General features: G+C 39.2%; 5 protein-coding genes across 7 annotated transcripts; 4 read left to right on the top strand and 1 right to left on the bottom strand.

Moving 5' to 3' along the window:
- Positions 1-6,172: 6,172 nt before the first annotated feature.
- ssbp2b (single stranded DNA binding protein 2b) lies at positions 6,173-15,502 on the top strand. Its single transcript, XM_056234583.1, has 12 exons — positions 6,173-6,274; positions 6,603-6,669; positions 7,597-7,667; positions 7,750-7,817; positions 7,925-7,970; positions 8,107-8,142; positions 10,070-10,124; positions 11,105-11,175; positions 11,328-11,406; positions 11,689-11,717; positions 11,938-12,036; positions 15,122-15,502. Exons 1-12 carry the CDS (start codon positions 6,221-6,223, stop codon positions 15,149-15,151), a joined length of 705 nt encoding a protein of 234 aa, XP_056090558.1. The 5' UTR covers positions 6,173-6,220; the 3' UTR covers positions 15,152-15,502.
- A 2,346-nt stretch (positions 15,503-17,848) lies between these two features.
- On the top strand, positions 17,849-26,085 carry LOC130070264 (acetyl-coenzyme A thioesterase). Of its 2 annotated transcripts, XM_056234585.1 has the most exons (15): positions 17,849-18,215; positions 19,211-19,280; positions 19,717-19,777; positions 19,870-19,971; positions 20,476-20,620; positions 22,104-22,263; positions 23,016-23,135; positions 23,707-23,857; positions 23,962-24,017; positions 24,100-24,163; positions 25,025-25,108; positions 25,253-25,386; positions 25,483-25,611; positions 25,697-25,823; positions 25,908-26,085. In XM_056234585.1, the coding sequence occupies exons 1-15, from the start codon at positions 18,029-18,031 to the stop codon at positions 26,046-26,048; spliced, it is 1,731 nt and encodes a 576-aa protein (XP_056090560.1). In that variant the 5' UTR covers positions 17,849-18,028; the 3' UTR covers positions 26,049-26,085. The 2 variants fall into 2 exon arrangements, with proteins under 2 accessions (XP_056090560.1, XP_056090561.1); XM_056234586.1 differs by lacking the exon at positions 19,211-19,280 and having other exon boundaries at positions 18,141-18,215.
- A 641-nt stretch (positions 26,086-26,726) lies between these two features.
- On the bottom strand, positions 26,727-32,515 carry zcchc9 (zinc finger, CCHC domain containing 9). The gene is made up of 6 exons (XM_056234584.1): positions 32,394-32,515; positions 30,868-31,229; positions 28,447-28,597; positions 28,266-28,358; positions 27,328-27,396; positions 26,727-27,234 (listed from the first exon to the last, which is right to left on the bottom strand). The coding sequence occupies exons 2-6, from the start codon at positions 31,219-31,221 to the stop codon at positions 27,122-27,124; spliced, it is 780 nt and encodes a 259-aa protein (XP_056090559.1). The 5' UTR covers positions 31,222-31,229; positions 32,394-32,515; the 3' UTR covers positions 26,727-27,121.
- Positions 32,516-32,641: 126 nt separating this feature from the next.
- On the top strand, positions 32,642-35,514 carry LOC130070266 (zinc metalloproteinase nas-14). Of its 2 annotated transcripts, XM_056234588.1 has the most exons (10): positions 32,646-32,725; positions 32,845-32,901; positions 32,993-33,055; positions 33,121-33,167; positions 33,461-33,542; positions 33,839-33,953; positions 34,157-34,329; positions 34,800-34,881; positions 34,993-35,114; positions 35,395-35,514. In XM_056234588.1, the coding sequence occupies exons 1-10, from the start codon at positions 32,686-32,688 to the stop codon at positions 35,424-35,426; spliced, it is 813 nt and encodes a 270-aa protein (XP_056090563.1). In that variant the 5' UTR covers positions 32,646-32,685; the 3' UTR covers positions 35,427-35,514. The 2 variants fall into 2 exon arrangements, with proteins under 2 accessions (XP_056090564.1, XP_056090563.1); XM_056234589.1 differs by lacking the exon at positions 32,845-32,901 and having other exon boundaries at positions 32,642-32,725.
- A 1,160-nt stretch (positions 35,515-36,674) lies between these two features.
- On the top strand, positions 36,675-38,985 carry LOC130070265 (alpha-2B adrenergic receptor). Its single transcript, XM_056234587.1, has 2 exons — positions 36,675-37,211; positions 37,373-38,985. The coding sequence occupies exon 2, from the start codon at positions 37,537-37,539 to the stop codon at positions 38,893-38,895; it is 1,359 nt and encodes a 452-aa protein (XP_056090562.1). The 5' UTR covers positions 36,675-37,211; positions 37,373-37,536; the 3' UTR covers positions 38,896-38,985.
- The last annotated feature ends 32,351 nt before the right edge of the window (positions 38,986-71,336 follow it).

Below are 71,336 nucleotides of genomic sequence, written 5' to 3'. Positions count from 1 at the left end.
GGGGCATATTATTTTTCCACTGTCATTAGCAAAGAACATAGGCTATCTGTGTTAAATAGGAATCCTTTGTAATAATGTTATTCTCATTCTGGGCACAGTATGCAATAGGCTATTCCTCTAAGTTTCCTGCTCTCCTCTCTCATCTCCATTTCCTTCTCTCGTTCTTCTTCTCTCAGTCTCTTTATCTTTAGGTTCTGTGAACATAAATCCTGCTTGCTTTGACCGTCATCTCAAACATTTTGCCATTGCCAACGAGCGGTGTTTGAGTAGGCTACTGAAGCAGCTGAGGAGGTCGGTTATCGTCGCGATATGCGAATCATTGCAGCACCAAATTAGAGTTAATATTAGGCGATTATTTCACTACGTTCATTATACACTCAGAAAAATGAAAAATGTCCGGAGACCTCAATGGTGGGTACGGCCAGAGGTACGGCCCTGAGGCTATTTGCCCGCTTGAATTTCTAGAGATTTTTTATTATTCTGGCCTTTTCAGCGCCGCCTTTGCGCCTATTATACATGTTTTGTATCTCTTATTTTTTATTCGCACATCTCTAACAACTGACTTTTTTTTTTTTTTTGGGACTGCTGCGAGAAAATAATAATAATAAAAATAGGGGTGCTGCGCTGTGACTGAAAGCATTCAACCCAGTGCCATGACAACACCGGCCCTCCTGGCCAATAAAACAGACCGGCCCACCGGGAATTCTCCCGGTGCTCCCGATTAGCCAATCCAGGCCTGGTATTGAGCATAATTTACTCATTCCTGTAGATTTTGTGCTCACAACCAAAATGCTTGCACATAAAGTATATTGGCTATTTAAAACAGTATGATGGATCCGTGCGTCAGGTCATGCATAGTGGTCACTACAGTGGACAGCTATTAAAAAAGCATTTTCTTGAATTTGCAAGGGTTTTGATGGCAAAGTTGCACATCAATCTCTTCAGTGGACCCTGGTGGATCATCCTATACATTGCAACCAAGTTGCAAGCCGTTGTGTTTCGAGTTTTTCCCCCTCCAAACCAAGATGGCCAATGGTCAGTCAGACATGCCAAGTTGCTCCGGAATATCCACCCATTCCTTCTATCCTAGGAGACTCTTGTAGGTAAAAAAAATATTGCAGCATCAAGCAATATCTAATGAGTCATATGACAGTAAAATTTTCCAAGTTTTGATTTTAGATTGGGAGAAAAATCTGATTAATCACCTGTCCACTATAGTGGACCTCATGCATCAATGGCTATATTTCAGCTACAATTCATACTTATACTGTGAATATTGTTTTTTGAAAAACCTAATCTGCAGTGACGTTTTTTTACTGTAAATAAATGTATTTGTATTATTAGAATGTTAATTTCATTGACATCGAAAAAAGTTATGTGATTACATAATTTATGTGACTTATGTATTACTTTACTCATTTCATCAAAAAAGTAATCTAATTATGTAATGCATTACTTGTTAGATCAAAAAGTGATCTGTTTACGCAATGAATGTTGCTTGTAATGCATTTATTTACTCGTAACATCAAAAAGTAATCTGATTACGTAATGCATGTTACTTGTAATGCATTACTTTACTTGTTAGATCAAAAAGTAATCTGATTACGTAATGCATGTTACTTGTAATGCATTACTTTACTTGTTAGATCAAAAAGTAATCTGATTTCGTAATGTACTATATTGTAATGCTTTTCTTTACTCGTAACACCAAAAAGTAATCTGATTACGTAATGCATGTTACTTGTAATGCGTTACTTTACTCGTAACAACAAAAAGTAATCTGATTACGTAATGCATGTTACTTGTAATGCGTTACTTTACTCGTAACAACAAAAGGTAATCTGATTACGTAATGCACATTACTTGCAATTAATTACTTTACTTGTTAGATCGAAAAGTAGTCTGATTAGGTAATACATGTTACTTGTAATACATTACTTTACTCGTAACATTAAAACAAATCTGATTATGTAATGCATGTTACTTGTGACACATTACTTTACTTGTAACATCAAAAAAGTAATCTGAATGCGTTATGCATGCCCCAACAATGCTAATTTCAGATGAGATTGAAAAATACGTATCGCTAGGTTTTCTCAGAAGAGGCCTATGCTAGAAATGTGTCTATCTTGAACATAATCAGAATGATCAGCTAATAAAGGTAAATTGACATACTCTGGCACACTGGAGGGATCATCTGAGTGGTTTCCACTGTTGTACCTTGACAGGCTGTAGAAATTTCTGATGGAATCACGTCCTCATGTTCTGATATCAAAGATACACGAAGTGCAACTTGTATGAAGTTCAATTGCATTTGCAATATTTCGAATTTATATTTTTTGTATATATTTTATAGTTTTCACATGATTTGATATAATTGTATTGATTAGTTTGTTAAATACACATACTTTATCTGTTTGATTATTGTATTATGTTTAATATAGTATCTCTTCAGTTTAAACCATAAATGCATGCTGTCCACTCAAGTGGACACCTGAAAATCTCTTTGGAAAATTTGTAAAAAAAAAATCAAATCTTGTTTTTCATGCCCTAAGAGAAATAAAAACACATAGGAAAAAAATCCTGACTGAGGTTATCATAATTCATGCATGAAAGGGTTAAAGTGACAGCAGCCTAATATACCTGCTGCCGAATTATGAGATAATATAAAAAATATCTATATGGCATTTTTTTTCCTATGGTATAGATGTCAAAATTGTGGCCGGTGAAAATGCTGAGTGGCTAGAAACTTTGGAAAACACTAGACACATGTGGCTAGTGAGCAAAAGAGTTCATGTCAAGCCCTTCTTATATATAATCAAGTAATTTATTAGGTCCAAACTGTTAGGAACACCTAATACAGTTAGCGAAAATATCGAAACTTAGCAAATTCCTGGAAATAACTTGGAAAGTCATGGAAAACAGTTTTAAATATATTTCTAGTTTCGTTCTGCTCTACAAAATTTCATTTATCTAGATTCCACTGATCTTGTGTTGAGTAAAACTTTGTGAGAGATCAGTCAAATGGTTTAAAATGGCCTGAATTATTTATTATTGAATCAGTTTGAAGCAAAATGCTTTTAACCATGCACAAATGCAGCAATCACTCAAATAGAAAGTGCATTGGTCAAATAGAGTGAGAACCCATGAATACATGTGAAATGTAAATCTAACAAAGTGATTGATAACGGAAGTTTTTATGTTTAATCGATGTATCAGCCAATATGGATCCTGAGTACTGAAAGTACTGGAGCCGCCTGCTGTTGCTATGGTTACCTCTTCAGGTGATCGCCACTGTTTAACGGCACATGAAAATCCTAACTTACTCTTACTTTTTTGTTTACGGAAATATTCCTTAAGTAGCATTGAAGTAAGAAGTATTAAGACTGACCAAACAACCTTTTGTTTCGACTTCAACATCTCTGTAATTCTGCATGTATTCTAAAAGAGCTCCACACATATACAGAAAAATGGCTGAAATTTTGAACATATTCAGGACATTCAGGTCACAACATGATCTCTGTCCAAGTCTACGTTCTCTTTGATGAACAAAGAAATGCATTTTCATGAAAACAGTGTGAAGATGTCCAATTTTCACCTAATAATGACTGATTCTCAATGAACCTCTTATTGGCCTTAATTATGGATAGATGTTGGCTCTGAGACAGATTGGCCTGAGCTTTGATCTCTGAAAGGAGACTCCAACGCCTGGTGAACTGATCACTTTTAACTCTTCACTTGTTTACAGAAAGGTAGGACATCTTGTACAATGTCACAACAAGACTCTATGTATAAAAACTTTGGGGTCAGTAAGAAAGAAATGAATACTTGTATTCTCTCTATAGCTCATCAGATGGGTTGATGGCAGATTTAGTCACACAAGCGGCTTGTGAAGGAACACAGACTGGCTTTATGACACAACATACATGTTTGTTGGTGTTTTCAGATCATCTGCGAATTTTTGGCAGAGTAGATTGGAAAGATGAAGTAAAACTCCGGGCAGAAAACGGCATTCATTTAAGAGAAAAGCTCTGATCGGGGGATTGAAACTCTTGGCAAGATGAGCTCAGAGCTCCTATAGATTTGTTAAAAACTAGTCTGTAATATTTTGTCTCCTGTAAAACTCCATTTTAGCCTCATATTTTTAATATAAACAATATTCCATGCTGATATTGTCACATTTATTTAACTCAACGGCAGCGCCAGCATTTTTGATAATTTTCACAAAAATGTAATGGCCCCCAGAATATTTTATTGTATGAAAATCTGAGCATATAATAAAACAGAGCCTCTGCTTTAAAAAAAAAAAAAAAGTAATTTCTAGCATTTTTATTTTTATTCATTTTTTATCAACACTTGAATGTGGGTACGTTTTATACAAAAAGTAACATTTTGAACAAATAGCTTAGAAAATGGTGCGTTTTTTGTTTTTTTTCAAAGACTACAACATGCATAAGCAATGGTTTTATCACTTATTTCTGTATTCTTTCAGAAGATGCGCAATAGCGCCCCCTACAGTACAACAGTGAAAACACAGAAAGCCGGAAATTTCCGTCAATGGCGGTTAAAGAGTTATGCCTGGTACACATTGTACGATTTTGAGCTGTTCCAGACGAAATATGACCAATCGTGGGTATTTCTGTGGCTCCTATCGGTGGTCCTGTCGTACAGTAAGAGAGGTTCAAAGACGGCCATTTTCACGGTCTTGCGACCAAAGAAAGCCTGTGAATTTTTTTTGAAAGTGTCCGAAATTTAGCATGATCATCTCACAGTGTGTTTGTTGCTACGACCTACGTCTACTGACTAGCCAATTAAAATGCAACATGAAATGGTGTATTGATCAACGCGACATGGCGCTAAAACTTAAAACTTACTTAACGTTACCTCAAGCTCCATTTCCAAGATTAGCATGCCAAGTTGGCCTCTTTTCCCTAGCCATGACCGCGTCCATATTTCCTCCGCTTACGCTTCCTCCACTTTTTTCAGCACACATAAAAACCACAATTGCCAAAGTGTGATTCATCTTGCTCTGTTTGTTTACCACTAGCGCATGCTGATGACGTTTTATTCTTCTATATGCTCGTAGCCTACAATTCAATAGCTGTCATCATCGTACAGTCTGAATAACTTACATGTCGTACCCAAGTTTATCAGATCCACAATATGATTTGTAATGATCTTATAGGATCGCCGGAATTGCAGGCATTAAAGACCCACTTCGATGAAAATAATGTTTTTCTAGGTGTTAACATGTTCTTGTGGCATTTTTCTGATGTTAGAGGACATATCTTGAGAAAAATCAGCTCAAAGTTGTATTTCTGAGTATTTCTACATTCAAATGGCTGTGAATCAGTAGCAGACGCTAAAATGCCGGCTAAAATAGACTGGAGTTGTGACGTAGTAACTCCACTGGGCGTCTCCACACGCGACGTCTTGGAGTGAAATAATGATCGGTGATCGGTGATAACTTTGATTAACTTCGGATAATAATAATTAACGTGTATATAATACTGTTGCCCCACCGGTATTGGGGATGTAAGCTTGCGGGAGAGACAGAGCTCTCAGCAACGGGCAGGGGGAGGGTCGTCTCCGTGCCAACGGCTCCGCCCACAACGCAGAGGCGAATTGCTAATGAGCTACTGCCGCTCTGCTGAAGCGAAGTCCCAGGAAACGGCACAGGTTTTGTGATTTTGGCTAAAAATGGCATAATCATAATTTAAAGACCACTGGGAATGTTTAAAAATAGCTCAAAATATGATCGGAGTGGGACTTTAAGGATGTCTTATCATCGTCTTGACGTATTCAAGAAAAACAATATGGTTATTTCCTTGAGGCTTGTGGTCTTAGATACATATAGTATGTTTACTTTGTCATCAAGGGTTTTTTCTTAATTTCACCTCAGATGTGGAGGTGGAAATGGCCTTGTTCGGTTGGATGCTTGGAAATAATTGTTTTCTGTTCTCCGGAGACGTTCTCGGCGCTATTGATCTTGCTGGTGCTTTAAGTAAATGCCCCTAAAGCTGAAGAAAAGCTAGTTCAGTTGGTGTGTACAGTTCTTATAAAAGACTACATATCAGTATGGTCACCATCTAGATGGTGTTTTCGTGAGCCTATACAGAGGAATGTTTCTTAATTTTGATTTCATGTTGACTTTAGAGTAAGATGTTTTTTGCTAATTATAATCATATATGATATCTCTTCTTTTTTTTTCTAGCCTTTCATGTCATCGCGCTATCCTGGCGGCCCCAGACCACCTCTCAGAATACCCAATCAGGTGCGTATCCGTTTGCACAGAAATACACACTGACGGTGGAGTGATTGGAGTTTTAAATGTTTTATTTTAGTCTTGTCTAATTAACTTGCTGTGAGTCATACTAAGACCTTTCAGCCAAGACTAATATCTCCCTCTAATAGTATTTTTGCTGTCGCTTCAGGCTTTACGTTTTATTTCCAGCCTGTCATACTGTCTCGCTCTCCTGAATGTGATATTTTGGGTCCTGATCTAATGTCATAGCCCAAGGGCAGCTAATGGGCCTTATCTACCCCTGCTTGGACGATGTTGACAAATGTATATTAATACGTACTGTATCTCACTGGTTCAGGCATTAGGTGGAGTCCCTGGAAACCAGCCGTTATTACCCAGTGGCATGGACCCATCAAGACAACAAGGTTTGTTTGCGAATAATTAATTAAACCATCTTATAGGGTGAAATGTTTGGTCATATTTAACACCAAAAAAATAAGAAATTATATTTTGCATAAAGAAAGTCGAAGCCTATTTTAGGACTGTTAAGATTTTCTCCATAATGACATTATTGTCTTAGCAATTAAGCACTTTTCCCCCAGAATTCTCATTAGCGTAATGCGGGGGGAAAAATCTCATTCTCATTATGGTAATGCAGTAATGAAATCAAGTCTGGACACAATGATGGTTTTTTTTTTTTTTAACTAGCATAAATTAAGTACTTCCACAATGTTTAAATACTTATTTTCGATTTTTTATTTTATAGTAACCAAAATTAGATTCATTGATTGATGATTAATTGTTATGAAAATATTAATCGGGGTGTGGTGAAATATTATTTATACATTTTTAAACATTTCTTGACAGCTTTCATGAGATTCACCTTAGGAAACATTTAATATTACCATATGAAATATATTATTATTATATTCAAATATATTTAGAAACGTTAAAATGACGTAGAGATGTTTTTTCTTTACACTCTTTCTTGAGATTCACCTCAAAGCTCGTTCACACCAAGAACAATAACTATAACGATAACAATACTAGCCTCCACACCAACGCATGACATCTGTTCTGTTTATTATAGAACGCTGCGTTTTTAAAACTATGTATTTATCGTTATAGTTATAGTTATCATCCTTGGTGTGAACGGACCATAAGAAAATTGGCCATATATAATACCATTTTACATTGTTATTATATTAAAATATATATAGAGACATAATTAATTATTTTGGGGGTGTGGTGAAATATGATTTTTTTCAAAACATTTCTTGAAAGCTTTTGAGATTCATCTCTCAATGTGTTTGCCATTTGCTAATTTACTAATTTCCATTTTGATTGGACAGGTCATCCAAATATGGGCGGAGCTATGCAGAGAATGACTCCGCCCAGAGGGATGGTTCCTCTTGGGCCACAGGTAAGACCATAGGGTTGGATCGCTCATCTAAACCATGTGCAAAGACTCTTTGCTACATATTGTTTTATTATTATTGTTCCAGGCATATGGAGGGGGGATGAGACCACCACTCAATGCTCTTGGAGGTCCTGGGATGCCTGGGATGAATATGTACGTACTTCTTGTTACACTGACATGTATTTGCCATAAAATAAAGACTATTCCCTACCATAGCCTTGGAAAAGTTCATGAGTACAACACATCTCGCCCTACTATAGGGGTCCCGGAGGAAGACCGTGGCCAAATCCACCAAACTCCAACTCGGTGAGTCATTTCTACAATCATTCGTTGTGAAATGTCAGCCACTACAGCTTTAGATAAATGTTTGCACTTAAAGAGCATCTGCTTTGTTGACGTTCTCTCTGTTTTTCTGTCTGATCGGATCCACGTGGCATTTAAGATCCCGTATTCATCAGCATCTCCAGGGAGTTATGTGGTAAGAGCCGTGACCCTCTCCATTTACACACCAACAGCCGTGAAGAGATTCATCAGATCGCAAGATATTTTCCACAGTCCTGTGTCCTCAGCAGTGGATCCAAATTATAAGAATAAATTATACATATATATATACTGCCAGGCCAAAAAGAAAAAAGCTAATTATATAGGCAAATGCTTAAGAGTCTCTGACTGGATCATTATTTCAGTGATTATGATGTTTCTTTCATGTTATATGTTTGGCAACAGTTCTTCTAACCCTAATTGATGGAGTGTGTAGCTTTTCATTTCTTAAAGGGGCTATATGGAACTTTTCCCCCAAATTAAACGTAACAATAGCCTTTTTATTTTACCATTTATGACTTAAACATCTCCTGATGAGCATACTGACACCTTGTCCGCTCACATTGGGTGCACCTATAAGCCTGTATCCTATTATTCCTATTTTCTGTCGGGTCGGATTTTTCCCGCGCTGTTTGCGGATGTGACGTCAAGCGCGTTCATGTTAAACGTTTCAGATCACTCTCCCAATACACAGAAGAGACCCAGGACAACTCGGACACCAACAGTAACTCCACAGTTAAGACTAAAAAAGTTAAACCCCTGACAACTGGCCGAAAAAGATCGAAGATTGAGAGCGACCGGCGCCGAGCAAGGACTAGAGTGAACATCGGCTTCGCATTTGAGCCTTGAAGGGAGCTCAGATCTGTGTTGGGAATACGAAGTGACCCAGAAATGGCTTTTTTTCTTCTGAAAATGTAATATGTGATAAAACTGTTCATTGAAATAGCACTGTGTTGTTTTCAGTTCACTTGTAAATGCTGTTAGTGAAGTGTGCACGTACGAGCGCGCGCTGCGAGAGTGAGCAGAAAGGAAGAGCAGTTCTGTTTTTTGGCCACAGGTGTCAGTCGCGAGTTTAAATTTCAGAAAAACGCATATAGCCTCTTTAAACAACCATGTATGAGACACATCATGGCCATATTCCAGGATGACAATGTCAAGATTCATCAGGCTCAGATTGTGAAAGAATGGTTGTGAGGATCATGAAGAATCATTTCCACACATGAATCGTCTCCTCTGAGTCCAGAGCTTAAATTCATTGAGAGTGTTTGGGATGTGCTGGAGGAGACTTTACAGAGTGCTGGACTCTTGCATTGACAATACAAGATCTTGACCAAAAATGAATGCACCTCTTAATGGAAATAACATCTCAACATTTATCTCCATCAAGAGGTGCATCAATTTTTGGTCAGAGCAAGAGCCAAGCATTTGCCTCTGTAAATCCAATTTTCTTTTTGGCCAGGCAGTGTTTTATTCTTGTAAATCTTGTAACATTTTTTAAAATATATCTTTATTGTTTTTGTTATATTTCAAAAATAAATATATAAAATACATTGTTATAGTGTTAAATGTTGTTATAAATGTTTTGTTATTTAATCATTTTATATATTTGCATGAATGAGGTCCAAAAATCCAGTAACTTCACGTGAAAGTCCTTCAAACAACTAGACACGGCCAGATACATCGAAACACATTTGAGATACGCAGTGTGATTAAACATGTCGTTTTAAGACATTTACACAAGTTATTCTGTTAAAACGCTGTCAGTAACTCCCAGCTGAGATGATTTGTGGAGGGGAAGCTGTGGTAGCTTACTGAAAGCAGCCAGACAAGACGAGGTGCTCGGGAAGGCAGAGCCGAGTCAGCAGAGAGGAGGAGAGATAATTAGATTTGGGAAGAGAGAGGATAGAGCAGATATGCACAGTGCTGACCACAGCAAGCGCCTCAGGCCTCTGTCATGAACACACACACATACTCAGGACTACCCTCACATTTACACATGTATATGCCACAAGTGCATTCAAATGTAACTAATTAAACTGTGTTACATGAGATTTAGAACAATATTTGTCTTTTCTCCTCCTCAGGGTCCACCGGGTGGAGGAGGGCCCCCAGGGACTCCCATCATGCCTAGCCCTGCAGGTAGGACTGCACTGTTTTTTCATCCAAAGTTGAATTTAATAATGAACAGATATATCGAGGGGGGGGGGGGGGGGGTCAATAATAATTGTATTTAATATATATATATATATTTTTATTTTTTATTTTTTTATAACTATAAATTTTTTTCTATATAACTTTTTTTATTTTATTTAATAAATGTAATGTTTAAGATTTATATATATATATATGTGTGTGTGTGTGTGTTTGTTATTTATATTGATCTGTATTTATTAATTGTATATATTTTTTACATTGCAGTTTTGAAATATAACAATAAAATATTAAAAAAAAAAATTGAGTGTTAATGATATTGATATGCAAGTTATTATATAAAATGTATTTATATACTGTACATACATGTATATGATTCTATTTATTTATTTCATTTATTTATTTATTTTACAATTTTTAATTATAATCTTAAATAATTAAAGTGCTTAAGGTGTTTTTTGATTATATATTTTTTAATTATAACAATAGCGTTTTTATATATACAATCTTTTAAAGTGTGCAAGATGTTATATATACTTATGTGTATTTTATTTATAGTAATCAATATATCTATTAATTTGATATATTATTTAACCTTGCATAATATAACAATAAAATGTTTAAAAAATGTTTTAGTGTTAAAGATTTTAATATATCAACTATTATATACAAGATTATTTATATATATGAAAATAACTGTTTACTTATTTAATATATTTTTATTTAAATGTATATTTATATATAATTAAGCATTATTAATGTTGAATGTATGTACAGTTTTTTTTTTAAGTATTAAATGCCTTTAAGTACATTGCATTTAAATATTTTATTTATTGCGTTTACTAATATAGTGATATTTAAAATGTGTCAATTGACCAAAAAGTGTGCAAATACTTTTAGTAAAACATTAGTGGAATATTAGCTGAATATATGTCGATGAGCTAGAGTGTTTGGCTCTTTCTGTACAGACTCGACAAACTCGGGAGAAAATATGTACACCATGATCAACGCAGTGCCGCCCGGAGGAAACCGGCAAAACGTAAGACAGCATGACAAATTTAAAATATTTGCACTCAGTTCATTTTGAGTTAGATTTGTTCATACTGTAATTAATGACTGACTTTCTGCTCTGCACTTGTTGTAGTACCATATTTAATGTGTGTTTTACATAATTATGTGTGTGTTTGACAGTTCCCTATTGGTCCTGGAGGAGACGGTCCAATGGGAGGCATGGCGGGAATGGAGCCGCATCACATGAATGGATCTTTAGGTAAGAGTGTCTCTTGTACAAACAACCACTTTAGACAGTACTATTGGACATCTTTGAGTGCTGTGTACTCTGCTTGAGGAGTATCAAAGCATGTCAAAATTCAATGCGAAATTGCAGCTTTCATGCTTGATTTTCCTGATTTGTTGTCATTTTTTGCCTTGCATGCTCATGCCCCCTTGTGGTCATTGAAGATGAACCATGCCTTTTAAAAGTACTGCCTTTGCAACTATACGTCTACAATATCATTTTTAAAATCTGAAATCTATATTTTTAATTCTTTAGGGTCAGCTGACATGGACAGTATGCCTAAGGTAAGAGTTGTTTCAATATTTTAAATCAGGCTTTCAATGTATTCAATATTTGATCAAATTAATTATGATGTGCTCATTAATTACATTATTACACGATTCTTGTGTAAAGCAGTTCAGCTTAAATAATGTGTAAAATTGACAGCCCTTATTTTCATGCACAATTTGCATCGTCTGCAAAACGTATTGAACTGTAAAATCAAACTTGTATCCGTCTGTACAGAACTCTCCTGGTAACCTAAGCATGAGCAACCAGCCGGGAACACCACGAGATGACGGAGAGATGGGCGGAAATTTCCTCAACCCTTTCCAGAATGAGAGCGTATGTCATTTCCTTGTCTGAAAGTGCATTTGTGTTTTACCTTGAACAAGAGCCACTGGGTCTCATTCACTAAGCATGTTAAGATGAAATAAAACATAGATTTAGAGCTTAAATATATTTCTTCATATATATATAGTAAAAGAGTAAGAAAAGGTGCATTATTATAGCTCGAGCTGCGAGGTAGCTCTGCATAAAGGTGCAGATACGTGTATGTACCAGGGGTTGAATGACTTGCATCTAAGTAAATAAGTTAACTAGTCACATGAACACTTGGATATGCGCCTAGTGCACATTTATCTAGGTTAACGTTAGAGCGACCATGTAAAGTGACTAACTTTATGCTACTACTTGCATGATTTAAATGATAAACCATTAGCCTGGGAAAACCCAGACAACTTCCGGCAAATTTAGATTTGCTCTGAAAGTTAGTCTGGCAAAGAGCTCATTCAAGCCCATTTCCAATCCGTCTAATTCAAGGCACCAATCAGAAACGTTGGGGCGGGCTTTACACGATGACGACAGCGCTGGGATTTTGAAGCAGATTTTGTAGCCTACATTACAAAGATGGATGCCGCCGTTGAACATCACTCGTTCGAATCACCTATCGCGTGTTTTAAGTGATTTGAACGTTTCCCTTTTGTTAAAAACCGAGCAAAGAACAACACTCGGAGATGTTTCTTCACCGCTCTGCATACGTCATCTCCTTCATCGCTCTGATTGGTTTAGCTCTATCCGCGACGTCCGTTGGTGACGACCCTCTGGAAATGATTTGTCTTTGACCATTTGGCTTTGCCAGACCATAACTCAGTTACAACTAGTGTTGTTTTTGGCAGCCTGTTTTAATTTTAGTTTTAGTCTAGTCTTTGTGTCAAGCTGTCATTTTAGTTTTTAGTAGTTTTAGTCATGTTCATACTCTTTTAGTCTAGTCTAGTTTTAGTCGACGAAATCTGATGACATTTTAGTCTAGTTTTAGTCGACGAAAGAAATAGTCTAGTTTTAGTCAATGAAAATTGTAGTCTCTTTTTAGTAATGCAATTCTATTTTAACCCATTCAATATAGTATAAGTAGGCCTAGTAGTAGGCTATAGACGAAAATGTTCTTTTAGCCAAAACCAATTTCAAACAATCTTATCTTCTTATAGTTATCTTATTATTATTGTTACCTTATAGACTCAAGAATGCATCCATTCCAGACACGGAAGACGCTCTTAGAAGTAGCCTACACACATGATGAAATGAAAGTTTTTCCAAATGTCAATTCTTCTTTTTCTCCCAAAGACGAATCCCTTTCTCTGTGTCAGACTTGTTTGATGTCGTTTATGCTAACGCCTGTTTCACATACTCCGTTTGCAGTGCGTGTGTGGTGCGTATTTTTTCCCGCACCCATGTTAATAGAGCCTATGGTTAGAGCGCTCACACCGCACGCGGATGCGGTCCGGCAATGCGCTCCAGGAGCGGTGCGTGCAAAACAGCAGAGCAGAGATCTACACAGTACCTCAACTACACGACATAATGGATGTAGGCTAAAAATATTGATTTGAAATAAAAAAAATAGAGAATAAATGTTGTGATTGTGGTACAGCCGTAGATCAGTTGCGCACATGTGAAAGCACAATAGCGCGTGCTGCTCCTATATATACCGCAACAAGCACGGCACACGCACTACAAACGGGGTATGTGTGAAACAGCCGTAACTCACACAGCTGCATCTTCTAAATAATGCCGCGAGTGGGGCTTGAGGATGTGAAGTCGCCTGCGTCTGCGCAGTGCGATCTGATGCAGCCCCTGAAGTGACACAGGAAACAGAAATGCTGCATAAAAGGCCTAATAATAATGCAAGTAAACGAGACGAAATAATGTTATAACATTTCGTCTCGTCTCATTTTGGTCAACGAAAATGAAGAGACATTTTAGCATAGTTTTTATTTTGTAAATCACATTTAGTCTCGTTTTTATTCGTCAACGATATTGCATTATACATTTAATTATAGTCATCGTCACATGACCAGCATTTACGTTGCGTCTCGTCTCGTTTTCGTCACGTGATAAAGGTTCGTTGACGACGATATTTAGTCATAATTTTCGTTGACGAAAGCAACACTAGTTACAACTGAGAATGGTCTGGTTTTAACCAGGCTAATCAGGAATGGTCATGGATTACCTGCCCGACTTAATTAGCACATGGACCAGCCGTGTTAATTATCTATCCGTCACGGACCATAGATATGTATATGGTGGATCTACATTCAAACGCTCCATACACGTCGGCGCTCCCTCCCGCCATATTGGAACGGTCAAGATGTCGTCACTCACAGTGAGAATCATATGTGAGAATGCCATAACATTGCGCAGCTTCTGGTTGTGAAACTGTCGAGATTTAAATCGAATTGATTACACAATGTGGCGATTAATTTATCGAATAAATCGCACATCAAATTTGGCTGAGAAATTTCCCCCAAAAGATCATTTAAAGTCATTATTGTGTTATATGAGAAACGCGAGAGAGTTGTTGCCCTTCATCATGTTCGTCACCAATCAACTGTATGAAATGTCAGATGGTCTACGTAGATCTGAGGCGGGCGGGTGCATTGGCGTTAATAATTTGAATAATTTTTCCCCTTAACTAATTAAGTTAATGCATTAAATCTACAGCCCTAGTTTTTAAATGTATTAACTCAATATTACAGGTTTTTACTATGGTACTTTTTTGGTAACTTTTTAATGTTGTGTTAGCTGACACCTACGTCATGTTGTGTTAGTTTAGCAAAATCATCTGCTGAATATATATATAGATATTCATAATGTGCGTCTTACTGCGGTTGCAGACGCTCAGTCAACTTATGATGGACGGCTTATGTATAGAGGCTAATGAGGCATCTATGTATATATACTGTATATGTATATATCGATGTCACAGAATGTGTGACTTCGCCACTTCCAATTAAAATGTGATCAACCAAGCCGCTTCTCATCGACTAACGTTTGGTCAGCTGTTAAAATATCATGCTAAAAGTGTATGGTATGACCCCTCAAAGCTCTCAAAAACAAACTCAAACTCTTTTTTTTAACTCTTGTGTCCTTGTAGTATTCTCCAAACATGACCATGAGTGTGTGAAGACCTCGTTTGGAAATCCAGGTGGATTCCACCACATGACACAGGACTTGTGCAAGCGCGCTGTAGCCAGCCCTCTTCTGCTCTCTGAAGAATATGGGTCCAAGCCTCTCCTTTCTCTCTCCTTCTTTCGTTTATTCTGTTTTCAAAGATCATTCTTTCACCTCCTCGGCCGCGTCATACCGAGGGACAGCGCTGAACGCGTTGGGGTGAGAATGACGAACCAACAACCTGTCTATATTTACGTATATCTTTGTGTATATATGTGGGTGTACATTCAGAATTACATGTGCATGTGTGTATGAAAGGACGTATATTGATCCTTGTACGAGCTTGAAAGAAAGACTATGGACTTTAACAAAAACAAATCATATTTTCTTGAAATATGATGGAAATGGACAGATGTACGTAAATGTATTTATCGCAGGAAACACTTGAGATGCAATGGGGGTCGAGTTCGTAAAATGACAGATCAGGTTACCTTGTGCAGAATCACAATGATACAAATTTCCCAGCAAGCACGCACTGTAATTGATTCATAATTGTCTTTGTGTCATCGACGAGAGAGTTTGATTCGTATTTTATTGAAACTGGTTGAGTTGTCGCTAATGGAAATGTGTATGTAATTCCAACTGACGTCTGTAATTTATCATTTCGTTCTGCATTCGGCCTTCGGACATCTGTGCTCCTCCAATGCAGTCTGATCAGTTTTGCCTGTATATACAGGAGATTTATTTTTCAGGACGATGCCTACGAAGAACAGCCATTCCATATGTACACTTAAAAAAATCCATTGTGCACCATTTTGCCATCTTAATTTGGGGACGCGAAAGGGACGTCCTCCGGAACTGAACTGAGCAACTACACAAGATCGCCGCGGTTACCGAAGCATATTTCTATCATGTTTTGAAAATACTCCTAATCATGTGACGTACACAGATACAACGTTTACTGCTCTTATATTACAACGTTTTCTTCGTGAAAATCTTTGCATGTGAATACGGGAAGCGAGGACGCTTTTATGGAAAAAGGAGACTGGTCCATTCAGAGGAGGGGCACATGGATGGGAATTATAATTCCGTACATCTGTCATTCTAATAATCAACTTATTTATACAGCCGTTGTTGTGTCACCCGGAGAAACTGTGATTTGCTTTGCTTTTTTTTTTTATTTCAAGTGGAATTATTATTATTATTAATATTATTATTGCGAAATTTAAAAAATATATATATATGTGATTTTTTTTTTATAGCTTGGGGATCTGATTAATCTGTGTCTCTGTGAATTATTTAAAACAATACTGTACAATATCTGAGGTGTTTTCGTGTTTATTTGTAATAACATTTGCCCTTTTTTTGCCCCAGATTTTTGCCTGATGACAAGAGAGACCCTATCATAAGTGTTTTTTCATTTGACTTATTTGATGTTTAATTTTTGATTTTGTGAAGTGTTCATTTTCTACCTTGAGTTGACTTTTGTAAATACACAGAGAAGTTTTGTATATACTATACTGATATAAAGCTTCTCATTGCTGTTTAACAGACTGTCAGATCATTTTGTTTGTTTGTTTTTTTGTGTGTGATTGTATGTGTTAAAGGTAGGGTAGGCAATTTCGGAGAGGCTAGCATTAGCAAGCTAGCTTTGAAAACATGAGATCCCGCATCTCCAAAGCCACGCCTCCTTCAAAACACAGAAGCGTCGGCAAAGCGTCACAAGAGACGCCGTTAAATGATCTCATGTCTTGTAGACGGAATCTCCGGATTCTCAGACTCGGATTTATGCGTTTCTGTGTCAACACTAACAAAGTTGAAATTAATCTGCAGCGGTCTGGTGGTAAAACTAGAGCTCTGTAAGTTGTTTACGTTGATTATTATTGTAATGTTATGTGCTTTGAGACATGAGGTCATTTAACGCCGTCTCTCGTGACGCTTTGGACACTCTGCGCTGTGTGTGTTCATGTGTTTTTGCTACTGTCGAATTTGATCCACTGAATTTGTGGAAGCGAATTTGTAAAGCGAAATAAAATGGACCGAAAATTGCCCGTCGAATATTATAGGTTGTATTTTTAAAAAGAATGAATATTTTGGAAGTGAAATCTGAAAGGTGAAAATGGGTTATTGAATTTTTAATAATGAAAACGTGTGTGAAATGTGTTGAATTTAAATATTCAGTTTAAATATACAACCATGTTGAATTCCAGCCCATAAAAATGCAATGCATTAAAATGCAAGCAGGGTTAATGCAATGCATATTTTTTTCAGTGCAATTCAACAAGCTTTTTTGTTTCAAAACATTTGTCATTATTTTACTTCATACACATCACTTTCAGAGAGATTTTTATTCCAGTTTATGAGTAAAAAAAACATTGACAGGCAATAAAAAAAATCCAAATATAAGACGAGCGTTGCTTCTTTTGACGACATAACTGAAGCGTTTAGAACAAACAGAACGTTATTATGCGTTGATGTATATAATTATAAAAAAAATAGTGTACATATATAATTATTGTTAGTTTTTGTTCTTGGTGTCTTTCTTGCTGTTTTGGTGCAACAGAGCTCCTCAATTCTGCCATATTACATCAGTCCACACTTTATGACTCACATGTTAATAATACACACACACACACACACATGGTGATTACATCACAATCCATGCGTCATAAAATGAACTGCAGCACAGGTGGTTTGTGTGCAGAGACATGGTGTCCTGCAGCTTGTAGTAGCTCAGGTATTCAGCTCGACCGTTTGGTGCACATCACATGATCCCACAGAACGTCCAAGTTGGCAAGAGTTGAGGTCACCTGGCGTCGGCCCTGCTAAGAGCCCAGGAACAGACTGACCTCCCGTCATTTCAATACTCCACGTCTCTAAGCAAGGCTTCATGGATCAGAACTGGTCAAGAAGAGTGTTAGTCACGGACCGATCCCATGAGAAAGAACGGAGGAATGGGTCCGGCCCGGGAGAGGTGCAGATGTGCCAGTCCATCCTGCTCTGCCATGCTAACCACCAGGGAGAGCTGGGTGCCGGACAGCTGCTGAAGTGGATGGACACTATCGCCTGTCTGGCAGGTGAGTGGGGCTGGGGGAGATTGCAACCATGACCTGTTTGTGTATTTTATTAATTATTTTCGATTTGTATACAAATATATTATTTTTATTTTGAAGTAAAAAAAGTCAGAACATGCCCCTGCAGAACTGGGACAGAAGACCTCTAATGGCATGTTGTTGGTGGTGTTTTAATTCATTTGATCATTTTTAGCATCTTCAGTAGACCAACTGAATCATTCAGTCTGAATGTATATTTTGTTGTTATTATGACATTAGTTAAATATAAATAAAAAATATCACCCTTCTTAGAATTATATAGTAAATTTCTGTAAGATTCTGATTTTTTTTGTATTGTTATTATTATTGAATAATTTTAAATAATTAAAATATGTCTTGTTATTCTAAAGAAATGTTATTAAATAATTAATATATTATAATTAATTAATTAAAAACATATTATATAATTAAAATATTTAAGATAATTATTCAATTATCTTAAATCTATTAAATATAAAATATTATTTATTATCATTATTCTAAATCTATTAAATATAAAATATTATTTATTGTCATTATTCAGCTATTCTAAATTGTGAAATATTAAAATAAATTCACATGAATCTTAAACGTCTTTAACGTATTGCACACAAAAAAACAACAACGACAAGCTCTTGACTGATCTGCCAATGCCGTAAAATGTCCTATTTTCCAAAACAACCTGTGTTATCAAGCCATCAGAGTAGGTTGAGATAAGCGGTCAACTTTGGACTACAAAGAAGGTAACTAACATCCATACACCTTTCACCCTCAAATCTCGCATGAATCCATTTGTGTCCGCCACTGTGGGAAGGGGCTTGAGGAAGACACACATTAATGATTTAACACGTCCTCTTCATCTCCCGTTTCTGCTACACACCATGAAATATAAATACCGGTGACAAGCTAAGTTGAACACAGTAAGAACAGCGTGTAGTGGTTCGTGTAATAAATCTTCTTTCTTCATGTCTTCTTTTAAGCTGAAAGACATGCAGGAATGGCGTGTGTAACCGCTTCCATGGATGATATTCAGTTTGAAGAGACCGTAAGGTAACGTTAGTGTCCCTTATCACGTAACTTAGACTTATCTATCCTTGTTGGTCATGAAACAACATCAATCAGATTTTAAAGATAGGATTTATTAAGGCCTGTTCACATAAAGAACGATAACTATAATCTAATATTAGCATCCATCACACCAGGAAACGATATCATGCTCTGCAGTTTGTCGTCTGCCGCTTTAAATGCTCGAGCTCTTTAAAGCAGGATGGATTCTGATTGGCTGTCAAAGTTGTAATCGTTCATCAGCTGGAAAAAAAAAAGGTTTTGAAAGAGATTTTGTATTTTGAACGATTTTTAGAGCTATCATTATCGTGAACTGGCCTAAGGTCATATAGGACAAGCTTTAGTGGTAGTGAATTATCTCATATGTTATGTGGTATATTATTCTCTTATCATATCATAATCATATCTCTCTGTATTTCAGGGTTGGGCAAGTTATCAATATAAAAGCCAGAGTTAACAGGGCTTTCAACACGAGTATGGAGGTAAAACAAGACGAAAAGCATTCACACAGTATTAAATATTAACGGAATAACTAGAAAGCATCCCAGTGTCTGATCAGGGGGTGTTTTATCAGGTGGGCATCTATGTAACAGTACAGGAGGTGCTCAGCGGGGTGACGAAGAGGGTTTGTGTGGCCTTCTCCACATTCGTCGCCAAACCGACAGGAACACACAAGGTGAGGGAACGGCTCTGCAAAGAATACACCCTAGAATTTAGGGGAAATTAAGCCCACTCAAATCTAAGTATTCCACTACCGATCTACAGTTTGGGGTCAGTAAGATTTGTTTTTAAAGAAAATAATACTTTTACTCAGCAAAGACACATTAAATTGATCAAAAGTGAGAGTCAAGACAATATTACAAATCAGCATCACTAGTTTGCCTGACCATTCAACCTTGAAGGTTAATAGTAAACTAACTTGGCTTGCTGTCCTTGGAGGAGGCTTGAACCCGAGGCGCGGCTTGAGCTCCGAGTTTGATTTATTACTTTTTAATTTGAAATTTCTTATCAAACCCCAGCCAGAGAGCATGATCCCAAACAACTCAAGATCTGAACATTTGATTGGCTCCAAAAAGAAAGTCACATTACATGTGCTGTGAAACATATTTTCTCTTACGCTTTGACTTTTTGATATATTTAAAAACAAATTACTCTTAAATATTCTTTCATGGTTCTTCAGGTGTCTCTGAGACCCTTGGACGTTCAGGGCTCCGTAGAGGGAATGCTGGAACATTCACTGGCCTCAGAGAGGCGACGGCTCCGTCTCTACAACGAAGAGTCCTTCAAAAACCTCATCAAGGACTATCACAATCTTCAAGACAAGGGTTAGTGCTTTACTTGAGCTTTGCCATTAAGTAAGGGTTAATGCCCGACGAGGTGTCCGTTGTAAGGTTTTAATGGACGACGGCGAGGTGTAAACCGGCCGACGCGCAGCGGACCGCTTATACCATGGTCACTTGCCAAATAAAACATTTTTAAAACATTAGTTTATATTTTAATTAGGCTAAATCTAGTTTTTTTAAATAATAACTTGCCTGACGATTTATTTAGCAACTTGAGATATATAGTCCGCTCAACTTGTAGAACCCTTCAGGTTCAAAAATGCATTTTTTTTTCATGAAACACAAAGGTAGGCATAGTTATTTTTTATTACACATAAAACACTATGTGTTACACGAGTCTACACTAACCACAGCCTCCGAAGCACCGCTGTAGGTCGACTCTCCGATGCTGGACTGGAGAGCCGTCAAATAATGTCGGTGACAGCCAGGCCATCGATGCGAGAGCAGTCTGCGGGCTTGCTCCGTCAGTCCGTGAGAGACTGAAGATGAAATAACGAAGTCGCTCATTGTAGTAGGCTATGTAATATCTAACTGACGTTAGATGTTTGTTTTGATAGAGCAAATTGTTAACGGATACTTTGACTGCCTGTTGCTATGGTTACTCAGTCACAGCTGTTGTAGGCAGCGCATTTATTTATTAATTTCGAACGGTAAACAGGCAGTTTCACCAGAACTCCTTTACTAGGTGCCCTCTATCACTTTTTAACGGACACCCTGCAGCCAATCAGAATCGAGTATTCACCCAGACCATGGTATAAGTTAGTATACTTGTTGAGTCTATTTCTGAGGTTCTGAGATGGTGTGTGGTGTAGTAGTGAAGGGTCATGGCTGGTAATGTTGCTGAATCCAGTGATCTACTGCAGACTGCAGGCAAAAGTGATTAAATGTGTATCCGATTGGAATCTAGTCTGATCTGACTGTCCACGCTGTTTGGACTAAACCACTCAATTCATATGGATTAGTTTTACGATCTCTTTATGAACGTTTTGAAGCGTCAAACAAAGTGTCAGTTGCGCAGGCTGTCAATGGAGGGACAGAAAACTCTCAGATTTCATCAAAAAGATCATGGTTTGTGTTCCGAAAATGAGCGAAAGTCTTACTGCGTGTACTATCCCTTTAAGCCCTGTCTGTGAAACCTGACTATAGCTTGCAGTGTGAATGTAGCCTATGAGCAATTATGTCACAGTCACACCCTTAGCTTACTTCAGGGGATTGAACTATACTAATAACTTCATTGTGTTGTGGAAACAAAACTTCATAGGTTGTGTGGTAATAAATTCTGAAAGAAGAACCGGTGGAAAGAATCCGTTGAAAGAGTCAGCCAGAGGACAGATATGAGACTCCACTAGATCCACAACAACTTGGCAATGGGATCAAAAGTTCCAGTCATGAGTCAATGTGCACGTCAATCCAAAAAGTTGCAGCTGATAAACTGCATGCTAAACAGCATTTGTTGGCATTTCAGGACTGTATAGCAGGAAACCCATCGCGCCCTTGGTGTCGACCGAGCACACACGGGTCGAGAGCATCGAGCTGGTCCTGCCGCCACACGCTAATCACCATGGAAACACGTTTGGAGGACAGATCATGGCCTGGATGGAGAATGTGGCTACAGTGGCAGCGAGGTATGCTTGCGCATTCATGCTGGATGTTCTCATTGTGCAACAGTGACGGGTATTGGTTCCGGAAGGGTTTTTCACATCGATTTTGTTTTCATAGGGATGAAAAATGTCTTGTATTAATTATTCTAAGCCATGAACCAAACCAAACAGCTTCGAGATGGATAATATTACGAAATAAAAATTTCAAAATGACAAATTATGCATGAGGCATCATGGATGTCATCATCAAATCATAGCCAACAGAAAAATATACTTATAAAATGAAAATAATTAAGTTAAAAATAAATGGTAAATAATAGCAACACCATAGAAACCACCTAGAACACCCAATATTAGAATGATTTCTGAAGGATCATGTGACACTGAAGTAATGTTGCTGAAAATTCAGCTTTGCATCACAGGAATAAATTACATTTTACAATATATTCAAATACAAAACAGTAATTTTAAATTGTAATAATATTTCACAATATTACTGTTTTTTTCACTGTATTTTTGATCAAATAAATGCAGCCTAGGTGAGCATAAGAGACTTTGTCATTTAAAATGAAACAATCTGAATTATTATAACTTTTGACCATTGTGTATACAAATATTGAAGTAGTTCGAGATTCCGAAAATTTCGAGAGTCCGAAATTCGCGTCCGGAATTTGAATTCGTGTTTGAATGGTGTTTTGACAATTCAGTAGTTCTTTACTGGGACTAATGTACCAGTATGTGTTTTTCATCTTATATGTGTGTTTTTGTTGTTCTAGTCGTTTGTGTGGCTACTACCCCTCTCTTGGAGCTGTGGACATGTTCCGCTTCCGAGGTCCGTCCAGTGTCGGTGACAGACTGGTGTTCAAAGCCATGGTCAATAATGCCTTTCAGACCAGGTACAGTAACGTTAGCTACATAAACCTTACCTGACTGTTATAGAAGTGCGATCCTGAACAAAATGACCTTCTTTTCATGCATTAAACTGATAAAGGAATAGTTCACCCAAAATGAAAATTCTGTCAGCATTTACTCACCGTCATGTTGTTCCAAACCTGTATGAGTTTCTTTCTTCTGTTGAACACAAAAGAAGATATTTTGAAGAATGTTGGCAATTAAACAGTTGACGGTAGCCATTGACTTCCATACTAGGAAAAACACACTATGGAAGTCAATGGCTGAGGTCAACTGTCTGGTTTCCAAGTTCCAACGTTCTTTTAAATATCTTCTTTTGTGTTCAACGGAAGAAAGAAACTCATACAAGTTTGGAACAACTTGAGGGTGAGTAAATGAAGACGAAATTTTCACTATCCCTTTAAAGACAACATGCATTTGCAATATGACATATGGTCGTCGTCACACCACATCGCTGCAAACTTCTCACAATAATAGGGTCCATTTTGACTTCATTAAAACATATAATAAACAGAGGTATATTTTGAATTCATTGCTCTCCTGTTCTGCGATCAGTGTGGAGGTGGGTGTTCGGGTGGAGGCGTATAACTGTAAGGAGTGGAATGAGGGGACACCAAGACACATCAACAGCGCCTCAGTGATTTATTACATCCCAGGACGTGATGGTGAGCAACAGACCTTTCCTGATGTCACCTACACAACTCTTGTGAGTTATCTACACATTCAACAACACGATAGCACGTGTTGTTTATATAAAATAGCTCTAACACTCACTTAAGGCACATAAATCATATCATTTATTTTTTCCAGGATGGAGAAAGACGATTTCTTGGTGCTATTGTCAGGAAGAGAATTCGCATGGCCAGGTACCTTTTGTACAGAATCTTTTTTCTTTTCTTGGAAATATACCAAATTGTTTAGGAAACGTTCCAAATGTATTTTCCCCAGAAAACACATTCTGTACTCAAGAGATGAGGGACCAATTTCTGTGCCTTGGGACAGAAGTAATCAGGTAGGTGACTAACTAATTAAATACATAATCAGTTTAAAATAGTCATTGGATACATACAGAATAAAACATAATAAAACAGTACTGCTTATTTAAAAATATATAATTTTGATCAAATTATGCTGCGGTTTTGTAAATAACATTGCAGTGATACATTTTTAAAACACTAATGTACCACAAGCTGATTTCAGCGGTCAGTTTTGTGTAACAATTTCACTTATGGAAGTCTGATCCAATAAAGAAAAGTCAAGAAAAATACTAAAAATCATGTATTTCCATCAGAAAGTGCATACATGTTTGCTCAAGATCTTGTATTGTCAATGCAAGAGTCCAGCACTCTGTAAAGTCTCCTCCAGCACATCCCAAACACTCTCAATGAATTTAAGGACTGGACTCAGAGGAGACGATTCATGTGTGGAAATGATTCTTCATGATCCTCACAACCATTCTTTCACAATCTGAGCCTGATGAATATTGACATTATCATCCTGGAATATGGCCATGATGTGTCTCATACATGGTTGTTTAAAAAATGCAAAGCTACACACTCCATCAATTAGGGTTAGAAGAGCTGTTGCTACACATATAACATGCTAGAAACATAACATAACACTGCAATAATCATCCAACCATAGACTCTTAAGCATTTGCCTATTGAAATCCAAACAGCGACTTTTTGGCTAGGGAGTTTATATAGAACATACTTTTTTAGTGGTCCCAAAGTAATCGCTTATTCACAAGAAGTACCTACTTAGAAAGTTTGTGATTTCAGATGCAGCCAATGGGTTCTAGTTCTTCGCATTGTATGTATGAAGTAAAAAAGCTCTTACTGCGTACCTTCTGTAACATCTCTGCCCTCTGCAGGTGTATTTGGGGTATAACAACGTGGCGGCTCTCACAGTCTTAGCTGGAAAACGGGGATGGGAGGCCAGTAACATCAACGATAAGGTCATCACTATGTTTCTTTTAAGTGCTATAGAAATGTAACAAATTATTATTATTATTGTGTGATATTATTATATTACATTAGTATTATGCACCTAAATTTGCCTAGTAGGTTTCTACAGTGCTTAAATAACTGTGTTTTTGCAGGTCGGGGTTTACGTGCATGACGAAGAAGATATGTTGTGTTTAAGAGTTGAGATGGAAGTCAAAACATCGGCTTTTCACGTGTTCTCGCTGCTCGCCGACCTGAGGTTACGGCCACAGTGGGACAAGAACTATCTGTAGGCGATCTGTATCCCTCTATCTGTGTTAAAAGTTTTGCAATCGTACATAAAATTGTGTTTCTCATCATCTGCATACGTCCGTGTTTCCTCCAGGAGCTGTGAAGAGGTGGAGAAAGCAGATGAGGAGGAAACCATTTATCACATAAAATGCGCCACAGTTAACGGAGGCAAAAGTCGGGATTTCGTGTTCCTGTTGTCTAAAAGGCAACCCTGCAAAAATGGGTATGATTCCACTGTTAACATGATTCATTTTTGGGTGAACAAATGTGTAATGTGAAGCTCAAAATGTATTTTTTTTCTCTCACAGAGACCCATATGTCATAGCGCTCCGGTCCGTCACCGTGGCAACAGTTCCACCTGAGGAGAACTCCATTCGGAGCGAAGCTAAATGTGCAGGATTCCTCATTCACGAAATGGGCTTTTTAACCTGCAAGGTACCAACTATAACATCTACAACTCAATAAAAACAAATAAAACACTTTTCTGCTGAATCGGAACATTTCTGGCTGCTCTTCTAGGTGTCGTACTACAACCAGGTGACCTCTGGAGTGCTGCCCTATGTGGAGGGAAACCTAGCGGGCTGGTCCAAATCTATGGAAGAGACGGCAATGTCCTGCATTTCCTTTCTGGAGAGAGATGTGCTTAACACAGAGTTCTGATGCACAACATTTTGCTTCTAGGAGAATCTTTTTATTTATTTTATTTAAGGTTACCATGACGACTGTCATGTTTAAAGGGATAGTTCACCCAAAAATAAAAAATCTGTCATTAATTACTCACCCTCATGCCGTTCTAAACCCGTAAGACTTTCGTTCACCTTCAGAACATAAATCATGATCTTTTTGATGAAATCTGAGAGCTTTCTGTCCCTCCATTGACAGCTAAGCAACTGACACTTAAAAAAGTAGGCCATATCTAGAGATCGTAAAACTAATCCATATGAATTGAGTGGTTTAGTCCAAATTTTCTGAAGAGACTTAATTTCTTTATATGTTGATTAGATTTAATTTAGGCTTTTATTCATATAAAATAAAAAAGAATGGCTGTCAATAGAAGGTCATTTTTGTGTGAATTAACCCTTTAAGCAATTTTAAGAAGTATCGATCACAGCAAAATTGTTTTAAAGGCCCAATCACACCAAGAACGATTACGGTACTATAAAAAACAAAAACTATATTACAGTCCACACCAACAGACAATAATGTTCTGTTTAACTTAAGTGTGTGTGATGCTGTCTTTATCGATTTAAATGTCAATGTTCTTATTCATCAGCTGGGGAAAAATCATTCTGAAAGTGACTGCAATAATATAGTTCCTCTGTATTATCGTTATAGCTGTGGTGTGGTTTTGTGAGAAAACGCAAAGTTTATTGGCAGAATGCATATTTATACAATTGTTCCTATAAATAGAATATACCATCACAGAAAACACACTTAATTATAGAGTATATTTGTACAAAAGTGTCTTGTAAATAAATGCTGCTTTTCTTATTCAAATTCTCTCAATCTTTGAGGCTTGAGCATTAAAACACAATCCATAATTAAATCTTTAGATCAGGCACATATGTGATGTCCACAAGGGTCAGGCATCACAAGGCTCTTTTACAGCAAGTAAATGGCCTCAAAACATGAAGAGTCACTTTTGTGTGTAAAAACATCCATGGCAAACAGTTATTGGGGAAGACATTAGCGGTTAAATGGTCCATTTCTAGATTTCCCCCAACAGCTGTGGATCAGAACACCACCACCTTGTCTTTTTTGGGTTGTGCTTTCTTCACAGGCACATGTACGTCCTCGTGGTCAGCGCTGATTCTATTGGACAGCCGGCCAAGAGTGATAGAATTAGCTGCAAAAAAGAAGTTTGAGCTTAATGTATCGGTTTTCAGTTTGACTTGAACAACAGACATATTCCAGTGGACGTGCTCACACTGAGACTCACTTGAGCTCTGGTGTTCAGGACAATCTTTCTGAAAGTGTTCCACTGAGCCACAAACCCGACAGCAACCGCCTACAGGAACAAAACCACATATGTTTAAAGATGATATTATATTCATAAATATTTAATGCCTAACCCTGTAAGTCCTGACATATGACAAATAAGTCAGAAAAAAAAAAATCTAATCTTCTGAAATGGAACAGTTTATTGAAGCTTTAGTCAAAATTAAAAAGTATGTATGTTTTTTTTGTGTGTGTTGAGTTTCAAATTTGATACATCAGATTTTATGGCTCATATATGATATAGGAGGATATGCAGCTCAAACTCAAGGAGGAAATAAACACCTCAGTTTTATTCCAAGGCCCAAACTGAGCACAGTTATGCAATTTGGTGCAGATGTTGTTATTTTTATCGGCAAAAAGTAAGATGCTTGTAATGTTAATCAATGAGAGTTTTATAGCAGGATAAATACTTGCATAAAATGCATATAAATCAGTTGTCACTCTATATCTCCCTATAATATGTCTTAGTAAGACGATATTTAAATGCTTAGTTTTATTATCAAAGCTCTGTAGTTTTATTGTGGGGAAAAACATAATGCAATGCAATGATGATTGAAAGATGAACAAATAAACGTTCATCAAAAGCCTGACATTTGATACTCACATTTGAACATGATATTTTAAAACTAATAATAATATAGTAAACCTAAGTTGCTACAGCCCAGTAAGTGTTCATCTTGAAATATTACTAAAGTTTACAAGTTATTCTTAAATGTTTATATACAAATCAAATCAGTAAAAAAAAAAAAATTATTAACCATGAATTAAAGTATAAACCATCAATCAGAAGATTGTGTACAACAGTTTCAGTAAACTTCTAAATATGCTTATTAAATATGATACATTATTAGGCTTTGGTTAAACGGGTAAATCACTGACCAGCAGCATACAGTCCTTTTGGGTTGTCAGGGCAGGCTTTGGACAGATGACCAGTCTGACCACAGATAAAACATTTGGCGTACGGGTAATTACCTAGAAAACAGGAACATTCATATGATAAATCATAGCAGGTTTGATATTTCATACATTTTAGGTGCATGACATCTCATTCAACTCGTACCCATGGCAGGATCCACTTTAGCGCGACATCTCTGGATCTCATGTTCAGTGGAACCACAGCGATAACAAATACCACGGCCCATCTCTTCATCATTATCTGCTTCTGGGCAGTCGGCGAGCCCGTGACCAGGCTTCCTGCAGTTAAAGCAAATCTACAACCAAAATGTGAGAGTATATGTATACAACTTTGTTTCTACCACAGAATAAAAAGGTATTTGTTTATTTGACAGGGACATTGCACAAAAAATGTGTTACACAAGACAGAGATAGCTTTAAGCTAATTTTCATCTGCAGTCCCTGAGCAGAGGCAAAATGACAGCAGGTTTATACAGCGGACAAAGAGCATTCTTACTAATTAATTAATTTACAATATAAAATACAGATGCAGCACCAGCAAAAGGATCACCTCAACACATGAAATTCCAATATTTACAGTATAATTCTCATTTCTTTCTTTTCTGTTAATATTACCTTCTTGCATTTTTAAAAATACCCCAATTAACCAATTTTGTGTTAATGTTCACAAATCTGACCGTCTTTCAACCACTTCTTCAAATAAAGTTGCAAGGTATTACTCTCACGAACAGTTAATGGCAACACATTCCACATCCCTGCAGCTTTCACAGAGAAGCAATTCTGTCCAAAGGTAGGGGACCTAAAGTTGATAATCTCCTCTAGAGGAGGCTCGCGTTGTTCTAAGTCCTGCCTCTTCACAAGATTTCACAAACATTCTCAGGGGCTGAGGGGACAGATCATGAAGAATTTTGTATACTAAATTGACATCTGAAAACAAAACAAAATTCTCAAAAGTTAATAATTTATATTTCTTCAAAATGTTACAGTAGTGATATGAAACAGGTTTATCATCTAAAATTTTTAAGTGTCTGTTTATACAAGCTTTGAAGGGGCTGTAACACAGAGTTGGTTGATAGAGACCAAGTTGTGATGCAGTATTTAAGATGTGAAATGCATATAGAGCTTAGCTGCGTCTGTGCTCATTTGGGGGCGAATGTATCTGAATTGCGATAAATTAAATTTTACGTTTTTTATCAATTTTGAAACATGCTTTTTAAACGACAGTGTCCTATCCAACACAACGCCTAAATACTTGACAGACTCTGCTTCTTGAATCATTGTTCCTTTTACACTAATTTCCGGCACAGTGTGAGAAGTATTCCTTATTGTAAAAAACATGCTGACAGTTTTGCTCAAATTTAATGTCAATCGCGATTGTACCATCCAATCTGAGATTTTTTCCATCGCTCCCTGGAGCACAGCTGCTGCTTTCTGACTTGATTTCGCATGGACATATATCACAGCGTCATCGGCGTACATTTGTACTTGAACTTCAGGACAAATATCTGGAAGATCATTTATAACTACACTGAACAAGAGAGGGCCCAAGACGGAGCCTTGTGGCACCCCAACTGAACAGTCCAAAAAGGAAGACATAGTGCTCTTAATTCTTGTGCAGTGCTTCCTATTCTCTAAATATGATTTAAACCATCGTAATGTCTCGTCAGAAGTATTGTGAGCAGACAATTTGGATAACAGGATGTCATGGTTTACCGTATCGAAAGCTCTTTTCAGGTCTAAAAATATGGCACCCACCACCACCGTTCAAGTGATCTGAGGGCGCGGGCGCTTCGGTCTGCGCAAGCGCTTCGGTCTGCGCAAGCGCCGAAAGTGATCTCTCGCGCATGTACGTCACTCATTGTTTACACAGATTTCGGAAGTGTTACCTTTCACTGTGAAGATCTAAACATATTTAGATATACAGGAAATCGCAATGGAAGACGATTTTACGAAGACGAATCTCTGTGTAAACAATGAGTGACGTACACGCGCGAGAGATCACTTCCGGTGCTTGCGCAGACCAAAGCGCCCGCGCCCTCAGATCACTTGGACGTGGCTGTGGTTACAAGAGGTAAAAACGATATAAATACTGTTCGTATTCTCACACAAACTGCTCGTTTCGTGTCAATGTGTACTTACATGTACGAGTCATTAAATCATGTTTAATTTGGACTTCTCTGTGCATGCTCTTTGAGGTGGTGACCATAGACCTGCATTATATGACTGACAGACAAGAACGGTTTGACCTAAAAATATCAAAATTGAAACTACTGCGGAAACAAAGACACCTACATCTTGGATGCCCTTGAGGTAAGCTAAAACATACCAAAAATGTATTTCAAAGTGAATTAAGGGTTAAATCAAAAAGTGGGAATGAATTCATAAAACGTGGCCACAATTTACTAAAACAAAGCAAATTCTTAATTCGTGGCCATGAGATTATATATATATATATATATATAGCCTTAGTCATGTGCAGGGCTTCATGTCCGAAGCTTCCATACATGAGTCTTTATATGAAATAATCACATATCTACAGTCATGTTACATGCATTTAAATCCTCACCATATTATTCTTTTTAACGTTTTGCCTCTTTATCCGTCTGTGCTCTCGTCGTCCGTCTTTCTTCAGCGCAGTTGCCACGTCTTCTCTCAGGTCCCGGTCTGCCGGAGTCTTTTTCTGCAGCTCCTGACCGGTCTGCTTTAAATACTCCATAAACCCATTCACGTCATCAATGTCATGCTCTACGTTCTTCCTTTTCGGGTTGGATTTCGTTCCGCCTGCTCCTCGCTGGATGTGTCGACCACCGCCGCTAGTTCCTGATTCTCCAGCATTCCTATTCGCTTTCAGCTGCTTCCATGGTGTGGCATCGGCTGCTTTGTTTTTATGGACGTTGTTTGCTCTGGCCCACCTCGTCATTTTGAGTTCTGTTAGAATGAGAGAATATGTTCATTATCAGACACTAAATCCCTCATGTTGTGTTCTGGACATTTTGACCCTGATATTTTCTTTTTCCCAAAAATGCTAGTTAATGTTATTGAATTGGAATAAAACGTACAGATTTTGCTCACACAGGGTACAACAACTTCCCGAAGAATTTGACAGGTATTCATTCTCTTGTTATGCCATGTTATCGCCAAATTAAACAGAGTTCACCCAAAAGTGAAAATTGTGTCATCATTTACTCACCCTCAAGTTGTTCCAAACCTGCATTGACTTCCATAGTAGGAAAAAAAAATACTATGGAAGTCAATGGGTGCCGTCAACTGTCTGGTTACCAACATTCTTCAAACTATCTTCTTTTGTGTTTAGCAAAAGAAAGAAATTCATACAGGTTTGGAACAACTTAAGGGTGAGTCATTTTTTAGGTGAACTATCCCTTAATAAACTTGAATTAACTTTTTCACTCAAAAACTGAGTTGCATAAGCTCAGACCAATGAGGCCTATGTCAATCAATTCCAAAAAGAAATACAAAACCTGTGCTAATGAAAAGAAAACAAGTTGGCAAAACCAGACAGGATATCATATAATATATCGTAAATTAGTATAAATTAATATAACCATAGTTTCTGCCAAAGTACCACAGTCACTTCACTAACAAAAAATTTCAAAATGCACCCTGGCGACTATAGAAATGTCATGGCAATATCCTTTTGTTTACCATTAAAAAGTGCCTTGAAATTTCATTGTGGAAAATGTAAATATTCAGTACGATGGTATACAACAAAGTCCCAGTCATAACAAAATTATATCACAACGATAGTTAGGCTACATCTTAAAACAGAAACGAATCTATTATGATTAGAGTAACGTTAACAATAACGACAATTAAAATGGTACTTTGTCAGAAACTATTGTCACCATGGTAACATTTTACATGTCGAATTATAAGGGATGTTTCAGATGCCCTACATACATAGTAGAGTGAATATCATGAATAATTACAAGCAAGGAACTTAAATAACCCTGTTGTTTCACAATAGTAGTACATATTCCGGCAGCTAACGCATTATAAAACATCCATGCTTGGCCTAAATATATCTCTTGTAACAAATAAAATCAAATTAATAACTTAATTATACACGCTCACCGCACAAAAAGATTTCCAGATATCAGCTGTCAGCTACAAAACACCCCTCACGTGTTTATCATTACTGCGTCCCACCAATAAAAGTATCCGGATTGAAACTACAACTCGAGCGTTATTGGTTCCACCAGACAGTCATTGTGAACGGCGCCAGTGAAGTTCATTGAATTAATTGTCAGTCATGAGCCTCAGGTGGCTGAATACTTTGCAAACCCTGCACGTGTTTGAAAGGACACGTTTGTCTAATCGTTTCATACGACATTTCCCCCTATCCATAAGGTAGTAGCTGTTAGAAATGCTGTGGTCCCTTTTACTGGTGGCATGGTTTTGTGAAGGTACGTTATTTTTCCATTAATCCCACAAATCTTTCACGAGTTCTTAAATAATTCATTATATATCTAGTTTCATGGTTATAGCATGTAGGTTGATATAAAGCTCTTTTTGTGTTTATAAGTGCATGGATTTCCTGTGAATACACCGAAGGGTCACACTGATTTGCAGTTTGATGATGGTAAAACTATATATGTTTTTTTTTTTTTTAAATAAATAAATACATTTAAAAAATGTAACTATTTATATGACATAATATATTTTATCTACAGGTAATATTAACTCATCGAAGAGTGGACCGCCTCCTCTGAAAAGACCAAGTGAAACAGTGCTGGGTAAGACAACAGCATGACCCATAAGAAGCTTTAGTCCTGACATGACCTGTCAATGTCTTTAACAGATTTTGAGGGAGACTATGCTGTACAGGAGGGGGATGTCATACTACCTGTAAGCCCAAACTATACTCTTATATTCATAATGTTGTTCTCTATATAGCCTCCAGGAGAGTAGTAGGACTAGTAGTCAATTGAGTCAAGACACTACAAGTTAAACTTGTTTTTTTGTTGTTGCATGCAAAAACAATTGTCTTAATGTACTGTGATTAATCAACAGGGGAAGTTTGGTGCTATCTATAAGTCATCTGTTGTGTCTTGACTTAAACGTGTGACAACCTGCCCTGACCTGATGTTATGTAAAACAGCCCTGTCCTGAGAACACCGTTCAGACTCTCTTTTCTTTAGAGTGACAGGAACGCAGTGAAGCAACTGTGGGAGGAGGTGGATGGATATATGTCAGTGCCTTATGAAATAGATTTAGTTCTTGGTGAGTTTTCTTGACCTGAGATTGTGATATTGCTTGATGCTGTAAAAGCCTTTGACTGGGTGGAGTGGGACTACTGTACATCTTCTGCACTCTAGGAAGATTTGGATTTGGCCCTAATTTTATATCGTGGGTTAAACCTGTCTGTTGAATCTTTTAATGTTATTATAAAAATGTACATGTTAGGAAATTTGCTAGGAAAAAAAAAGCTTTTTTGCTGAGCTTATGTTTGGTAATATCAGATGCTGTAGAAATATTCAGAGGAATGTTTATTTTCTGTACATGTTTGTGGTCTTCAGAGCACAGGACTGAAAATATTCTTAAAGCCTTAAATATGATCTCTGAGAAGACCTGCATCGGGTTCCATCCACATACTAATGAAACCGACTACTTGCACTTTGAGTACAGCAATGGGTGAGCCCAGATTGTAGTTTTAAATTCTTTTTTTTATATATATGGACTTTTTACTCATTGTAAAACGATCTTTTACTCATTTACCAGGACACTTTCCTGTATATTTCATTCCATTCTGGTATAATTTTTTTTTTTTTTTATCTAGTGCCGACACTGTACATTTAATCTTGTGCAAATAAAGCGTTATTTGCCGTTTCCTGAAGGTGTGCATCTTACGTCGGCTGTGTGGGGGGTGAGCAGCCTATCCTGGTTGGCCCGCTCTGTACGGTTGGGAACATCTGCCACGAGATCCTTCATTCACTCGGCTTACACCACGAGCATTCCCGCCGAGACCGTGATGATTATATCACTATAGTTTATCAGAACATTGCCTCTGGTATGCATGCTATTACATTCATTCAGCTTTCTAAGTAATCCTGAAGGATTGGAATCCTAAAGGGCTCATAGTACCAAGTAGAATCCTCTAAAATAATATTCTACTAAATAAACTGAAATTCAAACAGGGAATTCCAGGTTACCAGTAGCCTTTCATTTGACTTTATGATTATTTCTTTTTCATCCCATTTGGATTGGTTCTAAATTAGACTGTAATTCCATTAGCAATAATTTTAGTCTCTACCCTATTTTATTTATTATAAAATCATTTAATAACTGATTTTAGTTTGTATTCATGAATATTTATATTTTATAGTTATGTAATATTTAGGTTTACATCACTTAGTAGTCATAAATATTTATTTATACTAAAACAAATGTGTGTATATATAATATGTGAGCACACAGTAAAGGTGGTAGAGTAATTAATGCATCAGTTATTGGTTGTACTCAATGCTTTGTATTTTACAGGGAAAGAGGACAATTTTATGGAGAAGGCAGGGAACACCCTCGGTCTGGACTATGACCTGGAATCAATTTTGCATTATGGAGAGTAGGTGTTCGTCATAACGTAACCCTGAAATAGTTTGAATGGATATTTGGGTGCGTAACGTCATGTGTGTGTTTGGCTGGCCAAACATTTCATTAGTATTCTGTTTTTCAGGAAATATTTCTCTCGCAATGGAAAACCTACGATTCTGCCCAAAGAGAGTGGGGTAAAGATCGGCCAGAGGACTCACTTGAGTTATCTGGATGTGCAAAGGCTCCGGAAGCTGTACCAATGTGGTACGTCTTAGTATGTGCTTTTACCATATGCTGAGAAATGTACAGTATGGATAATAATGCAGGATATGCATAATGGATGAAGAAACACGCATGCAGACCTAAAAATGATGTGATGTTATTGACTTGTGTCACTGACCTGGTGAGTAGAGGAAGTGAACTGGATTGATGGCAGTAGCTCTAAAAGCGTGATGAGGTTATTTTGTTCTTGCCATTGTACTGGGGTTTTGACTTTGAGAGTTGGAGCTGCTCTTCTTGAATTAATTGTCTTTCTCCATTTCAGGCAAGAGACAAAAGTACCAAGCGACACCATGATGCATCCAACTGCTCTGTTTGACTGTTGAATGGTCATTTGTTGATCAGAGGAATTCTGAATCTAAGAAGACAAATAAAGGTTTGAAAATCAAAATATGGCTTATTGTGAATTTGTCAATTTTATTGCCATCTGTTTTAAAATTAATTGACCAGTCCTCCAGTTCACAATTCTTAATCTTAAAGTGATAGTTCACCCCAAAATGAAAATTGTCATCATTCAAGTTGTTCCAAGTGTTTGTTTCTTCTGTTGAACACAAAAGAAGATATTTTCAAGAATGTTGGTAATTAAATTGTTGACGGTAGCCATGACTTCCAAGAAAAAAATACATTGGAAGTCAATGGCTATCCTCAACTATTTGGTTACCAACATTTTTTTTAAATATCATCTTTTGTGTTCAACAAAAGAAAGAAACTCATACAGGTTTGAAACCACTTGAGGGTGAGTTAATGACATAATTATTATTATTTTTATTTTTTTGGGTGAACTAACATTTCTAAGTTTTGTCCAGTAGGTGGCAGTCACTGTTCACCTTTTTTGTGTGCCTTTTTTTAGTAGGAGAATTGTGAATGTTACAAAGTATACTCCTACTTTTTGGCAACATTACAGGCCGTGTCATTAACTCAAATTCACGTCACACAACACAAACATTACACATAAAATTAGTTACGTTCACCAGTATATTAATCACAATCCCATTTCATTACTGGAGAGATGAATGTTGCAGTCTGATAATGTCGTCTTGTTTTTGTTTTTTTTTTTGTTTTGTTTTTTACAATCACCTGTATTTGTTCTAGTAAATTGTATTCTTTCTACCTTTAATTTAGGCCTTGCAAATACCTGAAAGGTTGCAAGTTTTCATTCATGTTCCAGAGTGAATTGATACTCCATTATGGTGACATATTTATGCAAATTAAATCAACAAGATTTTGAGTATTTAAAGTAAACTAAGCAAGAGCAGGGGGAATAAAGTTGTAGAAATGCCTGGCACAATCCACAAATTACTCTTTAGTTCACACAGAGCGCATCTACGTGTCTAAACCCTGCCTCGCGTTTTAATTTTTTTCTTTCCCTTTGAGACTTGCGTATCAATGTGAAAAATGATAGAAGTATCATATTAGGATAGTGTAAAGCTGTACCTTGGCTTAGTTCGAAGGAGGAGTAATTTTCTGACGTGACGTCACGACGAGGTTATCTTCCTGACGTCATGGCGGGGGACACAGAGAGGCGCGCGCTCAGTTAGAAGTCAGTTCATTCCAGTGACCGATGCGCAAAGTTCTATGAACCCTCAAGGAAACCACATTGATAAATGAATGGAATGGCTTTCTTTTTTATTTCGTTGACAATGAGTCTATTTTAAAATATTAAACAACTATTTAAAGTCTTAAAAACAGGAGCTTTCCTTCGTGGATTTTTTCCCCCCTCTGACATGGAAATGTTTATGCTTACATCGTCTTAATGTTTGGTAATTGAAGAACTAGTTTTGGCTTGGCTGGTGCGCGTGTTTGGAGATGGTGAGCCTTTTCATGCATCGCGAGTCTTTCAGAGCTTTTCGACCAAACATAACCCCACGGAACTACCATGTTTGAATCCGTTTTACATTTCTATATTTTGCAAATTCATTTCCTTAGCTTTTACTGCCTGAAAAATGTGTGTTGTGTTGACGCGCTAGTGTCCGCGCGCATCTCCAAGCGCCTCAATTTTGGACGGGAATGAGATCGCCACACGAGACTTTAGTGTAGTTTGGGTGACTTGCCGTGTCTAAAAGCTGTTTGGCTTATGCTGTGGTAAGTTCATGCCGTGTTTTTTTATTTATTATTAATGACAGGTTTTTGTAGTTTTGCTGTACTTTAATAATTTTGTGAAAAGAGTAATTTTGCAGATTTTTGACTGCACGACCCCCTTTTAGTGTAAATGCAGTTTATTAAAGTTTTTCTTTTCTCTTGAGATCTGCCAAAGGAAGTAACTGGAGGATGCCATACTCTGCTATAAAGACACATTTCACTTTCAAACGTTTTCTAAAAGAAAGTTAGTTCTTGGAAGGGTTACGCTAGGATACAAGTCTGCGTCAAAGACTACTTTTTACTTCTCTGTCTAGCCTGGAACTTAAATATGACATCTCCGAATGTCGTAGTTCAAAGGACCAGTAGCTCATCAACTACTTTGGGAGTAGGGGAGAATAGCAGTTCATGCAATCCCAATTCTTGTTATTCCCCTGAAGCCACAGCCGCATTTGCCACCGCAATGACGCTCATCATGCTCTTCACCATCTTTGGGAACATCCTAGTGATCATCGCTGTCCTGACGTGCCGCTCTTTGCGAGGACCTCAGAACCTTTTCCTGGTGTCCCTGGCCGCGGCAGACATCCTGGTGGCCACCTTGATCATCCCGTTCTCCCTGGCCAATGAGCTAATGGGCTTCTGGTACTTTGAATCGTTTTGGTGCGAGATCATCTTGGCGCTGGATGTGCTCTTCTGCACGTCTTCCATCATGCACCTGTGCGCCATCAGCCTGGACCGCTACCTGTCCATCTCCCGGCCGGTGCAGTACGCCACCCAGCGCACCCCTCGCAAGATCAAGGGCGCCATCGTGGTGGTGTGGCTCAACTCAGCCGTCATCTCTTTCCCCCCACTGGTCTCCATGAATAAGACCCCGGAGCAGAAGGATGGGGGCGGCCCACAGTGCAAACTCAACGATGATTTATGGTACATCCTGTACTCCTCCATCGGGTCATTCTTTGCCCCATGCCTCATTATGATCTTGGTGTACATTCGTATCTATCAGATTGCCAAGAAGCACACTCGATGTCCTCCAGGAGAGCCAAGAAAAGACGTCCCGCCGGGAGTGGCGGTGCAGAGCGGCAAAGACCAGGGAGGTGTTGACCCTGCGAATGTTCCCAATCTGGCTGCTTCCAGATCTGAAGCTGTAAACCAACCTCAGCCTCCAGTAGAAATTCGAAAGCAGATGAAACGCTCAAAGAGGTGCAAGGACAACGAGGACAGCTCAACCTCTGGCTCGGACGTTGAGGTAGTGAGGGGACATAATGCCAACGGGACGACCTCCAATGTGGGGGCACTGGAGCCCGGCCACCAGACTACCTCACCAACCCAAACTTACCAGAACGTCATCGCTACGTCTAAGGGCAGCCAGCTGGCCTCTTCCAACGTGAAGCCAGCGGGAACTCCGAACACCAAGAGGAAAGCCATGATCGTCCGCGAGAAGCGTTTCACCTTCGTCCTTGCGGTCGTCATTGGGGTTTTTGTCGTCTGCTGGTTCCCCTTCTTCTTCACCTACATCTTGCAGGCCATTTGTCCGGCTTGTAAACTGCCGGAGGCACTTTTTAAGTTCTTTTTCTGGATGGGCTATTGCAACAGCGCCCTGAACCCGCTCATCTACACCATCTTTAACAGGGACTTCCGTAAAGCCTTCAAAAAGATTCTGTTTAAAAAGTGTAAGGGCTGTTGTTTCTGAAAGCGAACACCTCTGATAGACAGTTTTATACAGTAAAGTGGTGAAAAGACAAACTGTTCGGGTCATATTTCACCCCAACTGTTTCTAGCAATGTGACACAAATAATGGAAATTTAAAGGTGTTTCCGGCCTAATTCTGTTTTCTGAAAGTTTTCCTTTTGAGTTATTAGTAATTAAATTTATTTAAAATATTATAAAAATTTCTTTCAACAAATAAACTTGCTGTCTATTTTAAAGGGATACTCCTCCCAAAAATGACAATTCTGTCATTTACTCACCCTCAAGTTGTTGCAAATCTGTACGAGTTTCTTTCTTCTGCTGAACACAAAGATATTTTGAAGAACGATTGGAACCTAACAGTTGTTTGGCACCATTGACTTCCATAGTAGAAAAAAAAATACTATGGAAGTCAATGGTGCCAAAGTTCCAATCGTTCTTCAAAATATCTTCCTTTGTGTTCAGCAGAAGAAAGAAACTCATACAGATTTGCTACAACTTGAGGGTGAGTAAATTATGACAGAATTGTCATTTTTGGGCGGAGTATCCTTTTAACAATTAAGTTTTTTTATTTCTTGTGTGATTCTTTTTTTATTATACTAAAGTTTGTATTTTTCTATTTAAATAAGAAGCTGTACGAATGAAATTGTGCCTACTGACATGTCATAGAATTACCACAGATCTAGTTTCTGCAAAGATAATTTGACAAATTTTTAATGAGCCAATCAGAAATCCTTTTTTTGTGTAAATCAATTTGCATGTTCATGATTACCTTGAGTCTTTATAAATGTCTTTGGAAAGTGAGCATATGGAATGTTAATTATGTCATTTTAGTTGTCAATGTCATAAAGCAAAAATGCAGGACTATCAAGAATTATTTGGTATTTAAGAAAACTAGAACTCTTTGTTTCTCTTGATTTTGGGGTGAAATATGACTTGTATATCCGCATCAGCACGCATTCCATTCGTTTTTGCATTTGATCAGCTGAGGTGCCACATCAAACATGAGGAACTCACGCGATTGTGACGGTGTCTCTGTCAGGAAACTCACTGGCCTTCAGGCTGTTGGTTGTGACCTTTCCAGTGTACGTTCAAAGACAATGTGGCTCTTTCTTGGAGACACCTCTGGCTCCGCTGCATTTCAGAGAGCTTCACCTCTCTGGGGTGAAAAAAAAAGCTCTTAAAACCCAAGAGAGGCTTCATTCTCTGTGGTGAGAGGAAAATAAAGCAAATGCAGAGCAAGATGTATGGCTTTATCTAGCTTTAACATCTAACAATCTGAACATCCGCTGTTTTCATTAAAAGCATGGTCTTGACTTGTATGATGTTTTTGGATTTCCTGGATAAAAGTCCTCTTGGTCTCTATCATTGCTTAATTTGATGGATACTGATTGAAAGTAGTGGACGTTGTGTCTGCTGTCTGATGCTCTAGGCTATCAGAACCTCTCCCAGTGTTTTTTGTGTGTGAAGAAGACATGGACAATTATGTAAATGATTTGTGCACTGATTAATGCCTCCTGATAAGACTTTTATTATTTCTGTGCTGTGATTAGAAGGCTTTTGCGTTTTCATTTAGCTTCTAAATGATATATCAGTGAGCGCAGAGCTTGGCATGTACCAGCATTTCTTTGACAATAAAACTGCTTCTCCAAATTTGGTTTTATTAAGCGTCCTGCTGAAATGAGCTGTTCTTGTATATGTATTTGTGAAAATAAATGTACATTTGAGTTGTCTACATATTTTACGGAGTAATTTTCGGGCGAAATGGTGTGCAAGTTGCTAATGTATCTTTGCAGATTGTTTTCAAAAATTCACGACAGCTGTGTGGGAAGTTTTGCTGGCTGTCTATTGTGTGGCTGGATTTGACTATGACAGCCAGTGATGTTAGGCAGTGAATCTGAGTTTTGTCTTTGATTTATTATTATTGTTATCTATTTGATTTCTTGGAACCAGCATATGTCATCATAATCCAGAGTGCCTCTATCACACATACAGTTTATATTTGGCTGTGATTTGGTATTGCTCATAAACTGGGTGAATTATTGTTTTATTTTTTGCTCGTTGATAGACATGGGACTATCAATTTTAACATTTTTTTCAGTTTAATTTATACAGTTAAATTAATAAATGTAATATATAATTACATTTTAATATAAATAATCTTATGAATTATAATTTAACTATACATTTATAAATATATATATATATATATATATATATACACATACATATAAGTTTGTGTCATATATATATATATAATATATATATATATATATATATATATATATATAAAATCGCATGCCGTTCAGGAAATTATTGTATTTAGAATATGAAGTTTGAGTATATGGATTAAGAGTGTGAATATGGAATGGAACTTGAACATATATGAGAATATATGGAATGAAACATATGTAATGAAAAACTGAATAAATGGGATAATACTCTGAATAAATGGAATGATACTTGAATATATGGAATGAGAGTGGGAATGAACCAGATATATGCCATGAAACGGAATATATGGAATTATATTTGAATATATGAAATTATAGTGTGAATATATGGAATGATATTTGAATATATGGAATGAGAGTGTGAATATGTGGAATGAAACTTGATAGCAGGGGTATTCAATTAAAGTTCCAAGAGGTCCTGTCTCTATATTACCTTCCCAGCAGAGGTCCGGACCATACATTTTTTGGAACAGTTATATATTTCCATAATGGCAGATGTAGTAGGCCTACATTGTAAAATAAAAAAACTTAAACACTCAAAATATTCATCAAAGATGAGAATCTTGGGCCCGAGAGCCAAAGTAGTGATGTCTAAGAATTGTTACCAATATAAAATATATATTTCTCCCAACTAGATATGAATATAAAAAGGATAGATCAGATTTTTTATCTTGGAATTTTTTTGTATTTTATGTTTTTTTACATTTAAACATATGGGACATAGAAGGCATTGGGACTGAGAAAACAAACATGCTGGGCCTCATTTATTACCAATCCCATCGTACGAATGATTGTACGTTGATAAATGTGGCGGCTCAAAAGAATCATCGTTTGAATATCACGCCCCTAAAAATGCACGCTTATGAAACCTCACCCCTAAAGTTTACAACATGGAGAAACGTAATCCGGCCAAGAAGAGGAAGTATATCTCATGAAAGAGAAATTGATCTTACTCCAAAAACACCAGTTAACCTCGTAATTGCAAACAATTACATTAATTTATATGTATATAAAATTTATGTATATTAAATACCAGTATAAAACGGAACATTTATAAACATTATAAACACTATAAACTAGGCTATTTTTCCCTCACTCCACAACAAATCCTTTAAATTTAACGGTATTCAGAACAAGAATGAAAAACAAGCAGCTATAAATTATAAAATAAAACACAAATTAGACTATAGTGGCATTCATTATAAACAACATACAAACATCAAGGCAAAATTGATATATTTAAAGTCAAGTCAAGTCAAATATATTTATATAGCGCTTTTCACAATACAGATTGTATCAAAGCTGCTTCACAGTATCAATCAAAACAACTTAACAGTGTTTGTTTATAACTGGAAAAAGACATCCAAGTTTGGTAGAGCTGATCAGTGGTATGATGGGTCATTTAATTTGAATATCCCTAACTGAGCAAGCCAAAGGCAACTGAGGCAAGGAACCGAAAAACTGCATCAAGTGACCCGATGGTGTCCTAAAACTCCATCAGATGACCCAATGGAGAAAAAAAACCCACGGGAGAACCCAGGCTCAGTCGGGGCCAGTTCTCCTTTGGCGTTTATGAAGTAGAGGCCGAATTTACAGTAACTGTAAGATAAAATTTATATGAATGCCTGGCTAAATAGATGCGTCTTTAGTCTAGTTTTAAACTGGGAGAACGAGTCTGAGCAACGAACAATATCAGGAAGGCTATTCCAGAGCTTCGGAGCTAAATGTGAAAATGCTCTCCCTCCTTTGGTGGATCTGGATATCCTAGGAATGACCAGAAGCCTCGAATTTAGTGATCTTAAAGAGCGCGATGGATTATAGGGCGATAGAAGATCCGTTAAATAGACTGGAGCTAAACCATTTAGAGCTTTGTAAGTCAAAAGCAATACCTTGTAATTGATACGGAACTTTATAGGTAACCAATGAAGTGATGATAGAATCGGTGTTATATGATTATATTTTCTTGATCTAGTAAGAACTCTAGCGGCTGCATTTTGCACTAACTGTAGCTTGTTTATTGAAGATGCAGGACAACCAGCTAATAAAGCATTACAGTAATCTAGTCTCGAGGTCATGAATGCATGAACTAACTTTTCTGCATCAGAGACTGATAGCATATTACGTAGCTTAGCAATGTTTCTAAGGTGGAAAAAGGCTGTTTTTGTAACATATGAAATATTTACATTTACATGTATTCATTTAGCAGACTTTTTTATCCAAAGCGACTTACAAATGAGAACAATAGAAGCAGTTAAACTAACAGTAGGACAACAATATGTAAGTGCTATAACCCCTCTCAGTTTAATTTTAGTGCAGTTTTTATTTTTTTTATTTTTTTTACCTGTCTTTTGAAATATGCTTTTCAAAAGACAGGTTGCAGTCTAATGGAACACCCAGGTCTTTTACTGTTGCGGATAAAGTAACAGGGCATCCTGATATGTTAAAGTCGTGCTGTGAAAGGTTTTGTGGACGGTTTTTAGAACCGATAAGTATTACCTCTGTCTTGTCTGGATTTAATAAAAGAAAATTACGCGTCATCCAATCTGTGATAGCAATCCGTCTTGATATTCATCTTTGTTACTTCTTCATGTTTAGGTGAGCGTGATTTGAACTCGAATAACATACCATAGTCCAGCAACTTCTTTTCGGTCAAGTTTAATAACAAAATTAACTGGAAAATGTTACACGGTCAAAAAACTGTATCGCTCCAACATTGCTTCACAAGAAAAACTAACTGTCATTGCCGGAAATGACATCATCGTTAATACAAAATATTATATTACACATATAAAATTATTTACTTCTAATTATTTATTGATTGCTTAATGCACACAATTATTTCTTCCGCATCTATGTAAAGAAAAGTGACTTATGGCTCTTACACATCCGGCCCCTAATAGGTTGGTCAAGAGACCAAACAATTACTATAAACATCCTAATACTAAAGAGCCATTAGACTTGAACATATATACATAAGAATTAACTTTCAACCTTTCCTTAGATTATCATACTCTTGATAATTCTATGTTAGACTGTAAGCTTAAATTGCCTCTTGAATTAAGCACAACTTATTTACAGGTCTCTCCAGTGTACTTGTTTTGGTCTTTAGCTTTACACGACGTACAGTTCCACTGGAGTCTGGTAAAGTTTGAATTACTCTTCCCATTATCCATGAATTGCGAGGGGAGGAACTGTCCACAATTAACACCACATCACCAGGTACAAAGTTCCTTTTAAATCTTGACCATTTGCTGCGTTCCTGAAGAATGGGCAGGTACTCACGAGTCCATCTTATCCAGAACAGGTCTGCTAGATACTGTACTTGTCTCCAACGTTTTCTCGCATATTGGTCCTCCTTGTTAAAGACACCTGGTGGTAAGCTTGGTTGTGTTTTCAACAACAATAAATGATTAGGCGTTAGAGCCTCAAGGTCATTTGGATCTTCTGATGTACTAGTTATTGGTCTGTTGTTGATGATGCTTTCCACTTCACACATGATGGTATGAAGACTGTCTTCATTGATAGTCTGTTCCTTTAAGAGAGCGTTGAGTATCTTTCTTACAGTACGGATTTGTCGCTCCCAAACACCACCTTGATGAGAAGCAGTTGGGCTGTTGAAGATCCATTCGATCCCTTTTTGTAACAGTGCCTTTTCGATTTTGTTATGGTCCAGGTTTCTCAGTGCTTCTCGCAACTCTCTTTCTGCGCCAACAAAATTTGTGCCATTGTCTGAGCGCATGACTGACACCTGTCCTCTTCTACTTATAAAACGCCTTAAAGCGTTTATGCATGAATCAGTGTCCAGACTATCAGCGATCTCAATGTGTACTGCTCTGATTGTTAGGCAAGTGAACAACACTCCATACCTTTTCACAGTATTCCGGCCCCGTTTTACATCGAAGGGTCCAAAATAATCTACGCCCACATTCGTGAAAGGGGGTTTATCAGGTAGCAAGCGGTCTTCTGGCAAACTTGCCATTTTTTGCTCTCCAATTCTTCCATTGAATCTGCGACAGACTGAGCATTTATGTATAAGCTTCCGAATTGCTGAGTTGGCTTGCGGGACCCAGAATTTTTGTCGGAGAGTAGATAACATGTAGTTTCTACCACAGTGACCACATCTTTGGTGAATGTCGTTTAGAATGAGAATTGAAACCCTGGAGCCCTTTGAGAGGATTGCGGGATGTTTAGATTCCTCTGGCATGGCTGCTTTGTTGAGTCTCCCACCCACTCTTAGTATCCCATCTTGAAGCACAGGATCAAGCTTGTACAGCTGACTTTTCCTCTTAATGGGAATAATCTTTCTCAGACCCTCAATTTCATTCAGAAATTGTTGTTTTTGACTGTGTTGAATTAACTGGATTTCAGCTTGATTCAAGTCCTTCAGTCTCAGTGACTTTTTCTCCATTGTTGATCTGAACTTTCGCATCTGCTCCTGTAGGAGGAATGATTGTTTTTCTGGGTCTTTCTCTGATTGTGCAATGGATTCTTGAAACTTCTTGATTCTTGAGTAGTAATGAGTTAACTTACTCAGAACGTCATTGTTTTCTCTCATGTTGAGAATATTGACCTTGAACTCATTTTTAATTTCAGGGTCTGATTGTGCATTTTGACTCAATTGATCCGGTCTTTGTGGCCATTCTTCTTCTGGTTTCAACAAAAAGTTGGGTCCTTTAACCCACGTTTCTTCTTGTATAAAGTCCTTCGCTTTAAGACCTCTGGTAGCTTGATCTGCGGGGTTTTGTGATGTCCTGACATACCTCCACTGTAATGGAGTAGTAGCATCTCTTATTAGTGAGATCCTGTTTGACCTCTGGTAGCTTGATCTGCGGGGTTTTGTGATGTCCTGACATACCTCCACTGTAATGGAGTAGTAGCATCTCTTATTAGTGAGATCCTGTTTGCTACGAATGTTTTGAAGCGCGCACTCTCATTGTCGATGTAACTAAGCACTGTAGTGCTGTCTGTCCAGAAAACAGACCGCTGTAGCGGGATTTGAAGCTCTTGTCTTAGTATTTTGTCTACTTTGACGGCTATGGTTGCTGCTGTCAGTTCAAGTCTAGGGATTGTGATTTGCTTGAGTGGGCTAACTCTTGACTTTCCCATCAACAAGGAACAATGTTTTTGATTTTTGTCATTGGAAAGTACCAGATAAGTGAGTGTCCCGTAAGCATTCTCACTGGCATCAGAGAAATGATGCAGCTGCGCTTCTGATGTATTACCAAACTTCTCTGGTTTTACGCACCTTTCGATCTGGAAGTCTGAGAGGTGATTTAGGTCTTCTAGCCATTTGACCCACTGATCAGCACGCTTGCCCTCAATCTGTTCATCCCATCCATATCCTTGTTTGCACATATCCCTTAGAAGGAGCTTGACTGGTAGGATGAGTGGCACCAGAAACCCAAGAGGATCATAGATTGAATTAACAACCGAGAGAATACCCCTTCTACTCAACGGCTTCTCCTGTACCTTGATGTCGTATGTGAAGGTGTCTTTTTCTGTACACCACTGCATGCCAAGTGCTCTCTCGATGGGCAGAGAATCCTGATCCAAGTCCAGGTCCTTTATTCCACTGGCCCTTTGTTCTTCTGGGATGGACAATAATACTTTCCTACTATTGCTTACCCACTTTGTTAAGCAAAAACCTCCTTCAGCACACAAATTTCTAACACCCTTTGCTAAGTCAATTGCTTCTTGTTCTGTAGACACAGATTTCAAGCAGTCGTCCACATAAAAATTGTGCAAAACTGTTTCGACAGCCTTTGGAGATGCTACATCTTTTCTGTCCTCTGCTGTCCTTTTCAATGCATAAGAGGCACAGCTAGGTGACGAAGCGGCTCCGAATAAATGCACCATCATCCTAAATTCTTCTATAGGTGCATCCAGCTTGCCCTCTGGCCACCAAAGAAAGCGAAGCAGATCTGCGTCCTCCTCTGGAACCCTCACCTGATAGAACATCGATTCCACATCTGCCATCATGGCTATCGGTTCTTCTCTAAATCTGGCAAGGACACCAATAAGTGTGTTTGTGAGGTTTGGACCTTGTAACAATTGACCGTTCAGAGACATGCCTTGAAACGAAGCAGTACAATCGAAAACCACTCGAATTTTGTTTTTCTTTGGGTGGTACACCCCGTGGTGTGGTATATACCACACTCTGCTGTCGCTGCGACCAAGCTGTTCTGTGGGAACTTTAACTGCATCTCCTTTCTCTATTATGCTCTTCATAAAGCTACTGTAGTCTTCAAGCAAACTTGAGTTTCTTTGAAGCTTTCTCTTCAGGTTAGCTGCACGCAGTTCAGCAACACTTCGATTGTTTGGCATCTTAACTGCTTCATTTTTCAATGGTAGTTTCACACAGTAATGTCCATCCTCACACTTAGTCTTTTCCTGCACTACTTGCATGAACTGTTTGTCCTCCAGGGACATTTCCTCTTTCTCTTCATAGTGGCGCTCTGGATAATCAGTATTGTACTGCTGAATCAACAATTGCTCTATTTCCACCACTGAGAGCCGATTAACTGAATGATGTGGCAGTTTGGACTTTTCTGAAGTGTTGCTTTCTTTTTTGATGGGTCCATTCACTACCCATCCTAGTGCAGTTTTTACAGCATACGGTCCATCTTGTTGGCTGTTGATGATGTACCATGGTTCCATTGCCTTTGAATTGTTGGCTCCAATTAGAAGACCTACATTTGAATCGATATTAGGTATGCTTACTTTGCTTAGGTATGGCCATTTTCTGATGTCTTCTTGGTTAGGAATGTTCTCATTTTGAACAGGGATACTGCTGTGTGTGAAAACTTTAGGTAACTCAAAGTACTTTGTGTCTTCCAACGCGCACACTTCCAAGTCTGTAAGGATGAAACTGTTTATTAATTTCTGCTCTCCTGGCTTATCTTGACACATAGTGCTCAGCAGAATCTGAGTTGGCTTTCCTTTCAGGTTCAGTTTCCTTTGCAATTCCTTCGTACAAAATGTAGCTGTACTTCCTGCATCCAGGAAAGCATAAGTTTCTACAACTCTGTCACCCTTGTTTGACTTGACTTTTACTGGCACTATTGACAGCACACAGTTATCTCCTCTATATTCTGTGCAATCACTTGATTGGTGGTTAAGAGAGACTTGAGCACATGAGATCTTCCTGTCTGGTATTTCAACATCTTTTGTTTCTTTTAGATTCTCCTTAATGTGTAGAATGCCTGGGTGTTTTTGGGAACATTCTTTACACTCCATTTTCTTTTTGCAAGATTTACTAATATGGCCTTGAGTTAAGCATCCAAAGCATAAGCCCTTAGACTTCAGGAATTCCACACGCACCATATGTGGCTGCTCCTTTATTTCACTACATAACTCGAGAGCATGATCCTTTGTGCAAAACATACATGGTTTCTCAAAGGCATTGAGCATCTTGGGTGGACTGACCTGTTTCTTTGACGCATATTGAGGTTTTCTTTCCTCCATGCAAATGTTGGTAGCAAAGCTGCTCCTTGTTATTCCTTTTTTAATAGGATACTTCTCTTTTCGATTCACTTTTTCTGCCACAACATTGCGATGGTCTATTATGTCACCAAAGAGGGGGTCCATGGCCACTTTAGCTTGACGATCAATAAAGTTAACCAAGTGAGTAAATCTTGCTCTTACTCCTTGTCGCTCTTTGATGTCATAAGCTTCTGATCGCCACCTTTCTTTCATCTTGTATGGTAGCTTTGAAAGCATAACTCTCATATTGGTAGGATTGTCCATTTCCTCCATGAACTCTCCATCTTCCATTGTATTCCGACAACCAATCAAGAACAGAGCATATGCACTTAAGGCTTTTCCATCATCAGACTTGATCTGAGGCCACTTTAGAGCTTTATCAAAATAAGCACTTGCTATGATTAGCTCGTCTCCATAATGCCTTTGCAGTAATCGTTTTGCTTCTTTAAAACCCTTGCTTGATGACATATATTCACAGCTTCTTACTATTTCTTGTGGCTCTCCAGTGGTGTATTGCTCTAGATAATATAGCTTGTCTTTTTCATTGTCTGTTTTATGTTCTATGGTATGCTCAAAGGACCTGATGAAGGATTTGAACGTCAGTGGATCACCAGTAAACACTTGAATGTCTTTACTTGGAAGCTGAATTTGTGTCTGTTGTTTCACAAGCAATTCTGTTAGTTCATTTTGCTTCTGCATAATTTGAATAATGTTGTCATCTGCTTGACGATTACTGCTGTGGTCTGTGGCCCTAGATGTGTCCGATTGTAGCGGTGCAAGAAAGACTAGATTTGAGGTGACTTTCTTTTTTCTTTCTTTCTCAGACGAATGACCTGATGAATCGTCAATATGCTCTGTTTTAAGTTCTTTTGGCTTCTGGTGGATTCCCCTTGTTGACTTAGATTGTATACTGCATTTGCCATCTTCTGAGTTTTCATGTTCTTTCAGAACTTTTAATTTAGCATTGCTTTCTGCAAGCGCTGTTTCTATTTCAAGTTCCTCCATTTTGGCTATGAGTTGCATCTTTTCGATTTCAAGTTGTTGTTTTTTCTTTAAGGAAGCTGCCCTTGCTATCAGGGCTGCACGTTTTGAATCTTCACGTGCATATGCAGATGATACGGAGGAGAAAACAGATCGACTTTCAATATCTGAAACACACTTCTTTTTAGATTCCCTCTTTTTCACAGATACTTGTGAGACACTGTCATGAGGAGAAACATCATCCTCCACATCAACCTCTCCATCTTGGCCTTTTTTATCACCAACAGCAGCAATCCAGTTGTTTGTTTTATTTTCGAAAAGTCTCATGGAATCCATTTTAGGCTGAAACCAATTTTGTTGATCTGCAATCTTTTCATCTTGAGGCAAAATGTCTTGAATTTGTGAATTTAAATCCTTAAACTCAGTTATCAATTGTACAAAGTCAAATTGCATCAAATCTTGTACATTCTGCAGATTTTCTTCATCAATCATCAACTTTTCAATAGCGTTGATCTTACTGGTAAGAGCTGATAATTTCGCTCTTCTCTGTCCAATGCGTCTGTGCAGTTGCTCCTCTAATGCTCTTTCGGTTGGTTTAGGCGCCCTCTTGTGTTCAAAAACGGCAACGTTATCGTCTCCTCCTTCAGCCATCTTAATTCTACCAATGCAAACTGCTTGCACACGATTAAAAGCAATCTAATTACCTTTCTGTATCAAACGTGTGCATTTCAGCTTCTTCAAACATGCATTTGTAAACTTAATAGCTGGTTCAAAGTCCGTTACCTCAAATAATGAAACTTTGTAGAGTGACAACGGTCTTCTCTGTGACGGGCTGTTTAATTAAATCCACCGTAGGAGCATCAATGTCCGATATTCATAATCCACGATCATGAAACGTTGCAATGTTCATTCATAGACAAGTCCTTTCCAACGACGTCACGGTTCAAGTGCGTGCCGCCCGCGCCGCTTCAGTTTCACTTTTCTTATCCATCGTGCGAGTTTTTTGACTTTCAATGTGATAGCAATCCGTCTTGATATTCATCTTTGTTACTTCTTCATGTTTAGGTGAGCGTGATTTGAACTCGAATAACATTTCATAGTCCAGCAACTTCTTTTCGGTCAAGTTTAATAACAAAATTAACTGGAAAATGTTACACGGTCAAAAAACTGTATCGCTCCAACATTGCTTCACAAGAAAAACTAACTGTCATTGCCGGAAATGACATCATCGTTAATACAAAATATTATATTACACATATAAAATTATTTACTTCTAATTATTTATTGATTGCTTAATGCACACAATTATTTCTTCCGCATCTATGTAAAGAAAAGTGACTTATGGCTCTTACACAATCTTTTATATCTTTAACACAATCTGTCAATTTGGATAATTTAGCGTATTCATCTGGCCGTGATGAAATTTGAGTGTCATCGGCATAACAAGGGAAACTAATTCCATGTTTCCTTAGAATATTACCAAGTGGCAGCATATATATTGAGAATAATAAAGGGCCTAACACAGATCCCTGTGGCACTCCATAGCTTGCCGAAGTTATGATCGATTTTTCTCCATTTAAGTAGACGAAATGGTAAAGGTCAGATAAGTATGACCTGAACCAGCTTAATGCTTGTCCTTGAACACCAATGTAATTTTGTAGTCGATCTAAGAGTATTGTGTGATCTATAGTATCGAACGCAGCACTAAGATCAAGTAAAACTAGTATTGAGATACAGCCTTGGTCCGAAGCTAAAAGTAAATCATTTGTGATTCTAACAAGTGCAGTTTCAGTGCTATGATGTGGCCTGAATCCAGACTGAAACTTTTCATAGATGTCGTTTTCTTGCAAGAAAGAGCCGAGTTGAGCGGACACAACTTTTTCTAATATTTTTGACATGAATGGAAGATTTGAGATGGGTCTGTAATTTGCTAGGTTATTTGGATCTAATTGTGTTTTCTTAATAAGAGGTTTTATAACTGCCAGCTTGAACGTTCTTGGAACATGACCTAAAGATAAAGATGAGTTAAAAAATCTGTAAACGCAGCCCCTAACACATCATTTGAATTATCTACGTTTATGTTAAAATCTCCAACAATTAATGCTTTATCGACGTTGACCAATAGATCTGATAGAAAGTCTGCAAACTCTTTTAGGAAATCGGTGTAAGGCCCTGGAGGTCTATATACGGTAGCCAATGCTAGAGATAATAGGGATTTTTTTCCTACATCTAAGAGCGTAACATTTAGCACAAGTACTTCAAACGAATAAAACCTATGACGAGTTTTCTGAGTAACATTAAGGATATCTCTATAGATTGTTGCAACACCGCCGCCACGACCAATCAGACAGGGCTCATGCTTATAACAGTATCCTGGCGGAGTAGACTCATTTAGACCGAAATAATCATATGGTTTAAGCCAGGTTTCAGTAAGGCACAGAACATTGAAATTATTATCTGTGACCATTTCATTTACAATAACCGCCTTAGGTGTGAGCGATCTAATGTTTAGAAGACCTAGCTTTAGAAATTGTTTTTGTTCACTAATAGCGAGATTTTTTGTTTTAATAACAATTAGATTTTTTCTTGATCCCGCGGTAGATTTATTATTTGATCTCAGTAAACGAGGAATAGACACAGTTTCTATGCAATGTTCTACACTAGTATTAATATCAATTAAATTGGTGCAGTAGAGACTGTGATTTGGATTTTTGTTTACTAGTCAAATGGTATTTAACATGTTGGAGATGTTATCCGACAGAAGATCTGCCCCGATTCTACTTGGGTGAAAGCCATCAGCGTGGAAGAACCTCGGTCGCTCCCAAAACAGATTCCAATTATTTACAAAGAGTAGTTTCTTCTCATTGCACCATGACAATAACCATTCATTTAGCGCGAATAATCTACTGAACTTTTCATGCCCTTGTCGGTACGTAGGAAGCGGTCCAGACACAATAATCGATGTTTCAGGCGATGTTCTGCGTACCGTATCGATAAGGCTCCTGAAGTCTTTCTTCAGAACCTCCGTCTGTCGCAGCCGAATGTCGTTAGCTCCCGCGTGCAGCACAACAGCTCCGACGCGCTCGTCACCGTTCAAGATCTCAGTTACCCGCGCAGTGATATCGAGAACACGAGCACCAGGAAAGCAATGAGTGTGCACCTTACTTTTACCTAACGTAGCGTGGACGTGTCGGACCGTGGAATCGCCGATGATCACAGCATCGCGTTCCGTTTCACGAAGACGGGAGAAGCGGTTCTGGGTGGAGATCTCAAAAACCGGGAGGGGCGAAAAGATTCTTGTCCTGGCACGCGGCTTCCGCGGAACCACCCAGGCTCCGTGGTGGTGTGTTGGAGCCGGGGTGAATGAAACCATTGCTGATCGTAACCTGGACGCTCAGGACCAATGCTGAGAAACGCACGGAGTAGACGTGGTCAGCGTCAGCGGGTTACTAACGTTAATCACTGATCCGTGTGCATCAGCGCGTGATGTTTCAAGAGCTTAATGGCGGTCTCTCAGCTCAGCTTGTCTCTCTAGAAGGTCACGGATCTGTTTTTCTACAGCCTCTAATTCAGACTGCACCGCGAGCAAATCAGATTTGTTCTCATCTGCACCAAGAGGTAGATAACATACATCTGATATATTCACCATTTTAACAGATGGACAGTAAGTTAGCAATGATGCAACCAGTGATGCTATTAATATTTATACTAATTTATGACTCAAGTCTTGGGTATAATCCGTCTTTTTAGTGGTACGGGTGTAATGTAGACGCACGATAGACGGGAAAATGTTCGTTTGTAAGTGAGTGTAAAGAACGCGTCTGGCAATCGATCGTAGGGCTGAGCAGCAGTGAAGCAGTGTCTCGCTCTACAACCAACAACCAAATATTCCAACCGTATTTGCGGTTCCAGCCGTATAATGGCTTGAGACGCGTCTGGCCACGTTTGTAAGTGAGTGTAAAGAACGCGTCTGGCAATCGATCGTAGGGCCGAGCAGCAGTGAAGCAGTGTCTCGCTCTACAACCAACAACCAAATATTCCAACCGTATTTGCGGTTCCAGCCGTATAATGGCTTGAGACGCGTCTGGCCACGTTTGTAAGTGAGTGTAAAGGACGCGTCTGGCATCCGGTCGTAGGGCCGAGCAGCAGTGAAGCAGTGTCTTGCTCTACACCCAACAACCAAATATTCCAACCGTATTTGCGGTTCCAGCCGTATAATGGCTTGAGACGCGTCTGGCCACGTTTGTAAGTGAGTGTAAAGAACGCGTCTGGCAATCGATCGTAGGGCCGAGCAGCAGTGAAGCAGTGTCTCGCTCTACAACCAACAACCAAATGTTCCAACCGTATTTGCGGTTCCAGCCGTATAATGGCTTGAGACGCGTCTGGCCAACAGTCCGAGTTGTAATTATGAGTTAAATGATGGTTCAGAATAGAATAAAAGAAAGAAATACGGAAAAACAGAAGGAAATACGAAGCTAATACAAGGCTTAGACAGCCACGACGCAAACAAACTGACAGCAGGCAGCGAGGCAGACAAGCTAAACAAACGGCATTGGGCTCTCATCCAAATACAAATATGTTACTATCAAGGTTTTGTTTTTCAATCTAAACACGCGCTAGACGGACATGTATTCGCGTTTTTTGCAGTCTCGCGCATGACGCGAAGTTCTAAAAACTCAAGTTAAAATAAGTTCAACTTTTAAAAGACACGTCTCGAGATCTTGCGCCTTTTCCCCAATTCGACTGCCCACGTCTCGCAGTTTTCAAAGCAAAAATGCTTTCTGTGTGAACCATCTCATCCATGTCTTTATGGACCTTGTGTTGTGCACTGGTGCGTAGTCAAGTTGGAACAGGAAGGGACCATCCCCAAACTGTTCCCACAAAGTTGGGAGCATGAAATTGACCAAAAATGTCTTGGTATCCTGAAGGATTAAGAGTTCCTTTCACTGGAGCTGAGGGGCCAAGCCCAACCACTGAAAAACAACCCCACACCATAATCCCCCCTCCACCTAACTTTACACTTGGCACAATGCAGTCAGGCAAGTACCGTTCTTCTGACAACCGCTAAACCCAGACTCGTCCATCAGATTGCCAGACAGAGAAGCGTGATTCGTCACTCCAGAGAACACATCTCCACTGCTGTAGAGTCCAGTGGTGGCGTGCTTTACACCACTGCATCCCACGCTTTGCACTTGGTGATGTAAGGCTAGGATGCAGATACTCGAGCCATGGAAACCCATTCCATGAAGCTCTCTATGCACTGTTCTTGAGCTAATCTGAAGGCCACACGAAGTTTAGAGGTCTGACTCTGCAGAAAGTTGGTGACTCCTGCGCCCTTTGCGCCTCAGCATGCGCTGACCCCGTTCTGTGATTTTACTGTGAGTTGTTGTTGTTCCCATTCCCAATTGCTTTCGGTTTCTTATAATACCACTAACAGTTGACCGTGGAATATTTAGTACTGAGGAAATTTAACTAACGGACTTGCACAGGTGTAAACCTATCACACGCTTGAATTCACTGAGCTCCTGAGAGCGACCCATTCTCTCACAAATGTTTGTAGAAGCAGTCTGCATGGTGCTTGATATGATACAACTGTGGCCATGGAAGTGATTGGAACACCTGAATTCAGTGATTTGGAGGGGTGTCCCAATACTTTTGGCAATATAGTGTATAAGTAAAAATATAATATGTAATAAAGTGAACATATTTAGCAAAACACTCCTCTCTATAGCAAATCTTTCTAGTAACGTGCTGTATATGGTCATTAAATGGCTTTGCTGAGGTAAATGTAACTTTATGTGACATGTTCTCGAGCTGTGAAAAGGGAGCGTGTGAAAAGTGTCAATTGCAGTTGGTAAGATAACCATCGTATGTGAAACTTAATAAACAAGATACTACACGGGCAGAATAACGGAAAAAGCAACTAGCATGCTAGACCACAAATAGGCGTACTGTCATGAACAGACACACACAGAAGCTTGTTTAAGTTGAGTTGGGCTGATAAAGGCATTCTTTTTTGGCTACCATTACCACAGATGTAGTCACCGAGATTCAGATGACTGTGTAGTGTTATTTCCTCAGATGACCTCAGGTGTGAGCAGTAATAAACTGCATAAAGGAACTTCATTTTTTCCCACTGCACTAACAACCACAGAATATCCAACGCTATCTCACGACTAGTGATTAAAAGGTGGCTAATTCGTACTAATTCATACGACCTCACTCGTACAAATTTGTACGATTTGTCTAAACCCACGTGATGGGTTTAGGGGCGGGGTCAGGGGGAAGTTCATTCGTACGAATTCATACGAATTTTGTAACTCGTAAAATATGTACGAATTAGCAAAAATCGTACGAATTTGTACGAGTCAGGTCGTATGAATTAGCACGAATTAGCCACCTCGTAAAATTCGTACGAATTGCCTGGAATATCAGCTTGCATATCTTGAAGCAAAATGTAGAATATGAAAAAGAGACGCCCTCATGAATAGCATGCCCTCATCTTTTTTGGCTAGCATTACCACAGAACTTTACCACAGGATATTCATGAGGGCTCTTTTTCATATTCTACATTTTGCTTCAAGATATGCAAGCTGATATTCTGTGGTTGTTAGTGCAGTCAGGGCCGGTTTAGACATTCGGAGGCCCTAGGCAATATTCATGTTGGAGGCCCCCCACCCCCAATAAAAAACGTTTGAAACAAATATGATTCCTAACCTTTTAATTTATGCAACATTTAATTTTAAATGTTTTTACTTACACAGTACATACGTTTGGACACATTACTATTTTTAATGTTTTTGAAAGAAGTCTCTTATGCTCATCAAGCCTGGATTTATTTGATCATAAATACAGAAAAATAATATATAGGCTAGTGAAATATTTTTAAAATTTAAAATAATGGTTTTCCTATTTTACTATACTTTAAAATATATTTCTGTGATGCAAAGCTGAATTTAGTGTCATGTGAACGTTCAGAAAACTTTATAATATTCTGACTTATTATCAAATGTTAGAAATTGTGCTTAATATTTATTTTATAACCTGTGATACTTTTTTCAGGATTTTTTTTATTATTAAAAAGTTGTTTTAAAAAAGTCGTCACTATCACTTTTTATTAGGGCTGTCAATCCATTAAAATTTTTAATCTAATTAATTACATACTCTGTAATTAATTAATCTAAATTAATCGCATACACAATCTTACAATGTTTACATGGTACAATTTCTGGTAAGCTACGTTTTTATTATTATTGCTTGACACAAATTTCATGATTTCAATTTAATTTAATTCTTGTGATTTGATGCAATATTGACTCATTTGGATAAATATTAGATACACAAGATAGGCATTCATTTTTCTCAAGAAAAAAAAAAATCTCACCCAATGCTGTAAAAATACAGAGAGCCATATCAGCTGGTAGTATTTAAGGTTAAAAATAGCTCAAATTAAATATAATGCATGTTTATTACAAATAACAACTTTGATAACGGCTAAGTAAAAATATAATACATATGTAATATAGTAGTAGGCTACATAAATTTAGAAAAATACTCTCTATAGCTCTTTTTTTATAGCCAATAGCGTGCTATATGGTCATGAAATGGCTTTCCTGAGGTAACTTAGGCTAAATGTTATGTGACATAATTGTTCTCCAGCTGTTTTATTGACCTCTTTTCGCGGTTGAAAAACACTGATTGATCGAGGAATATACATTTCGGTAAGTTTTAGGCTGCCCTACTGTATCTTTCAACATTGGTCATTCGTGTTTACTGTTAGCTAGAGAGAGGATCGGTTCACGTGCCGCTGGGATCTGTCATGTCACATTTACAAGCGCCAAAACGGTATTTATTGTTTGATTTTCGTAATAAAATTGACAGAATCTGAGAGCTGAGATTTTTGTAATATCATAAGTAACGTGCTCTGTCCTGTCTGTTTCCGTGTCCTCTCTTTGGTGCGCGATTTTTCTGTGCGTGACTCGAGAAAATGGTTGTGTGACGTGAGAGCGCGTGAAAAGTTACAACACACACACACACAAGCGCGCTTTCTCTCAGACACACTCTCTCTCAGACACACTCACCGACCCACGCACACACTCCTGGATGCTTTGCATTGATGTGGTAGGCTACTTTAGAGTTGACAAACTCCGTTTGTTATAACGTTCCAAACAATGATCCAAGCAGCGCGTTCATGTCTCCCTCCTTTTTACACGAATGGTGGCTACGGCTAGAAGTTCCTACGGCTCCGCAAAGGTCAAAACGGAATGGATTAATCTGCGTTATTTTTTTTAACGCGTTATTTCTTCTCAGATTAATTAATCGAAATAACGCGTTATTTTGACAGCCCTACTTTTTATATATTTAACACACCATTGCTGAATAATCCTGTTTTTTTTTTTTGATCAAATAAATGCAGGCTTGTAGAGCATAATAAAAAACTTCTTTCAAAAACATTAAAAACAGTAATTGGTCCAGACTTTTTACCAGTAGGCTACTGTATGTACATATTAATCAAACTTCATCTAAGGTAATCTCTTTTTTGTTTAATGAAGATGTTATTGTTATTGTTTTTTTTGTTTTTTTTTTTGCTGTTTTATTCAATTTATTCACAGTTCCAGAATACCACTTCAGTTATATATGCTTTTATCATTTTTTTCATAGCTGGTATGGGCAGGATTTTCCCTCCCATTTAATCAATATTGACTGCAGATATTGTCATATTATAAGTAATATGATATCATGCATTGCATTGCTAGCTTAAATATGCTATACATAAATCAAGTGGAAGAGAAAGACACGATCGCTACTGATTAGAAAAAAAATTCGAAACTGATATTATTGGCATAAGTATAGGCTGATGTCAGACAGGGTATAATCTAATCATCAACAGAATTTAGAAGATAGACCCATGAGATCCTTTATTTGAAACATTTAAAAATGTTGTAGTGTGTTGGCTTTTTAACTTTGAATACAAACGTCTTGACTTTAACTTTTGTAGCGTTTCTAGTCAGCTCCCGACGCGATGTTATTCATTGTAAAATTCAAAGCGTCGCGTCACGTTAATGACGTTCGAGCTCTTTTAAACTCGTAATAAAGCGGGGAATGATTTTTCCAGAAATAACGCTGATCTACAGTACAAGTTAATATTTAGAATACATTGCAATCATTCCAAAATAGATGACGACGACGCACACACCTGCATTAGCCTACGAGCTGTGCTTCTTTGCGTGCCTGTTTAGGCTTTTTTTGCTTCGCAGCAGCTGATGGGCTAGCGTTAATGTGACGTAATGTAACAGTCTACGGTTAAGATAAATATCCTTACTATTTTTAATTAATTAATAAATATTGAAATGAATTGTAGATAGGACATTTGTACATTTTTTTTATTTTTTTTATTTTTGCCCTCTGGGCCCCATCCCGCCAATCGGGCCCTATAGGCACGTGCCTAGTTTGCCTTTGCGTTAATCCGGCTCTGCCTATAGTTTATAGCCTAAGTAAAAATATAATATGTAATAAAGTGCACATATTTAGCAAAACACTCCTCTCTATAGCAAATCTTTCTAGTAACGTGCTGTATATGGTCATTAAATGGCTTTGCTAAGGTAAATGTAACTTTATGTGACATTGTTCTCGAGCTGTGAAAAGGGAGCGTGTGAAAAGTGTCAATTGCAGTTGGCAGCTCTTCCTTAATTTCAGGTAAGATAACCATCGTATGTGAAACTTAATAAACAAGATACTACACTGGGCAGAATAACGGAAAAAGCAACTAGCATGCTAGACCACAAATAGGCGTACTGTCTAATTCATAAGACCTCACTCGTACAAATTTGTACGATTTGTCTAAACCCACGTGATGGGTTTAGGGGCGGGGTCAGGGGGAAGTTCATTCGTACGAATTCATACGAATTTTGTAACTCGTAAAATATGTACGAATTAGCAAAAATCGTACGAATTTGTACGAGTGAGGTCGTATGAATTAGCACGAATTAGCCACCTCGTAAAATTCGGACAAATTGCCTGGAATATCAGCTTGCATATCTTGAAGCAAAATGTAGAATATGAAAAAGAGACGCCCTCATGATGAGCATGCCCTCATCTTTTTTGGCTAGCATTACCACAGAACTTTACCACAGGATATTCATGAGGGCTCTTTTTCATATTCTACATTTTGCTTCAAGATATGCAAGCTGATATTCTGTGGTTGTTAGTGCAGTGGAAAAAAAATGAAGTTCCTTTATGCAGTTTATTACTGCTCACACCTGAGGTCATCTGAGGAAATCACCCACAGCCATCTGCATCTCGGTGACTACATCTGTGGCAGAAATCTGCTGTTTGCAGCTGTTCATTTTTTCATCCATCCCGCTGCATGTTCATTTTGTGTAACGCTGCTTTCCTCTGCAATCTCAAGTGTCCCTTCCTCTTTTTGAAGCAGCAGAAACAGATGCTGCACGGGCCAAGGTGGAACATATTTGTACACAGACTTCAAATATGTTGATTATGAGGGCTGCTGGGTTCAGTTTTATAATGACAACAACAAACCTTTATGAACAAGATTAATTATGACAATTCCTTTGCATGTATGTCTGACTACTTTTTGCCAATGATAAGAATTAAGGCCCTTTGACACATTTTGCAGATAAAATCAAATTAGAGCATCAAAAGTGGTTGTTTATAGCTTAAAGTGGCATTTCTAATAGTGTTTGCTTGGGGTATTTCAATTTTCTGCATAACTTATCCTGCACATATCAAACAGCTTGTGAAGCAGAGCTGTGCTATTACTTTTCTAAGTGATCAAACGTAAACCTTTTGCTCGGTGCATGACAAAACATTTATAAATTAACAGTTATAAAATGTATTGTCTGTGGCTTCTTTTGAATTGTAAGCCACTTATATGAACCATTTCATGCATTAATTATGATAACCAAAGTTGTTAAGGAAAAACCAAGGATTTTTTTCCCTTTTATTTTTCTTAGGGCTTAAAAAACGAGATTTAATCTTTTTTTAAAACATATTTTACAAAGACATTTTCATATGTCTATTTGAGTGGACAGTATGCATTTATGTTCTTAAATGAAGAGACACTGTATTAAACGCACAGTAATGCTGTGTGTATTTAACAAATCAATTAATAAAATTATATAAAATCACGTGAAAACTATAAAATATATACAAAAAATACAATACAGCTTCAATTATTGCAAACACAATTGAGTTTGTTCCCATTCGACCAGCAGACAGAGAAGAACATCATACAAGCTTAATGACACATATTTGATATCAGAACATGAAGACGTCATTCCATCAAAGAGCTCTACAACCAGTGAAGCTACAACTCTGTGGAAACCCAACTATGAAACCAGTGCTCCAAGTGGGGCGGTACTCACCGGTACGCAGTACCGGTGTTGTGCCTAATTTCGACCCCCTGCCAAATTATTACCCCCCTCGTTGAAGTCAGTACCTGATTGCCTAATCCCAACCCCGCCCCTAATCCTACCCCCTCCCCCACAACTAATCCTAAACCTACCAATGCTAGGGGGTTAATAATTTGGCGGGGGTCGAAATTCGGCATCATTTTACTCTTAAGCGCAGGCCCTACTTGCACTTTTTCTTGCGTACCGCTACTTCTCGCATGTAGCCATTACTCTACTGACAGAAAAAGCATGACGGCCGTTTAACCCCTTATTTACACTGCACACATCTGTGGCGCGTTACGGCTGCGAAACGGCTACCGGATCCAATAGTATCCAGCTGCAGACCCGCAGCACCATCAGTTTCAGAACCCCAGCGCCAGAACCGGAAGTAAGGGGCGGAGCTTACGTTCTAACACCAGCGCCAGGACCGGAAGCGAGGGGCGGAGCTTACATTCTAAACCGAGTAACGCCACCTAACGTTTTGGAGCGTAATTTGCTTAGACACGAAACGGCATTATTACACACGAAACGTCATACTTTATACGTATTATAATGATACATTAAGGTATAGTACAATAAGCATTTTAAAACATTGATTTTGTGTAATATAATTGTACATAGTTATCCGTTTCATTGTATTATGAGAGTTACTTCCTGATCATGATGGTGAAAAATAATGCTTATGGGCATTTTATATAAAATATACTTTATTTCACAAGAACATGTGCAGCATGCATTTTTCTTTATGTAAAATAATGGTAATATTATTAAATAAAGCGAATACATTTATTCATCCAAGTGCAGTGTGTTGTATTTTGTGTTTTCTCGATGTTTTAAATATCATCAGCCGGCAGGTCAGATGCATAATGCAATGCGTCGTGACTCGTGTAATTTTTTTAAAACTCTAGTTACAATAGTGTTAAAAGACAGGAATTTAGACCACGTAATCATTCGGTCGATTGTGGCGCGCACCGATAATAAAAAATGACTGTACACGGAAGACTGTAGACGGAAGTTTTCTAATTCCCAGCGAAATAACAATATATAACCGGTCTTTAAGAACGTCTTGATCGACTGGGATACAACCACTCTCCTTGCCTCCCTCTCCGTCTTTTCCTGGCATTTCTGGTTCCCTGATGTTTTCTTTTCCCCGACATTTTTCAGTCAGTCAGTCTCCTGCTCTTCCACCCATAGACAGTAAAAGAAATGGACAGAGCGATCTCATTGGAACTCAGTTGAGACAGTTGAAGCCCACTTTTAGCGATTTTTGAGAACTTCCGTTCCTGACGCGCAGACTCAGACCGACTCAAACTAAGCTTGATGACGTGAGCAACCTGTCTGACAGATGTAAATCTTCTAGTAGCTGTGCGTGAAAACTGCCAACGTTAATCTTGCAGAGACGGGGAACTTGAGCAAAGAGTTCTTTGGCGTGAGTGAGCAGGAGTAAGTATTCCATTGCTTTTATGGACTCATTATCTATGGGCTTCTCCCTTGACGGGACGTCCCCCCGATTGCCTGCGAGCTTCTCCTCCTGTCTGTACGGTAATTTCTGTACAGCGCGACAGAGAGTCGAGTGGTTATGACGCAATCGTTAGCCTATTTTTACTAAATCTGTTTCTACGGGGCCATAATGTAACATAGAAGGTAATGGAGCCCTTTATACATTGTCGTGTTTCTTTAGAAATAAATAATGGACAAATGGAGTCTTTAAACGCCTCAGATGTAAAGTTATTCGCTGTCAAAGTGACGCCAAAATGAATGGGAGTCAATGGAAATGCTAACGCAAGTGAAGTTCTGCTACAACATGGCGGCACCCGGCCGGCTTCAACTTCCGGTCGATGGATTACCCCCTTGCTTCCACCAAGTTCATCGTTAACTTCAGGCTGCCGCCTCAACTCTGATTGGTTCTGTTCACGAGCTGGGGTGGGACTTACAATAGGCTTGTTTGAGATGCGCCTTGCCTCGCCTGAAATGTAGTCGAGAGTAGGCGGCTGCAGTGAGAGGAGGAGTGAAAAAAGCGCAGGCAAGCCGGACAGATCGCTCTTCTCGCAGTGGATCTGACACCTGTGAGATCAAAGGCGGATATCGCGGGATTCACGGGATTCACACTCGTGCACGGTGTTGCTAATAAACTGGATGTATTTTAAGTTTTGTTGCTTGAATATGAAAAGAAATATAATGAACAAGACACTCAAAGTACTTATTTAATTCCATTTTAAATAGGCCTATATGTTTATGAATCATTTTTTTTCTTTACAGATATGTGTTTTTATTTTTAATAAAATAAAAAAAAAATTACATCAAATAGATCGCACTGTCTGAGAGTTTGGGGATATCCACACATAATCTATACACATAAAACATGATATCAGAGTTTTAAAATCAAACATTTTAAAAGAGAACAATACATCACGGTTGTTTAAACCAATGAGCATTAAGCTGTGCCGTCAGCAAGTCGTTTCCCATCATGCTTTTGATCAGCGCAGTCGGTGGAGAGCAACTGCGCGCGACTGCAGAATCCGACACGTGTGCCTTGCGGTCGCGAGACTTTTTTGACTCACGTCAGCATGACATCAGAGCAAGGCGGACCGCACTCGGACACATTTCTAACCGGCATGCATCTCGCGCTGATCACCGGTGATCGGTTCTGCGCAGATTTTGCTCATCTCAAACAAGCCTAGTTTTATTGGGTCCATCAGATCAGAGCCATAGAGAGAAAGAGTTGCGACACGCTTTGATGTCGCCGCGACGGCTGTCACGTGGTTCATGTAAGCCCCAATAGTTCCAAAACGTAGGCGGGCTGTCATGTTCTTCTATGGACAGACAGCAGCGATTGCATTATTAAACGGTAAATATAAAATAAAACACACACCCAAGTACTTTTTAAGCTGTTATTGCGTTTTGTTAATGTCAGTTTTGCATTTGGAGAGGCAGGGTGACAACTTAGATAAGTTTATAGGCTATATTTTTGGAGGGAAACGCTAGTGTTCATGTTCGCATGGGTAGTAATAGCACTGGCTTTAGCGGCTCTAACTTAACTTTTCCATGTCATTCATCTGATGATGGACGTCTCATGATATTTATTTTAGCACAACTGCTGGACTGTATTAGGCTATTGATTCCCGTGATCTTGCTTATAAATTCCGCTTCGTGATCACGCAAAGAGGTCTGCAGTCCGTTCAGAACTCCAACCAACATAAAATATAAATAATTACGCTGTGCATGTACAAATGAATGATTTAGGAGGGAAATAGACTGCTCCCATAACGTAGAAAGCAACGACTATATACAGCAATGTTCGGTAAATATTCAACCGAAAAATATTCTTCATAAAATTAAACCGGAGTGTCACGGTGATAAAGAACAGACGTAGATTCAATTGCAAGTGAACAGGTGTTTATTTAAACACAGAGAGAGAGAGCAGTAGTCTCGGACGAATATGCCGGCAGGATGATGAAAACCAGACTCGATAGCGCAGGTCTCCGTGGGCAGACAGATCAGGACCAGAAGATAACCACTGTGCTGGAACGAATCCGAGGAACAGGTACAGACGGTAGTCAGGCCGCGAAAACTCAGAACAGGACGGTATCCACCGTTGGTCAGGGACAGTCAAAAGGCAGAAGAACTCCAAACCGATAATATCCAAAGCACAGGAACAAACACTAGATCGAGGAGAAACACAGGTGAACTCCGAGAACCTCAACAACCATCTGACAAAGACAGGACGATATGACACACAATATATAGGACATTCTCATTCAACACAGCTGGCGCTAAATCAGCTCATCAGCGAGGATAACGAGCAATGCTGACGAGCCGCGCCCATTCGTACTACACACACACACACATAGCGAGGGCGAGTCACTGAATCCATGAACCGTGACAGTACCCCCCCTCCTAAGAACGCCGCCTGGCGTTCTCAGACCCCCTTACCTGCCGATTGTAATCATCGATAAGGGAGTGATCCAAGATGTCCCTAGCCGGAACCCAACTTCTCTCCTCCGGACCGTAACCTTCCCAGTCCACCAAATACTGGAATCCGCGTCCCCTCCGTCTAGAATCCAGTATACGATTAACCGAATAAGTTGGTTCCCCATTTACGAGTCGCGGCGGGGGAGGAACCGGGGCAGGCGGATTAATGGTAGAACGAAACATGGGTTTAATCTTAGATACATGGAAGGCGGGGTGAATCCTCCTGTACGCTGGAGGCAGGTTGAGGCGGACTGTCACCGGACTAATCATTTTGGCGACAGTGAACGGGCCAATAAATTTAGGAGCAAGTTTGTTAGAGACGGAGCGGAGCGGAATGTTCTTGGTAGAAAGCCACACTTTTTGACCCACGACGTATACGGGAGGCTTAGACCGGTGGCGATCGGCTTTAGCCTTGGTGCGAGCACGCACCTGGAGCAGAGTCTCACGGGCTCTGGTCCATGTGCGCTGACACCTCTGGATAAAGGCGTAAGCGGAGGGAACCGCGACCTCGGATTCCAGACTGGGAAAAATTGGTGGCTGGTATCCTACACTACATTCAAACGGAGAAAGACCCGTGGACGACACTGGCAACGTGTTGTGTGCGTACTCCACCATAGAAAGTTGTTGACTCCAGGACGAAGGATTCTTAGAGACTAAACATCGTAACGTCCTTTCCAGATCTTGGTTGGCTCTCTCCAAAATTTGGACACAAACTGGGGACCTCTGTCGGAAACCACGTCTGTCGGGAGGCCATGTAAACGAAAGACGTGATCTACGACGGCCAACGCTGTCTCCTTGGCTGAGGGTAATTTGGGCAAGGAAATGAAATGGGCCGCCTTCGAGAACCGGTCCACCACAGTCAAAACGACCGTGTTACCCTGGGAGGGTGGGAGGCCGGTGATAAAATCTAGCGCTATGTGTGACCAGGGTCTCGAAGGGACAGGCAGCGGTTGGAGTAACCCATCTGGGGGTTGGTTGGAAGTCTTACCAATGGCACAAACCGAGCAAGCCAAAACAAAACTGTGGACGTCACGAGCCATGCGAGGCCACCAGAATCGTTGCTTGACTAAGAAACTAGTGCGATTGACTCCTGGATGACAAGCCACGTTGGAACAATGCCCCCACTGAATGACGTCAGACCGTAATCCCTCCGGCACAAATAATCGGTTCGGTGGACACCCGGGCGGAGGCGTTACCCCTTCTAAGGCCGACTTGACCTTCGATTCGACCTCCCATGTGAGTGTGGAGACAATTAGGGTCTCGGGAAAAATGCACTCGGGAGTAGACGGGCGTTCGGAGCGGTCAAAAATACGAGATAAAGAGTCGGGTTTGATGTTTTTGGAACCCGGGCGGTACGAGAGAACAAAATCAAAACGTCCGAAAAAAAGTGCCCACCGAGCCTGCCTGGAGTTCAATCTTTTGGCAGTTCTAATGTATTCTAAGTTCTTGTGATCGGTCCAGACGATAAAAGGTACCCCCGACCCCTCTAACCAATGACGCCATTCCTCCAACGCTAACTTGACCGCCAACAACTCTCGGTTACCAATGTCATAGTTACACTCGGCGGGAGATAAACGATGGGAAAAAAACGCGCAGGGATGCATCTTGTCGTCTGTGGGAGAACGTTGCGACAGCACTGCTCCTACCCCCACCTCTGACGCGTCGACCTCCACCACAAACTGGCGTGATGAATCAGGGGCTATAAGGATAGGGGCTGAAACGAAGCGGCCCTTCAGTTTGGCAAACACAGCCTCAGCTGTGTTTGACCACCTGAACGCCGTTCTGGGGGAGGTCAAGGCAGTCAGAGGCGCGGCTAGTTGGCTGAAGTTGCGAATGAAACGCCGGTAGAAGTTGGCGAACCCCAGAAACCTCTGTAGGGCCTTACGGGAATCTGGGCTTGGCCACTCCACCACAGCCTTCACCTTCTCAGGGTCCATCCGCACTCCCTCAGACGAAATGATGTACCCTAAAAAAGGAACAGACTGTGCATGAAACGCGCATTTCTCCGCCTTGACAAAAAGCCCATTCTCTAGCAGCCTCTGAAGCACTCGCCTGACGTGTTGACCGTGTTCCTGGAGAGACGAAGAAAAGATCAATATGTCATCCAGGTAAACATATATGAACTGGTCTACCATGTCTCTCAACACGTCATTGACGAGTGCCTGGAAGACGGCTGGGGAGTTGGAAAGCCCGAACGGCATAACCAAATATTCAAAGTGCCCCCTGGGGGTGTTAAACGCAGTCTTCCATTCATCCCCCTTCCTGATGCGAACCAAATGATAAGCATTACGTAAATCCAATTTCGTGAAGATGGATGCTCCTTGCAACCTCTCGAAGGCTGAAGCCATCAACGGCAAAGGATAAGTATTCTTTACTGTAATGTTGTTCAACCCCCGGTAATCAATACAAGGTCGCAACGACCCATCCTTTTTCCCCACGAAAAAGAATCCCGACCCCGCTGGAGAAGAGGAAGGACGAATGAACCCCGCTGCCAGAGAATCAGAAATATATTTCTCCATAGCCTCCCTTTCTGGAACAGAAAGTGAATATAACTTGCCCTTAGGCGGAGACATACCTGGTAATAAATCTATAGCACAGTCATAGGGACGATGCGGAGGAAGAGAAGCAGCCCGGGACTTACTGAACACTTCCTTCAGGTCGAGATACTCCGGTGGCACGTTAGACAGATTCACCGGCTCCTCCTGCAACATAGAACGAGAAACAGACGGAACAGCAGACGAAAGACACGAGGCATAACATTGTTCACACCAACTGGACACTGAGTTCTGTCCCCACTCTATCCGGGGCCCGTGTTTACCCAACCACGGATGACCCAGGACAATTGGGGCGTGAGGTGACTGGGTGAGATAGAGTGAGATCCTCTCCGTGTGGTTACCCGAAGTGACGAGTGTGATAACCCCAGTGGTGTGAGTGATTCCCGGGAGCTCCTGTCCGTTGAGTGCGTGGATGTGGATGGGGTGGTTCAGGGTCGTGATGGGGAGGTGAAGTCTTCTGGCCAGTGAAGAGTCAATCAGGTTCCCCTCCGCTCCAGAATCCACCAGTGCCTCGCCGTTGAAGGATCCGTCTGCCCACTGGAGTCTCACCGGGAGAAGGGTGGCGCTCGAGGGTCTGGTCCGGAATAATCCGCCCGACAGTAGCCCCCATCCTACCGCCGGGCTTGGCCTTTTAAAGGACAGGTGGAAACAAAGTGGCCGGCCTCCCCGCAGTAGAGACACAGACCTCTCGAGCGACGGTGTTCTCTCTCCTCCCGGGAGAGTCGAGCTCGACCTACCTGCATGGGCTCAGGATCGTTCGAGGGGCTGACCGTGCTCGTGCCTCTGAGACCGGAAAAGTCTCCTCCGTCGACCAAAGGAACTTGGAACTGACGCTTCGTTCCTTGTTGTAAACGAGCATCGACACGTAGTGCCAGTTCAATCAGTCCATCAAGAGTCTTCGGTAGTTCCACAGTGTAGATTTCACGTTGAACACGGTCAGCCAGCCCATGCAGGAATAGGTCCCACTGTGCCTCCTCGTTCCATTTGCACTCGGCGGCCAATGTTCGAAACTGGATGGAATAATCGGACACGGAACTGTTGTTCTGACGAAGATCGGCCAATTGACGAGCCGCCTCACGTCCGGCCACCGCGCGGTCGAACACGCGCTTCATCTCCTGCTCGAGTGCTTGGAACGAGGAGCAGCACTCGTGTTGGTTTTGCCACACCGCTGTTCCCCACTGAGCCGCGCGTCCAGATAGCAACGTCATTACAAGTGCCACTTTACTCTCCTCCGAAAAAAATGTCACAGGCTGGAGAGAGAAGAAGATTGAGCATTTAGTTAAGAAAGCTCTGCACAAATTAGGTTCACCCGAATACCTCTCTGGCGTGGGAATGCGCGGCTCAGGACGATTGACGTTGGGAGGTGCAAGGGGAACAGGCGGGGGCGGTGCTGGCACAGCGGGACCCCTCAGACGTTGTATTTGAGAGGTGAGCTCAGACACCTGCGCTACCAGAGCCTGGATAGCCCGACCCGAAGCTCCGATCTGTTCGTCTTGGCGATCCATGCGGGCGTTGTTGTCGACCACCATCTGCCCGACGTTCTCCGCACTCGCTGAATCCATGAATGGTCAGATGGTTCTGTCACGGTGATAAAGAACAGACGTAGATTCAATTGCAAGTGAACAGGTGTTTATTTAAACACAGAGAGAGAGAGCAGTAGTCTCGGACGAATATGCCGGCAGGATGATGAAAACCAGACTCGATAGCGCAGGTCTCCGTGGGCAGACAGATCAGGACCAGAAGATAACCACTGTGCTGGAACGAATCCGAGGAACAGGTACAGACGGTAGTCAGGCCGCGAAAACTCAGAACAGGACGGTATCCACCGTTGGTCAGGGACAGTCAAAAGGCAGAAGAACTCCAAACCGAATAATATCCAAAGCACAGGAACAAACACTAGATCGAGGAGAAACACAGGTGAACTCCGAGAACCTCAACAACCATCTGACAAAGACAGGACGATATGACACACAATATATAGGACATTCTCATTCAACACAGCTGGCGCTAAATCAGCTCATCAGCGAGGATAACGAGCAATGCTGACGAGCCGCGCCCATTCGTACTACACACACACACACATAGCGAGGGCGAGTCACTGAATCCATGAACCGTGACACGGAGAGATAGTTAATGAGTGAATTAACTATGTTCCTAAATACATATAAGCACATGCATAGCCCTAACCATTTAAATAAATGAATTGTGTGTGTATGTATATAATATTATATATAGGCTAGATATATACGTTAGTGAAGTGTTGGTCACGTAAGCTATCGCTGCAATTAACCTATTATCTTCCAATAAACATTTACTAAAACTGGCTACATAAAATATAACTACAGACTAGATTCACGAGAGGTCGGCTAATGTGTGTAAAAGTAAAAAAATACAGTAATTTCATTAATTTACCAGCGAACGTACTTCTGAAGCACTGAAAATGAATGGGGTTCAATGGTGAAACTATCAGTGTTTGGAACTATTGGCCGCTCCACGACACGCGTTACTTCCCCATTCCAAAGTTCCTATGGCGGTCTATGGGAGTGTCGCAACTCTTTCTCTCTATGGCTCTGCATCTGATGTTTGTCACTGACTCTGACTGAATAATTAATAAATACTTTAGGTCGGACTAAACCATTTTTATGAAGGTAAGAGAAGCAGATATTTGGAAAAATATTTACCCAAATTGCACGTTTTTGTGGTTTTCATTTAAATCTCAGGCATACAACTAATATAAATATTAGAATTATTCATACTACAGGGGCCTAAATAGTATAACTGCTGGATTTTGTGGGGCCCCCTGGGCAGCAGGGGCCCCTATAATTGTCACCACTTTTCACCCCACTAGCGACGGCCCTGGCTGCAGGTTTGTGTAAATAAAGGCCGGTCTCAAATAGAGGTCGGGTCTGTTTTTTAGTTTCAGGTTGTATTTAATCTTCTAAAAAAAAAAACGTCAGATCGTCCGCTTTTTGGCGGCCGCCAAAGCAAATTTTTGTCCCGCCAAAGTCTATTTTGATCGGTGAGTGATGTAGAATAGAATGACAGCTGCGCATGACAGGGCGAGCAGAGGGAGAGCCCCGGCCGCGCGCGCGCACTCTCACGTCTTCAAACAACACGAGCGCTGTCTTGCTCATCACATACCAGTTATAGTTCATACAACGAGCAGTGAAATGTTTAAAGTGAAAGCAAAGCACACTTTTGATGGAGAAAATAACTATGATTTCACACAAAAAGTGCCCAAAATGCACAGAATTTGCATGTCTAATGTGTTTTAACAAGAACTGGAGTAGGCTATATGTCAGAAAAGAAAATGAAGACTCAAAAATATTTATACAAGATTTAGCCATGCATTTAAACGTGTCTTAATTATTCAGTTTGGGTAAAACTATATGTTTTATTAATAAATAAAACGAGCAAACTAGTCAGAATATAAGCTTTCTTTTAGTTTATGTAACCTACACAGACATGCCCAAATCAAACCCGACTTTACTTTTTTTTTTAATTGTTTGCTGTCTTGTGACTGAAAAGACCATATCAGAGCTGTTTTCTTGGTTGTTTTTGTTGTTTACCATTTACATGTAATTGTTGTATACCTCCCATCTTAACAAACTTCAAGAATCAAGTTTATTAATGACCAACTTCTAAAAAGAGAATGTTTCTTTGTAAATAAATGCGCGCACACACGCACGCACACACATGACTTGTTTAAATACATTTATGTTGTTAATAAATAACAATAAATTGTTGTTGTACCAGCAATATTTACCAGTTTTGTTTTTCACTGTAGAAATTTCAAATGTCATGATTTGC

The sequence above is a fragment of the Rhinichthys klamathensis genome, unplaced genomic scaffold (genome assembly GCF_029890125.1).
Source record: "Rhinichthys klamathensis goyatoka isolate OS25496 unplaced genomic scaffold, OSU_Roscu_1.1 h1tg000400l_1, whole genome shotgun sequence".
Classification (NCBI taxonomy): Eukaryota; Metazoa; Chordata; class Actinopteri; order Cypriniformes; family Leuciscidae; genus Rhinichthys; species Rhinichthys klamathensis.
Note: the sequence above shows the minus strand (reverse complement) of the source record. Positions and strands in the feature narration are given on the sequence as shown.

Bases quoted from the DNA above. Each gene is read 5' to 3' on its own strand.
- ssbp2b (XM_056234583.1), top strand. From the start codon at position 6,221: ATGTCATCGCGCTATCCTGGCGGCCCCAGACCACCTCTCAGAATACCC. The intron at 8,143-10,069 runs GTAAGAGCCGTG...TCTCCTCCTCAG, and splicing joins CATCTCCAGGGAGTTATGTG to GGTCCACCGGGTGGAGGAGG. The intron at 10,125-11,104 runs GTAGGACTGCAC...CTTTCTGTACAG, and splicing joins CATCATGCCTAGCCCTGCAG to ACTCGACAAACTCGGGAGAA.
- LOC130070264 (XM_056234585.1), top strand. From the start codon at position 18,029: ATGGATCAGAACTGGTCAAGAAGAGTGTTAGTCACGGACCGATCCCAT. The intron at 24,164-25,024 runs GTAGGTGACTAA...TGCCCTCTGCAG, and splicing joins CTTGGGACAGAAGTAATCAG to GTGTATTTGGGGTATAACAA. The intron at 25,612-25,696 runs GTATGATTCCAC...TTTCTCTCACAG, and splicing joins AGGCAACCCTGCAAAAATGG to AGACCCATATGTCATAGCGC.
- zcchc9 (XM_056234584.1), bottom strand. From the start codon at position 31,221: ATGACGAGGTGGGCCAGAGCAAACAACGTCCATAAAAACAAAGCAGCC. The intron at 28,359-28,446 runs GTACGAGTTGAA...CCTGTTTTCTAG, and splicing joins TAAAGTGGATCCTGCCATGG to GTAATTACCCGTACGCCAAA. The intron at 27,397-28,265 runs GTCAGTGATTTA...TTGTTCCTGTAG, and splicing joins AAAAGGACTGTATGCTGCTG to GCGGTTGCTGTCGGGTTTGT.
- LOC130070266 (XM_056234588.1), top strand. From the start codon at position 32,686: ATGCTGTGGTCCCTTTTACTGGTGGCATGGTTTTGTGAAG. The intron at 32,902-32,992 runs GTAAAACTATAT...TTTTATCTACAG, and splicing joins TGATTTGCAGTTTGATGATG to GTAATATTAACTCATCGAAG. The intron at 33,543-33,838 runs GTGAGTTTTCTT...TGTGGTCTTCAG, and splicing joins TGAAATAGATTTAGTTCTTG to AGCACAGGACTGAAAATATT.
- LOC130070265 (XM_056234587.1), top strand. From the start codon at position 37,537: ATGACATCTCCGAATGTCGTAGTTCAAAGGACCAGTAGCTCATCAACT.